Below are 72089 nucleotides of genomic sequence, written 5' to 3' on the forward strand. Positions count from 1 at the left end.
ATATCGATGTTGTTGATGATTCGGTTGGGGGAATAAGAAGAGCACATGAGAAAAACGTGAAAGACAAAGTAGAGAAGTGTGTGCTTTGTTGAAAAGCCAAGTATCTCATGCATGCATGCACCTTTCCTTGTTGAATTTATTAATTAAAAAAACACTTTGAATAGTACTTTGAAGTGTTTTCGGCTTTTCGCCCACCTTGCGTAGTAGTAAATAACACTTTGAACGCGCTTGGAGTAGGACGTTTGGATGCTTCCTAAATTATCCATCCTTTTAAAAATTAATAATAATAATAATAATAATAATAATAAGTGCCATGTAATTGCTTGATGAAAATGATACTTATTATCTTGTTGTAAGTATTTTTATAAGTAAATGAGACCAATTTTACTGAGTATTACATACAAAATATTTAATGTCATATCAGGTATTAGAATAACAAAATGGTTGGACAAGAAAAAACCTATTACGTAAACCAGAATTTTCAGCAAAATTATGAAACATAGAGCCTCTACGCGGGATATTGACAAACTTAAGAGGATTTAAGGGAAATGTATCCGTTATTTTTTGCTAATAATCTCTGTGAACTAATGATTTGTTGTAATTAAGGACAAATTCATCTCAAAAGACTATTTTACCTTTTCTTATTAAATAATTTTTATTTTATTTTTTCTTATCTAAATATTAATTATACTATTTATCTTAATTTTATTATTAGTTATCAATTTATCATAAAAGTGGAAAAAAAAAAAAAAAATTTGTAACTATCATTTTCTAAAATAATTAACCTACTAGTAAAATTTATTATACCCAGTTAAAACTTTTTCACTGTAGAAAAATATTTTCTTTCCATACAATATATTAATAAATTACTTAAATAAAAAATAACTTATTTTTTATGCAATATATTCATGAAAAATTAAGAAATTAATTAAATTGTTTTAAATTTTTTAATTAAGATATTTATTTATAAAATTAATTAAAAAAATTAAAGATAATTTTATACAAATTTAATGGAGAATATGTTATCAAATTAATATAACTTTTTTCATAATTTATTGCAATAAGAAAAATAGATTAGATGTAATTCATTAATAAAGAACATTACGGTAATTTAATGAAATATAGTCTAAGTATTGAGACATTTTACAACAAAATATTATAGTTCAGAAAGTATTACGCACAAAAAATAATTTACGGAAATAATTTACAAATTCAAAAAAAAAATTTACTCTTTATCTTATTTTTATTAGCTGAGCATTTCTAATAATGTACTACCTCCGTTCCTTATTAGTTGTCCATCTTTGGTTTTATAACTTTTTAGGGGGACATGCAATTAATACATTGTCCCCTTTTAAAATAAAAGATAATAATGAAAATATATAAAAAAATAAAAGATACTTTAACTTTTCAAAGAGGATAATTAATTTAGGACATGTAAAAAAAAAAATGAACTACTAATAAAGGACAAAGGGAGTAATATATACATCTCACTCACCTAATACAAAAAGCAAACTAAAATGATCCTTGTAGATTGTCGTTTTTTTTTTTGTGGTGACGTCGTCTTGAATTTTTTTTTTTAATAGAATCATTAGTTTGGCTAAAAGAAAAGTAAGAGAGAGATTAAAAATATTCAATTAAAAATGTTGACAATTTGAAGCTTGAAAAGTTAGAGGAATATAATATTTCTTTTTCCCCTAAATTGGTGGGTTTTTTGCCTGCACCCAAAATGTGTGCTGATGTGACACGTCATAATTTGTGAACCACCAAATATGATATATTTTCTAATGACTAATTGCATTGTAACAAAATTACATATTTAGTGTCTCGTGACTGTCGTCACACATGTCCCGAGCCTTGTATAGATTCACAAAGACAAATTAAACATTGATGACTAAAGTAATCAACATTATTAAGGATGTTAACCAGGCAAAATTGGGACAGGTTTGACTAAATTTTATTTTGTCCCATTAAAAAATTTGTTATACTAATTCTGTTGTAACTTTAGAACGAGTTTGTAATTAGTATAACATTTATGTCCTTATTCTGGTACACAAAGTACCGATTCCTTCCTGCGTACTCTAACTAACTTCATACCGGACAAGCTATGTCACTTTTTATTATATAATTCATAATTAAAAAAAAATATTATCCCATTGTACTCAAATTGAGCTGATAAATAAACTGTCTTAACTTCCAAATTACTAAATAGGGAATATTTATATAATAATTGAGGCTTTCAACAAATTAGTAAGGATCTTAAAAATATTTAATATATATACATAATTTAAAGGTACATATATAACTGTGCAGGATCAGGTCAGGTACCTATTTTCAATTATTTTATTATACTCGTTATGCACTAAATTAAACTAACTTAAAGAGAATTTTAAAAGTTTCTATTCTTACTTATTCTGAGTCTTTCCCAAATACTTCAAATATTCAAATAAAAAGATTATAATCGGTCAAATAAATTATTAGTAAAAAGTGAATACTTTTACTTAATGAATCCGTCCCATTAGAAAGGGGAGGGGAGACCTAAACTGCGGAATTGGGAAAAATTGTCATCTCTAAATCATATTATATATATATATATATATAACCATTCTTTATTTATTCATGGTCAACATGAAAAATAATCAAACAGAACATAATATTATTAATAGCTTAATCAGATTTTGAAGGAGTTTGGGAGAGTGAAGCCTACCTATGTCTTTGTTGCTTGATAAGTATTGAAAATTTTAAGAGCGCAATTTTAAGCGCTTATGTTTTTAAATTGTAATTAAAAAATAAATATTTTTAACTTTTTAGCGTTTATTATTAAGTGATAAGTGATATCTCTGTCACATAAAATTTTAATTCATTTTAAATAACACTTATCATTTTCGTCAATATTCAAAGTATGTTGTTAGCAATCGCATTTAATTAAATCAAATATATTTAGAATTAAATATTGAATCGAGTAATGTCCCTTGCCACCAAACTTGATATTCAAAGGAACCAAAAGAATTAAAAGCCTTATTTTTAAGAATTTGGGATGGTCATTTAATTATCCTGCAGTAAAACATTCATGAGCTCCAATCATATTTTTTTAGCAGATCACATTTGAAATAAAGACCAACAAAATCAATGAAGAACCCCAGTTGAATTCAAAGTAAGCATTTTCGTCTTGAAGGCACAAACGCCCAAATTGCTGACGCTTTGTCACCTGACGCAAACGCCCATCTTTGCACTACTACTACATGCAACGCGGCTTCGAGGAGGGCGTTTGGATGCTTCACAATACACTTCTGACTTTGGATTTAAATTATTCTACTGTCATCCCAAATTAGATATTTTATTTAAAAAATCGTGCCTCATAATTTGTGATTAGTATTTTTATCAAATTTACTAATTACAGTCTTTGAATTTTGTATCTTGATAACTCTAATTTTCATCTTGTTTAATGGAATAAATCATGCAATCGTCTAAAATCATGCCAAAAATTTCTTTTTAAATATCGATACTTTAATTTTAAAATCACTCTCGAATCATGAGTATTGGGTAACATAAAGTTTGAAAACTCATCATATTCAGAATTAAATGTAACATCTCTAAATTTATATTTTGCACAATTTTAGTTGTATAATTTCAACATACTCAGCATTAATGTGAATTAATAATAATTGGACACATCTTATTTTTATTACCAAATCATAAATAGTAATCAAATCACTATATCTGATTTGGTTATTAAATATTTATTCACATCATTGATTTGATAATTAAAAATCACATGTCAATTTATTACTGCTCCACATCAACGGTGACTATATTAAAGATCGTGAGAGATGCATTTTCTTTGACTAATGAAAGATCTAGAGGTGAAATAAGAGAAATCATTAGGCGATCAATCATGAATAACTATATAATCACGATTGTTTGTGATTGATTGAAACTATATAATCGAAACCAGAGTCGGATTAAGCATGCCCACGTGGACAATGAGAGAGGTCACATAGTGCGTCACACACAATGCACACAATAACAAAGAGTACCGAGTTTGAGAACAACACGCATGAACCGAGCCTCCCAAGAAAGAACAAGAGGACACACACCGCGTACTTTTGTCACTCTATGATGTATATTTGTGTAGTAAAGAGTATGGTACTTTGCTTAACTCGGTGGGCCTTTTGACGCTCCAAAAATGGGACAGTGGCAACGCGTGGACCGTGACGAGTAGTGAGAAAAAGGTTGATGACACTCTTAACTAGTTTTCGGATACTATGAAGTGCCAATCATGGTCTTTGTGGGCCATTCCTACATGGGCTGGTTGCTAGCACGTGATTCATACCTCCATTTTCTACGCGCCATCTTGTTGAGAGTGATGTTACACACCTGTAATGTTGCACTGGCGAATACTGCATTTGACTATTCACATTATACGCGCGTGCGGGCACGCGTGCGCGAGCGCGTGAGAAAGATGAAAATTGTCCACCACTGTACTGCATTCGACACCATTAGACATAGTTCCGAACTTTTGTCGTAAAAACTCACGCGTTGTGTTTGTTTGAGTCGAATCCGCTCAAATTGCATTTTTGTTTCAAGTATATCCATTTGTTTAGGTACGTTTGGTAACCGAAAACGTTTTGGGTTTTTATTTTAATTCAAAATAAAAATAATGTTATTGTTGCATAATATTTTAAATAATAATTAGAAATATGTTTAGTAATATTTATATATTACAAGATTTTTGGGAGTAAAAATATAAAAATCTATTTGGTAAAAATATGTTATAAGTTTGAAAAATATAATACATTTTAGAGTCTTTCAAAAAAAAAAAAAAATTATTTTTTGATACTATTATTCGCCATTGATACAGTGTGAAAATGTTTTAAAACACTAAATTAATGTTTTAATTTTAAATTATTATTTATAAAGTGTTTTAACACGATATAAAACAAAACATTATTCACCAAGCACGTGAGGGTCAAGAACACTGCTATAGTCACTAGAGGAGTCCATAAACTCGTCCATGAATGAATGAGATCTCACAATAAATGTCTAAAACATGTCCAGAGTTGTAGAATGACTATGTAAAACATTTTTTTTTCTAAAAAGGTTTGTATTATACCTAGTAGATATGGTGGGTGGTGACAACAATTAGGAATTTCAGTAAAAGCGGCGGGATTTTATATTAATGTTGGAAACCTCAAAACATATATCTTTAAGTTGTTTTTTTATAACAGGAGAGTGACGTATCGCTAATTTCCTATTATGTTCCTACATTTTTAAATATATGTAAAGGATTCGGACTTATTAAATACTGTTATGTATTAAAAAATAAAATATTTTTATTTATGTGACATAATATAATTGGTTAATAATACAAATAATAATATATTAAAATAAAATATTTTTATTTACGTGACATTATATTATTGGTTAATGACATATATAATAAAGTATTAAAATATATAAAAGTCTTTTTTGTTACACCATAATATAATTAATTGATGATAAAAATAATGAAGTACTTAGCAAATTATAATCACCGATTTGTTATATTTGTAGTTTAAAATTTAAACCATTATAGAAAACGAACGACAGAAATTGATTGTGTATGATTTTTGACTCTCTTTCTCAAATCTCCACTTAACCTCACTAGAATGCAACCAATTAACAAAACGACAAGTTAGGGTGGGTCCCAATCGGAATGGAGTTAAATTGGCATTCGTATCTTGTGACACACTAACTAAATGAAAAGCATGGGGGTTGAATCTAAACCTATAATTGAAAAGACTAAGAATTGGATTCTAAGTTAATAAATGAACCTAGTTTGCTTAAACAGAGAAAAATGATTTGTTTAGGTTGTTGAATGTAGAAAAAATATTATTCCATCTGTTCCATATTAATAGTCCATCTTCATATCTTAAGATGTTTCAAATTAATTATTTCATTTAAAAAGTCATAGTAAATTTTAAAAAATAAATTGATAATTTTAAAAAAAGACAATACATTAATTTCATATTCCCCTTAAAAACATATAAATCAAAAAATGGATAACTAATATAAGACGGATGAAGTGTATCTGTTTCTTTATTTTGTTTTTTCTTCTTTTTTTACAAACATTAACACCACTGAAATTATTAGGATTGGGGGTGCACAAAGAACTGGTAGAACCGTTAGGAATCGGAACTGGTGCTTCGGTTTCAATTTCTAACGGTTTCGGTTCCAGGTTCGATTCCAAATATTGGAACCGTTGAGTTCTGGACTCTAAAACCGGAACCATTAAGAACTGAAATTATTTTAATAATAATACATATGCCTATATTTATCAATATATATATATTCATATTGATGCTTGTTTTGGCTTAAGGTATTGCCTTAGATAATATATTATTAAAAAAAATAAAATAAAAGAAGCAAGAATCGAAATCGAAAACGTAAAACTAGTTCAATTCAATTCGATTTTAATTTTAATTTCAATTTTAATTTCATCAAAAATTATATCAAATCATACCTGTATACCTAAATAAATCGGATAAAAGGAAAAACTAAAGGAAGGCTGAGAATTATTTGGTTTAATATTGGTAGAGCCCAACCACAATCTATCTAGAGCAGATACATTTGGGGGTTTGATAGTTGCATTGTGCCACGTGAAGTAATTTCTCACTAAAACACTCTAAAACAAAACATTCCAAATTTCCTGTCATTGTGGACTAAGTGGCACAATGGTAGTGCCTAGTGGATGGTGAATAACATCATGACAAAGGGGGAGTGATAAGTGACAGGTGAACACAAGATGCAATGTATTCTTGACCACTTAAGGTGCAATGTATGTGCTCCCTCTTTCTAAATTTGTCACATCTTGTGGGACCCACATACAATGTATCGCTGTTGCCCTTTATCAGATCCAAATCATTTAACTTCATTTTTTTTCCCACAATAAATCATTAACCTCAAAGTCCTGTAAGTTTAACTTGTTGAAAGTTACACCTCGGTGAAAACCTGAAAAGGCTGATTCTTTGTATTTGTTCTACGATAGGGAAAGAAAAATAATTAAGATTCTTATTGACCATGATAGTTGTTTTGTAATTTTGTTTTGATTAAAGTAAAATTAATATTTTTACTTTAAAGTGTATTCAACACTATTTTGAAATTGTTTTGATGACGTAAATTTGTTTCAAAATTTTGAAAGCAAAAACATGAGAGCATGTTCGGTAAAAAGTGTTGCAAGTTTGAAATTCTGAATGGTTAGTTAAGAAATTTAATTAGATTTTTTTTTTTTCAAATAGTGCTTTGCTACAATGCGAAAGCAAACAAAAACATAATTTTGATATTTCTGATTTTAGCTTCAATTTTGGAAGCGCTTCAGTATTATTCAAATGACAGCAAACGTTATTAAACATGTTTCGTGCTTTTGCTTTACTAAAGTACACTAGCAAAAGTAAAAAATACGAAACAAAAGCATTAGCCAAACAGTCCCTCAAGTTTTTTTGTTAGACTGCAAAATTTTACAGCAGAGGATCCGAGCTCAATATTCTAGTGGATTGGATTGGAATTGGAAAATGATTCCTGATTGGGTATATATGTTGGGTGTTAGCGTTACCTAATAATTTAAGTTTTTTGTTAGATCGCAAAATATTCTAATCCATTACAGTTAGTATCAAAGCGAGATCCAGTCTTTTATATGATGAGAAAGTGTTTAGGTATATATGGGCTAAGTTGCTAGCACTACCTATTACCTAGTAGTAGTTGAAGTGGGCCGAAATGAAATGAAAGCCCAAATTTGAGGTTTTCAATTCATAACCTAGGTAATACCAAGTGAGATATTTGATTTGAATAATTTGGTTCTGATTTTTTAAATCCTCGTGATGGTTAAATTTGGGCCCATAAAATCAAGCTCGAATCAGTTTTGAACTAGGGCTTGGCCCCAGAAAGTGTTATTTGGACTGAGCTTGAGTCATCGGCTCTGCTGAGTCCGGCCCAATTGACAGCCTATGTGTAGGTAATGTTGTTCAGAAACAACAACGAAGTAAGTAAAAATAAAAGGCCAATAATAATTTAGAGAAACTAACTCTATTGCCATAAAAATTATGCAATCCTCGAATCTTCAAAATTAATACAATTAAATTTTAAATGTGATGAATTTCATATTATTATATGAATAATGTTGGTGAGCCGGGTTGGTAAGCCTAAAACCTAAGAAGCAAGGATGCTTCAAAAAGAGTGTTATTTGTACCCTATTGTGTGTCTACCCGAACGTGATATTTTCTGAAAGGTAATTTTTTTAACAATAATATTATAATATAATTGTTAAAAATAATTTAAAATTTATTTTTAAAAGCAGTATTGAGATATATATCATGAATGCAATATGACTCTTCAAAAATGAATGCAATATGACTCTTCAAACAACCATACTACATTTTTTCAAATTGAGCATCTAACCACATTTTTTCAATTTGAATATTAAAATATCTAAAATGCTTAAAGTAAAATAATAAAAAAATTTAGTTATATGCATAAAAATTATTAAAAATATTTTGAAGTTTTTACAAAATAATAAAAAATGAATCAAAATTAACGATTATGGAACAATTTAGTACAAAATTTTAAATTTATATATACATATACCAAATAACAATTTTTTTAGAAAAATAATTCTTGTACCAAATAGAGTTATAGTGAATTAATAGCCCTATTTTTTTAATTGATCAATTATACAATAAAAAAAAAAATAAAACTCTTCATTTAATTATAATTGATATAATTTTTGGTATAAATATCCCTACTCTTATTTTTATTTATTTATTTCCATAATAAGAGATGTTACGGGTTAATACAGAGTGAAAAGAGAGGGTGTTATTAAAATCCGCAACTTAAGCAAACTTCAAATTTTATACAAAGTCTGCATTACCGAAATTTAAGTTAAAATCTAAATGTGATGCATTCCAAATTTTGATATGAAAACAAGCTATTATTATTCAATTGAAATTAAACAAAAGCCCTAGCCATGTTAATCATATCCAAGGACTGAACCACCAAGTCCGTGGAACCCAACTCCAATACACCATTGGCACAAGGTACACACACCATGGTCTGTATCCCAAACACCCATCCCTGCCGAGCTCGCTCGCAGGATGAGGTGGCGAGTCTCTCGGCTCCGGCGACCCAAATCGGAGCCCAATTGAAGAAAGCCCGACCCGGAAGACCACTCCCATTGGCAAACGACTCAGTCATCGACACCAGGAAGAACCACTCTGCATCGGTTACATCTTCGACTTCGTCCGGCGAAGGAGACGAACCGTTTATGAGGGAATTGAGCTCAAGGAGTACCTTTTTCCGGTGCTCTTGCTCCCTCGCCGACGAGAGCGAGAACGACGACGCCGTTTTGGGATTTTCCTCGCCTTCATAGTACCCATCGCCCCAAGTCAGAATGGATGAGGCAGAGTAATCGAGAACGGAGGATTGCCAGAAGATCGCGTAGGTCCAATTCTCCCGAGCCCCTTCGACCAGATCTTGAAGGCGCTCTTGAAGGGTCTTTGGTTTGAACCGCGAAACGGACGGCGTTGATTGGTTTGTGCTTTCGGAGGTCTCGGGGGTGGCCCCTTCGACCAGATCTTGAAGGCGCTCTTGAAGGGTCTTTGGTTTGAACCGCGAAACGGACGGCGTTGATTGGTTTGTGCTTTCGGAGGTCTCGGGGGTGGTGTTCGACGCCGATACAGAGGATGAAGGAGAAGGATAGGACCAAAACGACGTCAGATCAGACTCCGTGAACGACTCCATCATCTACACACACTTACACGTATAGGTGCGTTTCTATTGTCACGGTATATATATTATACACACTTGCGCGTATATATATTTTATATATATATATATATATATATATGAGACTTGAGAAAAAGTACCGAGTTTCATACAACGAGCACGAGTGAAGCATCCTAAGAAATATCATGGGTCTTTGACCCGATAAGAGAGAGAGAGACACCGCGTGGACTGTGAAGAGTGAAAAAAAAATTTGTGGCACTTCTAATTAGTTTCGGATAATCAAGTGTCCAATCATGGTCTTTGTGGGCCATTCATACAGAATAAATATAAGTTGTGCCCGGTCCCGTTGTGCACCAGACACATTACAATCGTTTATATTCGTGCGTGTAACGGTTATAATGTGTTTAATGCACCGAACATAATGAATATTTATTTCTTCTTAGTTGTTGTCTGGTTTTATAATGACTAGAGTTTTCCAATTGTTCGATCATTTATGGGTGAACTCGAGCAAGTACTAAATATGTTGGGGCATGCACTGACAACCTTTGAATTATTGAGCAATGGTTGTCTTTGGATTATGAATGTGATGATGAGTCCCACGTTCAAGAGTTTGGATGACCTCGAGTACCATATCCCTCAGTATTTAATACTTTCTTGGGTTGACTTCATCGTCACATTGCCTTTGAATTATGGAGCAATGACCCCTTTGGATTATGAATGTGACAGTGAGTCTCACGACGTTCAAGAGTTTGGATGACCCCAAGTACCATGTCCCTCTATATTTAATACTTTCTCGAGTGAAGCACATCATCACATTCAGCTGTTAAAAAAATTGAAGTACGGTACCAGAAGTATTCAAAAAATTTCCCACATTTATTTGTTTGTCAAGGTTGAACCGAGACATAGTAATGGGTTGGTTCTGAATGGGCTAAATTTACAATTTTGTGAACATCCAAGTATGCACCTCTTTTCTAAGTTTTATATAGACCTTCCAGGATAGGCCCGAGACATGGAAGAAGGTACACGGATTTCAACAAAATGTGTGGGTTGGACACTTAAACCTTTCCAGACCTTAGTCCATACAAACCTACTTGTGCAGCTACCAAGTTGTTGGTTCTGAGTACCAACAAAATATGAAAATAAAAATAAAATAGAAAGCCCAATTGATTTAAACTTAACAGCCTAACTATGTGAAAAAAATAAGTCAAATAAGAGTTCACAAGTAATTCTTTTCTCTTCAGTGCACAACCTATGGGATTGGCCGATTAGGGTTGTCCGTAGTCCATGGCAAGCCCGAAGGCCTTCTCATTTATTCCAAATTTTTTGTCGGTCCACACTTGGTTCGAATTAGAGTCAAGCCGAATATGGTCAAGAGCTTGAACCCAAATTCGATGTTTTTGATTCATTTTCTAGGTAAAAGACCAAGGGAGGTATCAATTTCGTTATTCTTAAAGCACTACTGAGTATTGATGAATCATTCGGTTCAGAATTTTCAATCCTGATACTTGTCCAGTGGAATGGTTAAACTTGGGCCTATAAAAGCAAAACTCTAATCAAATTGAACTTGGGCTTGACCTCAGGAAGTATTAATTGGACTTCTCTCGAGTCCAGCCCAATTGACAGCCTATATGTAGCTAAGGTTCTTCCGAAACAATTACAAAGTAATTCAAAAATAACACGACAACAATAATTTGAAAAATCCAACTCCATTGCCACAAAAATAAAGCAATCTTCCAATCTTCAAAATTACTACAAGGTCCACATAATTGAAATTTAAATTAAAATCTAATTTTGATGAATTTCAAATTATCATATGAATTTGTTTTTTCACTGAAATGGTGAGTGCATTGGTCAAAGGTCTTCTTATTGTATTTACGTGTGGTAATTTGTGTCCATGGGTGGTAATCGTGTCGTGTGTATATGAGATATTATACTAAATAGCTTAATTCAAACACGACTTATTCAATAATTATATCATAAACTTTCAACATTAGCATTAACCTGAATCGAGTTATACGTATAATAATGCCCTGTGTGTTAAAACAAAAAAAAAAATATATTATTTAAATTATTAATAAAACTCAATTAAATGAGTATAAACGAGTTGAACCATCTTAACTTAAATATGATACAATTAACTAAACTAATTAATCGTATCGATCACCTTACAATTCAAATTCATTTAAAGTTAATCATAATTCGTTTTTCGTCTGTTTTAAAGTAATAGTCCACTTTTTTTTTTTTTTTTTTTATAAAAAAAATAATATATTTCATCTTTTTTAATTTAAAATTTTAAATTTAAATATTCAAAATTTAAAAAGAGAAATTAGTAATACCCACGTACCCATTTAAAAATTATTTCGTGCAATAACAAAATAGTTTTACTACTCCTATTTAAGTTGAATTTCAGAGTGTCATGCATGTCGTGTCATATTTAACCATAAAGACAATAACCCAACAACAAACTCATCTCTGAAACAACTAACAAGAGACCTTCTTACGCAATAACTCGAAGATCCAAGGGCATTTTGAGCACTATAAAATCAAAAAATATTCCCCAAATTAACCAAGAGCTTCAAAAAAACCAAACACTTTTCGTTTTCACATAAAATCCCTCACTCTCTGTCTTCGTCTGTTCCCTAGAGGAGGTCCTTTTTGCTTCGAAAATCTCTTTCCTCCTCTAGAACTCTCTCTCTCTATATCTATATATATTTATCTACATATATCTCTGCCATGGCGTTGGAGAGCTTCACCGACAAGAACGTTGTTTTCAGGAAGCTGAAATCCAAGTCAGAGAACAAGGTTAGTCTGTGTATGTCTTTTTTTTTTTGGGTTGATTTTGTGTGCCAATTTGGTTTTTCCCAGGTTGAATTGTGTTGACATCGTGGAGATCTGATGCGGATCTGGGTTTAATGTGGATTTCGGTTACGATTTTTTTTAAAATTTTATTTTTGGAATTTTTGTTGTTCCAGATTTGTTTTGATTGCAATGCGAGGAATCCTACTTGGGCGTCAGTTACGTACGGGATCTTTCTCTGCATCGACTGTTCGGCCGTTCATCGCGGCCTCGGTGTTCACGTCAGTTTCGTGAGGTGATTTCAATTGCCAATTCTCTATGTGAAGTTAATTTGTGAAATAAGCCGATTGGTTTATGCATAAATTAGGGTTCCTGATTTCAGGTTGCAGTCATTCAGTTCAAGTTTTGGGTTAATTGAGCAAATTTGATATCATATGCACTTATATATATAGTAATGGGGTATGCATAGAAAAATTTGTTAGAAAAATTTGTTGTATTTCACTCTAAGAAATGGCACAAATCACAGTTGAGTGGAAAGATTTGGTTGAGTTGTTCGGTCTAGAATGTAAAAGTTCAAAGCTTTTTTTGTTCGAAATGACGGTGAAGCTCAATGCGGATACCACAAAAGAGGTGTATATACTTAAAGGTTCTCTTTGATTTAAACAAAAAAGAGAGAGGATAAATTTAGGATCTATAGTCAAGGTGTTGCGGATATATATGATAGCAGATAGTTCATTTTCAACTCCCCTAGCTTTCTCGTGCTTTTAATCGGGCTTAAGGAGGGTGGACGTAAATCTGCTGTTTTGGCCCTGTGAAAAATCATCCTCTATCAGCGCACCTTCTCATTCCTAAGAAAAATGAGAAGGGTTTTAAGGGAGTCAAGGGACGAACTGACACCTTAGACTCTGATATGTTGGAGTAAGCTAAACATCAAACTAGAGGTAAATGGGAGTGGCTAGACACCTTGGAAACACTATTTAACTAACTTTATAGAAATTTCAAAATTTTTAATATAATATTCAACCACAAATAATAAGTATGGCAAAATTAAAATAAAGAGCAATGACACAAGAACACAGACTTACGTGGAATACACTAGGCCAGGCAAAAACAATCTTGATGTAGAAAAGGTTAACCATGTTAGGTATTAAACTCTTATCCTGGAATTACTTCAGTTACATTTAATCCAGATTGATGCCAAATATTATGCTCGAATTCTGTTAATGTTGTCAACGAATCTGTTCCATGCGCTTCACTTTTTCCTCCTTAATTTTTCTCCTTCAGCTAGCCGTTTACCCCCATACCTTTTGGTGAGTGATTTTGTTGGTGTTGAACTCAATTGATGCTTTTGAGACAGATGATTCAGCACTCCAATACTTTACTCACGGTCTACATGCAACGATGATGATGAGCAGAAAGAAAGTTATGCTCCAATGGATACTTGAATGCCCTCAAAATGCATAGATATCTGTTATGAAATCCTAAGTGTGTTTATATACACTTTTGAATAGATTAGGCCATTAGGGTTTGTTTTTAAAACCACACAGGAAATTGTTTCCCATAGGGTTAGATCAATCCATCAATCAACTTAATCAATTGAACCCAAACAATCGATACCATTCCATAACTTTGATCTATCAAGCCTCCTATTCCAACAAAACCTTAGTTTTACAATTTGAAACAGTTTCTAAATCATTCATGAAATGCAATATAAATATGATAAATGATAGGGTATATTATCTACAAATCCCTTGAGTTTTATTGAAATTATCGTCAAGTTGAAATTTTTTGAAAAAAACACTTGACATCCCTTATTAGAGTTAGGACCGGTAGCACCGTTAATTCCCAATGTGAAAATACAAAAATGCCCTCACTTTTAGTAATTATGCTTGATTACCTCACTATTGATTTTTAAGCAAAGAAAATATTTGAAAATTAAATATAGATTAATATGCATATACCCCCACTATATATACGCACATATAAAGGTCATATATATATATATATATATATATATATATATATATATATATATATTCTACTAGTACCCACCACCGCAACCACCAACCCCCATTACTGCCGCCACTTGCCGCCTCTCTCTTTATCTCTCTTCAGTCTAATCTACGTTACTTCCCTCAACTGGTCTTCCTTTGAAGGCAAAAGGAGGAAATTTTCATCATCAGAGGGTGGTAAACTGAAGCTTGAAGATGTAGATTTCTTAACAATGAATAGAGATGAAGACTTGTTGGTCTACATGAGTCAGGACCCTTTTAGGACCTATTTTAGAGGTTGGGTGGAAAAAACCTAGATGCTAATGGCCATCGACAACCACTGGCATTGTTGAAACCCCACGACCTTGTTTAGCTCCCAAGAAACAGGCGAAACCAAATTGAGTATGACCACTTCCAATAAACATGGAAGCAGATGCCAAACAAGAAAACAAGAATCCAAAATTTAGTTATAGAAATCATCAAATGTAACAGCACCTATGTCCGTAAGCTCAAAGACAGCAGCTCTAGCTACCTCTATAGAAGATCTGTTGGTTCTCTGGTGTAACCTCAAATTCCGCTCTTGCCATATAGCCCACACAGCAATGGAGAACAGCATGGCAAAGACACTAGATGACTCTGCCTTCTGAATGCTCCAATCAAGTAATTCTTTAAAGGAGTTGCATGTCATATTCCAACCGAAACAATGGTTGAACCAATTCCAAATGCCTCTAGCAAAGCCACAGTCAAAGTAAAGATGGTGTCTGGAGTCATCACTACGCATGCAGTTATGGCAAACTGAAGGAAGGGAGAAACCTTGTTTCTGCAAATTAGTGAATGAAGGATGCTTGCTTTGAAGAACTATATAAGTAGTGAAATTCGTTCTCTGTCTATCTCTATTCCAAGCCAATTTTCTCCAATTCATCACAGGATTGTGAGCTCTGCAAACGTCCCATGCCCGTTTAAACTGAACCGGCCTCCGTCCCACAATAACTTATCAGCACCAGAATGCGTAGAAATAGCTTCAATAATTTGCTTCAAAGGCTGTAACTCATCATGGTTGAACAAATCAAGGCACCAATTATTATTTTGAATAATGACATCAACTTTTGAGTCTCTAGACCAAGGTAAAAGCCTATCCTGTGGCCAAAATTTTGAACCAAAGTCTCCCCACCACACCAAGGGTCTTGAAACAAACTGAATTTGCTTCCATCAGCAATATGAAAATTGATGGCTCTTTGAACAATGTGTCTCACAGAGACCATGTTTCTCCAAATAGGAGAAGCATTGGAGGTCAAAACTGCATTCCAATACGTTGAACCTATAGCGTGTTTATCCCTGAACCATCTCACCCATAAATTCTCTTTGCTATTTATAAAGTCCCAAACCAGGCCACAAAAAACACAGATGTTTGAATATCCTCAACTCTCCTCAATCCAGACCCACCCTCCGACTTGGGTCTAGCAACAAGATCCCACCTCATAAAATGCATTTTGGATACTGTATCACTGCTTCCCCAAAGAATTTCTTGATCTTCTTCTGGATGGTATAAGCAACAGCAGCAGGAAGCTTGGCAGCTGAGCACCAATAAAAGATTAAAGGGTTGATAACAGACCTGACTATAGTTCAGTTCTGCCAGCCAATGAAAGGGTACAATTAATCTAAATGGATAATTTACTATTAATCTTGTCTAATAGCTCAGAACATGAGGACAGAGACAACCAATGCATAACCAGAGGGACACCCAAGTACTTGAAAGGAAATTTACTTTCCTGAAATTGTAGGATTCTAAGCAAGCAATGCCTCCTCCTCACAGCCTTAGAAAAGAAAACAATTGACTTCTGCAAATTAGGGTGTAAACCAGACACGCAAGCAAAATTACCCAGCACTTTCGTAATGGCCAGAACAGAGCTCACAACAGCTTTGGTGACAAAAAGCAAATCATCAGCATAAAACAGGTGACATAACTTGGAATGAATCCTTTTAGCAGCTCTAATGGGGCTTAAGTGATCTGCATTAACTTTAGCTTCAACAAGAGAAGGAAAATACTCGGTTAGTAAAGTGAAGAGCAAGGGGGACAGAGGACACCCCTGCCTAAGTCCTCTGCCAGGTTGGAAAAAGCCTTCTGTAGAACCATTAAGAAAAATAGACAACCAGGAAGTAGACAGACATTCCTTCACCCATGTGACCCAAGTGTGTCCAAATCCAAAGGTCTGAAGAAGAGCAAGCAAGAACTGCCAAGAAAGTGAACCATAGGCTTTATTCAGTCATTCTAAATGGCCAATGAAGGGTTAGAAGCAGCTCCAAACCCACTCACTAGTTCTCTGGTTATCAAAATATTATGACGTATCCTCCTTCCTCTCACAAAAGCAGACTGCTCTACACCAATTAACTTAGGAAGGACCACAGCAAGTCTGCCTATTTGCAATAATTTTAGTAATGATCTTGTAGGTGGTGTTGCATAGAGCCATAGGCCTAAAATCTGTTACATTGACAGCCTTCTTCTTATTGTTAGGAATCAGAGAAATAAAGGCAGAGTTTATACCTTTGGACAAATGAGGGCGAGAGAAAAAGTGTTTGACAGCACTACAAACATCCTTCCCAACAATGTGCAAAAATTTCTGATAGAATCGAGCTGGAAAACCATCTGGTCCTGGCACCCTATCTGGGTGGAAATCCATAACCACTTTTCTGATTTCTTCATCTGAAATAGGATCTTGCAGCAGCTGAGCATCAGCAGAAGAAAAGACTCTTCTAGGCTATCTCATGTCAGACTGAAGTGGATCACCTTGAGCTACAAAAGAAGTTTGAAAAATGATCTACAAACTTCCTCTTGATCAACTCCTGATCATAAGTAATAGACCCATCTTCCTGAAGCATAGAGGTAATGTCATTATTATTCTTGTGTTGAGCCACTTTTTGATGGAAGAAATTGGTTGATCTGTCAAAATCTCTGAGCCAATGAATTCTAGATTTCTGAGCAACCAGCACCTCCTCATTTGATAAGGCTGCTTCTAAATTCTTCCTACACATATTTCTCTATTCACAACCTCAGGATTGAAAGGGCTCTGCTGAAGTGATGTTTGGGTAGCACACAACTCATCTTTTGCAGTCTTGACCTTAGATTGAATATTGCCACCATTCCTTAACTGCTTCCTTCACTTTCTTAAGACGCTGAGGTCATGCTCATACTCTTTTTATGAACATGTTCTGTAGTTGTCCAACTCCAGCTCCGTACCGCTTGTATAGAATTTAGTTTGCTGTTTTAGCTGTATACGTTGATCACTTGAACACTAAAAGCACTCCTCGATGTAATACTAAGCAATATAATTTCCATTCCCTCCCTCTTTGAAATTAACCAAGCTTACGTAACAATTTTTTTTGGTTTTATACATCTCTTAATCTCTATATCTTGTCTACATCGTCAATTTTTTGTAGTTTTGTTAAATTCATATTCCATATGCTCAACCTTGTAGTCCTATTTATCTCAATCTTATTCATTCTAGAGTTTCTCTCAAAACTTATCCTTTTTATTATTATCAGTAAAAATATATTATTTACAAATACTATACAACATGATACCTCATTAATTTCCAAAACTTATCCTTTTTAGTTTTATCAATCAAAATACATCATTGGTAAATACTATACAACATGATACCTCATTAATTTACACTCATTCATTTCTTTTGCAATTATTTTTATTATAACCACATCTAAATCATATTATTATGTCAAAATATCTATTTATAACTCTTTATTTCTTTATTAAACTTACTGTATTATATCTCTAGAGCCTTGTTACCTGGTTTCTTTAAAATTATAGAAATCACTACTCTCCTAAAATGTAAATAGCTTTCATGATTGACCTACTCAGCATAAATCTAAATTGATTTTTCCTGCACTGTTGTTTTAAGTCATAATTGTTAATCTTTCTATCCTAAAGTATCATTTGCGATTTAATTTCGTTACTCTTAACAACTTTCAGTTTGTATAACTCTGAATGATCTCCCTGTTATTTAAATTTAGGCATTAAGATACTTTTATTCACTCATTAATCATTTTTTTAGTTATTACTCTTTCTCTAGGACCTTTTTATTTAAAATAAAATATATTTATTCATTACTAAAATGCCTGGTCTATTCGTTGTAGGTCTACAAATTTAGACTCATGGACTCCGGAGCAGTTAAAGATGATGAGCTTTGGGGGAAACAGCCGTGCTCAAGTTTTCTTCAAGCAGCATGGATGGACTGACGGAGGCAAGATTGAGGCCAAGTATACCTCAAGAGCTGCTGAATTATATAGGCAACTACTTACGAAAGAAGTTGCTAAAAGTTCTGCGGAAGAGGCAGTTTTGCCATCATCACCGGTTGTTTCTCAATCAGCCAAAGCTGTTGAAGAGTTTCCTGATGTCAAGATCAATGAAGCTCCAAAAGAAAGTTCTTCAGGGAAGCATGAAACTTCTGATTTCCCCCCCTCACCTAGAGCTACTCGTACAGTTGTTGCCTCTTCCGTCAGGAAGCCTATTGGTGCTAAGAAAACTGGAAAGACTGGGGGGCTTGGTGCTCGGAAGCTTAATACTAAGGTAGACCCTTGCTTTAATGTCTATGAACATATTGATTGTTGGAGAAACAGTTCATACTGATTGTTGGAAAAACTATCATACCTTTTTTTTCGGTAATTGAAAAACTATCATATCGCTAAATGAGGAGTTGTCATTTTTGTAGAATTCTATTTCCAATTTTTATTAAGTAAATTTTTTTTACCAAACATTGAATGCTTTTGTTTGATGCAGCCAAGTGAAAGTCTCTATGACCAAAAGCCTGAAGAAGCACCTATACAAGTTTCCACCTCAATTGATAGTACCCCTGCAGTTGGTTCATCTCTTACATCACGTTTTGAGTACACTGATGATGTCCAAACTGCTGAGATGAGTTCTGGAGGGACACACGTGTTGAGCCATGTATCCCCACCAAAGTCGTCAAGTTTCTTTGCAGATTTTGGTATGGACAGTGGTTTTCCAAAGAAAACAAGCTCCAATTCTTCGAAAGTGCAAGTAAGCTCAATGATTTATGACTTTGCTTATTTGTGACAGACTGTAGCTAGGTTAACTAATTGTACTGATCCACATAGGGGTTGCAATGGGGGAGGCATGGGGCAGGACCCTCCTTCACCACGTGTAACCCTGCTTAAAGAAATGCTCCCCTGACCCACTCTGTTTGTAGGAACCCTTATTCCTTCCCCTATTTTAGATACCATCCCCCTCCCTGCTAAAAGTAAAAATAAAATACATTTTTTTTAAGAAATAAAATTTTGGTACATCATTTTATTATTCTTTGGTTACAACTTTTTATAAACAATTATAATAATATTATGTGATAAATAATTATAAAATACCATCATTTGATGAAAAAAGTGAGAAAGAAATCACCATCTAATTGGTCTCAAATCAGCTTGATACAGATAAATGATAAAAGGTGGGTAAAATTTCCATCCCAAGATACATATAGAACACCAGCTTGCAGATATTGTCTTATAGTCTGAAATATCCAAAACGTAGAAATTGCTGGCATTTCAATGGTCTCAAGCCACTTTTCTTTGGGTAGCTAAGTTGGTTTTTCACACTGGTTCTAAATTTCCTGCTTTGTACAAATATTGTCTTGTAGGCTATAATATCCAAATTGTAGAAACTGCCAGCATGCATAATCCCAAACTCATTTTCTGCTGAGTAGCCTGGGGTTAAAAATTATAGCAAGTGCTAATGTTAAGATGCCTGGGGTTAAAAATTATAGATAACTGGCTTAGTGAAGTTGGTTATAATTTGCCATGTCGCCCTAAATAACTTATTAGTATACATAGGTCACATTCATGGAGCAAAAATATGGTGATCTCTCTTCTCCGAGTAATATCCATGCAATAACTTCTATTATGATTTTTCAATGAATGTATACCTTGTCTATTGATTTTGTGAATTATATTCAACAGGAGTGACTTGAAGAAGAAATAAGAACACAACACATCCATGTAGCCGAAATGAGGATGTTAAGATGTATGATAAATATTAATAATCAAAGTTTGAGGGAGAAATTAGTGATGTCACCTATTAGTGATAACAAGAGAAAGTAGACTTGGGTGTATAGACATAAAGAACATAGACCTATAGATGCACCCATAAGAAAAGGAAGATTAGTTTGTATAGTAGGTAAGAGGCACACCAAAATTAACATGGGATAAATTTATTAGAAATGATTCTAAGAAATCAAATATATAGGAGAAATGACTTGTTAAATAAAAGAATGGAAAGTGAGCCGTGTTCATACGGGATTAAGGCAAGGATTATGATGATTCTTTAAGTTTTGGGAGTTGGATCTATGTCTCAGTCATGTAATGGCTAATGTCCAAGTTGCTTCCCCAGCGATGAAAATTCGTTTCGAGGTTAGAAGACTCCTGATCCGCATATACTAGGAGCATCAGTTCCAATGCTTATGATTTTAGATGAATGCATAAAAACTTGACTTGACACTATAGATCCATAAAGATCGTAGGCCTTAAATATTTTTGTTCTTAAGATGTTTTGATAGATCTTCTTTCTTTCTTTTTTCCCCTCTCCCTCCCCCTTTCTTGGAAACATAATTACAAGGACCGATGTACGTTTTGCTTCTCTTTACGTTTATCTCAGTGCTAGCAATTTATGAATTTGTAATGCTTGTCGTTATCTAATTTTTTTCCTTTACATTTATTTTATCAGATCCAGGAAACTGACGAAGCAAGGAAGAAGTTCTCTAATGCAAAATCTATTTCATCAGCCCAGTTTTTTGGGGATCAGAACAAATCAGGGGCTATGGACAGTCAAGTTACCTTGCAGAAGTTCTCAGTATGTATCTGTTGCTACCATTATTTGTTGGAAAATCTTGAGATTTTTTTATTTTCTCAGTATGTACCTGCTGTTACCAAGTCATACTTCTATAAGATTTTTTATTTTCTCAAATATCATCCATTTATGGGCCACTCTTTTATCCTGTCCTGTTATAATGTTGTACTGAATTTTACCTGCCAGATTGATCTTTAGATAACATATAGGATTAATCAAGTATCAGCATGCGACTTCAACGAGGAAGAACTTCCAATCTTTACTTAAATGAAATATAGCATACTAGTATGTCTAAAGTTTTGTTATCGAGCGATCCGAGTATTTCTGCATTTCTTCTTCTCTCCTTTATTTATTTATTTATTTATTTTTTATTTATTACTTTTAATGGGAAATGAAGTTAGCTGATGGTTATGGCAATATTGCATTTTTTGGTCACAAGAAGGAATAACTTCAATGTTGCATGATTCTTGATTAGCAGTTGTTGAACAGGATTTAAGTACGATAAACAGAGATGTGTGTGTAGTACAAGTTAAATTGGTGGAGGGGTAAAGACAGTTTTCTTCATTTGCTTATTTTTTATTATTATTGTTTTTTTTATTCCCTGCACTTCTTTCGATTTTGGTAAAAAAAAATTGGAAGTATAGTTATTTAGAAATTTAGGCTCACTTAAATCACTTTTCTAAGCTTCAAAATGGTTCTTTTTTATCTTCCCATCCTGCTTTCAGGAATTATTTCGTATGTGGAATATCTCAAGTAAAAAAGTGGAAATTATATGGGTACTTCTAGTATTGACAATTTATTTTCAATCTATTCATGCAATTGCAATTTTTCACTTAAATTGCTCCCCTCACTCCGTGTAGTAGATGTATGTGTAGGATAAAATTGGTATTGAGTTTTTTTTACTCTGCTAGATATATAATTTCTCCTTTTCTTGTCTTTTAGGGTTCAACAGCCATCTCTAGTGCCGATCTCTTTGGTCATGATGCAGATAATTCTTCTATTGATCTCACAGCGAGTGACCTCATTAACAGACTCTCTTTCCAGGTAGGATTTGCAACTGTTTGGCGTACCCTGTTGGGGAACATATCAATAAAATGTTGTTTCCGGTGGCGTCATTTTCCGATCTCTTGAAAAATTAAGATATTTTTTTCCTCTTCATTCTAAATATTTGGTTCTGTTAAGCAGTTAATTTAGAGTTCATCATGAGTTGGTTTTTCCCTTTCAGGCGCAACAGGACATCTCGTCTATTAAGAATATGGCAGGAGAGACCGGGAAGAAACTAGGTTCCCTAGCGTCCACTTTGTTAACCGATCTTCAGGACAGAATCCTCTGATGATATTGCGTTTGTGTTGAAAATCATCAGAAGAGTTTGTAACTGTAGCAGCCAGTATTTTATCTTGTGGATGTATAAGGGGTTCATAAAAATTCTTTCAGAAAGACAAAAATAAAAGGTTAACACACTGCTTAGGTTTAATGTTGAGCTGGTGGTGTTTTAATTTTTAGCAGATGAACTGTTTGAAGATATGTCTGTGTCTCTTTTGTTTTATATAAAGGACCTTTCAAGTTTGTTGATTCATCCATCCCTTTTCACACATTCTCTGGTGGAACTACACACAGTGAGGAAGGGATAGAAATCGACCTTTTGATTTGGGGAAGATTGTCCGCTTGGAGGGTGGCATAAAACGAAATTTCTCTTTTGTTAATCTTCTCAATTTTATTTATTTAATTTTTTCTCTTTACTTTTTCTCTCCTCTCTCTACCCTTTCTGTCGCCTTCAACTACGTCTCTCCATATGTTTTTCTCCCCACTCCCTTCCATGGGAATGGGAGGTGCCGTTTCTTGCCTCCCACAGATTAAATGAACTCGGCGTGTAATAATAAGTTCGTTCTGTGAGTGGTTTTCAAGTCGTTTTTGCTTTTGTTTTGCTAAATCTGTTCTTGTTTGACTTGTTTCTAGCTTGACTGGATAGATCTGTTGTTTTGTCTCCGGCTATATCTATGATGTATGTTGGTTTTTGTTGTCCCAGTCTTGATTTTATCTTGGGCGGGATTTGAGTGATTTTTCTCCTTGTTGGAGGCGCCATGTGGATGTAGTTTTGAAGCTGTTGCCTTGATGATGGTCTGATCTTTGGGTCACTCCCATTATTGCTTTTTCCCCCGGCGGTTGCCTCTGTATGGCCATTTATGGATGTGTTATGGCTGTTTTTCTTATTACTTGGTTAAAAAAAAAAAGAAAAAAAAAAATGGTTTGGACATAATACTTTATTTCTGTCCTAATTGTATTTTGAATATTAGAATTATTATCTACTTTTTTCAATAACTAAATATTTTTGTTTGTAAATACTGCATAAATTTGTTTTGATTTATTGAAAAATTTTAATTTTACCGATGGTTGCTAAGTAGGGATTTATGCTAGAATTGCTAAGAAAAATTGAGGTGGAGAAAATTAGAAATTTTTTAAGAATATATGCCCACTAACAGTTTCAATGAAAGATGGAGAAAGAGCAGTTTTAGTGACAATAGCGGGTGGGACTGTGGATCAATAATTTTTCTCTACTTTTTCTTTCGGTTCAATCACAACATTATCCTGGATCAATATTAGAGTGACAGTAAAGATAATTTATCTATCAATTTTTTCACTATCACTCTCAAAAAACACCAAACTCTGCCTTGGATAAAATTGCGAGAGTCCGATTAATCTCTGGATTTAAAAGTATTGGCCATCCCAAGAATATCAGCCAAAGGTTGTATCTGAAATAGTAACTGAATCCGATGTTGTTTTGCCACTTACACTCACATGATAAAATTCAAGGGCAAAATTTTTGGTTGAATATCGTGCAAAGAGAAAGTTAAGTTTTCTGTTCTTGCCATAGGTGTAGGTTTACACATGTATATACTTATTTTTATTTATGAACGTTCTCCATCCCATGAATTTACAAGGGGCCAATTTGGAAACACTAGTTTAATTCACTTTTTCTTAGTTTAAGTTCAAGATTTATTACTTCAATTTGAATATTATGCAGAGCTTAATTTTGTATTAGTGGGCTCTAATTTGACTCTAAAACTTTATTGTGAATAATCTTTTCACATAGAGAAAAAAAAGATGTCGAGTAAATTTTAAAGGAGTGAAAATGAATAAAATCAATATCCCTAATTGTAGAGAAAAACTAAAGATAATTTGAAAGAGATAGGTAAAAATTTTGAGAGAGAGAGTGAGTTTCAGACCCAATTTTAAATAGAGAAAATTAAAAAAAAATTTGGAAAGAGAAGAAAGAGAGAGAAAAAGTGAAGGGTCTTGAATTGAAGATAATGTTAAATATTAAGGATATATATATATATATATATATATATATATATATATTTATTGAACAATATATAAAACAATATGTATTGGGGGGATTCCAGTAATCTGATTTATTATTGCTAGTAACAATATCTAAAAAAAAACAAGGCCTATTAGCGTAAATTCCTTTTTTGAATCATCCTTTAAATGACAAATTGACAATGCAAAGAGCCTCTTGCCTTTCTGTTATAAAATTTCAAAACAATGTGCATCCTGAGTTATTTATAGAGCGTTTATTTTATTCAGTAAAATTATTAAAAAAATGTTGTTGCACTAGTGAACCAAAATAAAAAAAAAAACTTTGCAATATGGTACGTAGATATAATAAAAGTTGAAATCAAATCCGACCCATAAAACCACCTAAACTAAATCTATTCGAACTACACAATATTAACTAATTGCATATTAAGCTTAAGTAAGATAATTGCACTAATATTAACTACATTAACCTAAATGAAACCTTTTTTTTAAAGGCTAAATGAAACCTTTTTTAACCTTGTTTTTGTGTAAAGAGAGAGAATTTCTTCTAGTGCATTTGTAGTTTTTAGTTTCTAAAATCATATATATATAAAAAACTATATTTATAAATATTATGGTTTGGTTGGATATGATTAGTTAAATGTGTTTAATAGGGTTAAAACATGTTATGAATTAATCAAGTTGAAATGATTAAAATTAAATGTGTCTAATTGGGTTAAAACAAATTACGACGATTAAGATTAAATGTGTCTAGTCATGTTAAATATATTGAGTTTCAAAATACAAACACAACACGATTAATTAAACAAGTAATAACACGAATACGATTAAGATCAATTCGAATTTACTAAATTCGTGTTGTGGGGTCGCGCCAAATTTTGTCACTTATTATAAAAATCTTATATTAATTAAAACAAATATAGGTATTGATGGATAAAATAGTAAAAATAATTAAATTTTTTTTCTTTCCTTCTCCCCTAATAAATAAATTGTCAGTTCCTCTGGTCTCTTTTACCTATTCTTCTGCTCTTTCCTTATTTTTTTTCATTCTACCCAACAAAGTACCAAATAGTGGGTCTCACTCTCTCTCTCCCCCGGTTTGGGTCTCAAGCGTAAACCCGAAATGGCGGTTCCATTTTCCCTCCTTTTTCAAAACTCCAAAATCATCTGAAACCTTCGATTCATATTTCGACTTTCCCTCTTCTTTCTTTACCACCAAAAGCTAAATCTTTCATCAAATCTCTCCTTCCTTTTCAACGCCCACATTTTCATTTTTGAATTGTCCCCCCCCAAAAATTGCCCCAAATCCACTCCTTCCAAGAACCCTAATTTCATCACCAAAATCCACATATCCATTTCCTCTCTCTACAAGTCTTCTCTCTCTAATCCAATGGATACCCAGGTCACAAAAACTCCAGAAACCGACTCTACACCCACAGATTCAGTTGATCTCCAGCAAACCATAGATGGGTCTGCGCCGAATTCACCTCCTACTCTGCCCCCTGAACAAACCCTAGATGAACTCCTTCACTCATCACCGGTTCTTGTTGAACCAGATATAGATAATTCATCTCCTTGCGGTGATGATGATAAATCTGATTCGGCGTTGTTTCATGATATGGAATCACTAAAGGGCGAAGACGAAGAAGATGAACCAGACCCAGTTCATTCTTCGCCGGTCAGTACGTTTTCGATGTACTCGTCTGGACATTGGTCTAGTTGGTCTACGCCTCGGGACTCCCTCGGAGCCACCAAGTCTTCGTCGTCGAATTGGTCTGAGTGGCCTTCAGTAGAAGATACTGAGCCGTTGGATTTCGATTGGTCTCAAGAAAATGAAACCAAGTCACTGGTTCAAATTTCTCCGGCCTTGTCTAGTGAGATTAAACCATCTGTGGTGGTATGCTGTTCTAAATGTCGAATTTTGTGTTAATTGTTTTCTATAATTATTATTGTTTTTAATTTAGAACGTGGATATTGAAATGTTCTTGATTTTGTGAATTTGCAGGGTGCAGGGCTTGTAAATTTGGGCAACACTTGCTTCCTTAATGCAGTGTTGCAATGCTTTACACACACTGTGCCACTTGTTCAAGGTCTTCGTTCATTCAATCGCACGGTGCCTTGTGATTGTAAGATCTATGCTCCTATTGTGCTTAGTTCATGTCATTATATATTTAATTACATGTTTGGGCTATGGTTTTGGTTAGTACATGTGAATTGTTCTTTACAAAATTTTAAAATAAATTTGGTTTTATGATTTTTGTGGGTAAAGTTGTTGAAATTTGATTTTGGAAATGGCAGTTGCAGTTGATAATGAAGGGTTTTGTGTGCTTTGTGCTCTTCGTGGCCACATGGAACTTTCGCTAGCTTCTACTGGCAGAGTTGTCTCCCCACTGAAACTTGTTGACAATTTGAGCTGTATCCTCTTCAACCTCTGTTAATGATTATGTGATATTTTTTTCTTATACTGTTTTGATATGTTTTTTGTAATTGTAAATTGTAATGTAATGGGCCTCTAGGTAGTTAAATTTTTGCTTTTCTTCTGTTTTTAGGGGTATGTAATAAAATAGTTTTCCTCTCCTTATATTAGTTGTGTTAAGCCAAATTGAACTATTCAGAACTTTTGGTCCATTTATTCCTATATGGCTTTGGTCGTGCACTGTTTTGCTATCATGTGTGTGCCTGTCAATGGATAGATTTTGATACGATTTCAATATGATAACTCGGAAATGAATTGAAGATTTAATTCGATGACCTGTCATTATCAATCTGAATCTGATAATCTCTTAGCTAGACAAATTAGATATGGACTATGTTTAATTCAAACCAATAATAATTTGATCTGACATAATATATCATAGAAAATGTTAAACACACATAGATATTCTAATGCTATAATATATAGTAATATTTACATATTAACAAACAGTAAAATATCTAATTTTCTTTCATAATTTCTTTATCTTTTGTTTTCTATCATTTTTATTCTAGTCATTGTTTGCTGATTTTTTTGACATTAATTTATTTTACAATAAAAAAAAAAAACTACACAGTTAACTGCCGGATATCTGTTTAATAAAAAATAAATTAGTTATGGATTCATTCTTAAAATATTTGGCGGGTGATCAGATCAGATTGGGGGATGGCCTTATCTGATTTGGATTGGGTCAGCCCTGATCCGGTCTGAATCTGATCTGTTTACTGGTCTAATTATGTGCCTTTTCAATATTGAGTTTCCTTTTTAGAGTTCTGTTGCTGTGCTAGATGCTTGAAATACCATTTGTCCAATAACTTATGTGTTATTGTGATTCTTGACCTTTAAATTATCAGATTTTTCATCTAGTTTTCGGAGATTCCAACAGGAAGATGCCCATGAGTTCCTGCAATGCTTGTTGGATAGACTTGACAGTGGTATTCAGTTGAAGACAAAGGATAAAACATTGTCTTCACATGATGACAACTTTGTGAAGCAGGTTTTTGGTGGTCGGCTCATTAGCAAAGTATGAACTCAATAGTGATTTCCACTTCTTTACGTTCTTCACTATTTTGAATGTTGCTGTTAATATTGTCCTTATAAAATTCTTTATTGGCGAATCTAGTTTACAGGATCTTTTATTAATCAGTTAGTGATTTTGAATTTCAGCTTCGATGTTGCAACTGTGGTCACCGTTCTGACACTTATGAACCCTTGATTGACCTAAGCTTGGAAATTGAGGATGTGGATTCCCTTCCAAGTGCTCTCCAATCGTTCACCAAAGTGGAAAAGATCGAAGATCCAGAGACAAAGTTTACATGTGAAAACTGCAAGGAAGAAGTGTCAGTAGAGAAACAGCTTATGCTAGATGAGGCCCCTTCAGTTGCTGCATTCCATCTAAAGAGATTCAAGAATGATGGGTCTTATGTTGAAAAGATTGATAAGCATGTGGAGTTCCCACTGGACTTGGATTTGCTTGCGTACACCAATGGCAACCAGAATGATAATGTGAGCTTCTGGGTATCCTTTATTTTATTTTTTATTTTTAAAACCCCAAGATTTTTATAAGCAAGTCATATTTTGCTTTTGATTGTGTGGTGACAATGCATGTGGTCAAATATCTGTGGTTAGATTCATGTTGTGCGGACAGTTACTAATCTCTCAGTCTCTCTCATAGGTGAACTTGAAATATGATCTGTATGCAATTTTGGTGCATATTGGTTTCTCATCTACTTCTGGGCATTATTATTGCTTCGTTCGGTCCAGTCCAGACACATGGCACAAGTTGGATGACTCTAAGGTAATATTTCTGTCAATATTGTGTGGTATTAGGCTATTAGCACTTGAGATCTCCTATTTTGAATTTGAGATTACATTAAGTGTAAATGTGGAAATTTTGGCCTTCAATGAAAAACAAAGCCTTTTTTCCAGGTACTAGGCTACATGAATTTTAATTCATAGCATCGGTTAGAGTCGTCAGACCACATGTTATCATATCTTTCTTTACTAACTTTAGCACTTTAAAATTTGGTTTTTCCCTTCCCCTAGCATTACACTCAAATGTGGATCATGTCAGGTGCATCTAGCGATTTTCTTTTCACGTGTTAAACAATCTTAGTTGATTTTATCTCCAATTGGTGATAGTTCAACCATTTGACAAATGTTTGCATTTCTAATTCTAACCTTTCTTGTCTTGCTGCACATTGATCTCACCATTCACATTTTTGTCACATTCACTTTAGGCATATGCTGATGACCCTAGAAAGCAGTAAATGCCAAAATAGGATATATGTTGTATTCTGAAGTCTGAAGAGTCTGTTATAGCTAAATACTGGAAATTAATCTAAGCTGCAAATTCTAGGTGGACCTTTTAATCTTATTTTGTCATTTTTTGGATTTAAGTACCCAAACTTTCTCACCCACTTATTTGAAACAATCCAAAATTTCTTATAAGGTTGTGATCTTAAACTCATATATTAGGTTTCTTTGATCCCTGTTTAAGTTAACTTTTTATTGGCTGTAATTCTATAATAGGATATAGGATCCCTGTTTAGGTTTCTATAAGTTAACTTTAGTAGTCTTTTTCCCCTTCCGTCTGTTCTTTATTTATTTATGCTTAGTAGCAATATGCTGGCTTGGAGTAAAGATACTAATGTGTTGACTGGGATCTTGAAGGTTACTAGAGTTCGAGAAGATTTTGTGCTTTCTCAAGAGGCCTACATTCTTTTCTATGCCAAGCAGGGCACGCCCTGGTTTTCAAGTTTTATTGAAGCAGAAAAGCCTTTCTTTGATCCAAATATATCCAACACTTCACCTAAGTCGGTGTTAGATAATGTGGATCACAATTGTACATTGTCTCCTAATGGGGAGAATAGCCATAATTTTGAAGCCAATGAAACCATAGATACTACAAATGGATTTTGTGAAGAGTCTTCTAGAGAATCAAGACATGAAGGGATTGCTCAAGATGACTCTCACAGTCCCAGTATGTACACTCCAGTATCAGTTGGGGTAAGTAATTCTTGTGGTGGAACCTCTGAGGTTGAGAAAACGTGTGCCGTATCCCCACTAGGTGAAAATAATTGCAGTAGGAAGTCCAATGAACTGAAAAACAATGTCATCACCCCTCAAACTCCACCAAGGTCTCCAAGCCCTGATCTATATGCAGAAGAGCCTCCAGGTAAAATCTTCTACTAAATCTTATTTACGTTCCAATGTAACAAATTGGTAATGAGAACTGACACTAAATGGAATAACATTTGCAGAATTGAGTTACTCGATCCCGCTTAGTCATCTGAAATTAAAGAATAAGGTGTCTTGCAAACGCCCATTAAACAAGGATCTGGAGAATCCGGAGAAAAAACAGGCTTATAGAATGTTGAAAAACATGCCTGGTAAAAGGGGCTCTCGATTGTTGGCTGCCATGGAGGGGTCTAATAGTGAAGGTTCTCTGAACAAGAGGAGCAGAAGAACAGGGTGGTCTCATTAAGGAGGTGGCAGCCTCCTCAGGTGATTATTGTAACCCCAATCTTACTTTCTTTCATGCGACTGGTGGCTGCCGGAGATTTTTGCCGAACAGGTGGTGAAGTCTAGGTGAAAATAATTGGTCTTCGTGTCTTTTCCAAAGTAGATGTTACTGGATATTAAGTTTAACAGATTGCCCTTTCTAGCTGCAACCATCTAGCGTGGTATGTAGTTTTGGCTAGCTAGGTTTGTTTATACTTTCCCTTACATGTAAAAGTTAGGGTTTATTTGACTATTATAGTGTTTAATTTTTTTAATGAAGAGAAAGGTGTTTAGATTATGAACCAGATTGAAATTTCCTCTAAAGAAAATGAATTGTGAGTTGGTGATTGAATAATTTTAAAAGTGGTAAGTTTAATGATCGAATATAGTTGTTTGGCATGAGATGACGAGAGTGATTTGTCCAATGCTGAGCAATTCTGGTTTAAACAAAAGTGAAGGTGTAGAAGAATCAGAGGACAATTTTTGACCGTTTAAAAGTAGTGTCTCACTGAATGCTGTAAATGTTCTAATACTGAGTAAATTACACAATCGAAGAAGATTTAGAAAAATCATCAACTTGAAATAATTTTTGATGAAAAACCGAGGGAAGTTTTTTTTTTTTTTTTTTTTTTAACTGTGGAAAGTTCCTTTCAAACATTAGTTTTGGAGAAAAATTTAATTGAGCCGGTTGTAGTGATGTTATGGTATCATTAATTTATTAAACATTGTTATGTAGTGATAAAATCTATTGAAATAAATCACTTTTATTTATATGGCATGATACAATTGGTTGATTATATAGATAACGAGCAGATGTCTCTCTGTACCTACTAATCTAATTTTTAACACTTCTTGTCTCGAAAAAAAAAAAAAAACAAAAAAAAACAAAAAACAAAAAAAGCATAGATAACAATGTATTAAAGCAACAGGGAGTTTTTCTCTTAATTTTGATAATTCTATTTGTATTTTGTATTTTCAAGCACCTATTTTTATGACATGATACAATTAAAATATTTTTTTAGAAGATACCTTTATACGCGTTACTTGATGGATTCAACCTCAACGTAGATATTGCCAAATGTAGGAAAATAATAATAATAAAAAAATTACTTGAAAAAAGAAAAATATTTTCAGAGGAAGATGTTTTAGGGGAAGTGGAACCTTAATTAATTAAGCAAAAGCAGTAGTAATCTTTTCTCTTGGAATTTCCAGCGTTCAATTTCAATTAGCATGCTCTGCATCTTCTGCTTCTTAGGTGATTGTAGATCTAGTTCATCTGCAAAAATATGTTTTTATGTTCGAATTTTGTTATTTTCTTCTTCCATTCATAGCGTATTTTTTCCTTGTGGAAAAAATTCATTTAGTTTTTACTTGGTATAATTGTAGTCGGTGTAATTTCCTCTAATTTTTTATTATTTTATTATTTTTTATTTTTTCCACTCAATTTAAAATTAAGATGAATTTGTAAACTGAGTTGAACAAACTCAATCTAAAAGAAACTTGATCATTATTCATCCTTAATGATCCCTTGTTAAACAAATAACAGAAGACAGAATTATAGAACATTAAAAAAATGTAAAGAACAATTGTGGTAAATGAAGCAAATTTAATCAATGAAATAAAAAATGTATAAAATAAAAAACCGGGTAGGATTGGATTGGGTTTTTTAAGATCAAAATTCGTGAACCAAATCCATCCCCATGAATAATTAATTTATGAGTCTAGCACCCGATTGATTAAAACACCCATCAAACTATTAAAACACCAATCCAATCGTACTGATTGGATTGAATTTATGAATTAAGTGGACCACCCCAAATCTTGTGGCCCAACACTGTAATTATATACACACACAGTTAAACACACACATTGTTTGACTTTCTAAAAAAAAAAAAAAAAAATTTGGTTAGAGATGCGAATATGCGATTAGGGACCCCACAACAACCAAATGGTCCAAATGGATGAAAAGGGCAACGCAACTTTGTATTTGTAAATTCATGGTGTTCTTCACCTGTGTCTCATTTATTCTGTGTGTGAACAATGCATAACAAATATATATTATAATTGATCAAATTTTTTATGCTTAAATTTTAATAACTAACTCTCATCTAATCACTTTGTTTCTTATGCAAAATGTTCAGACCATGGTTTGCAAGTCAAGAGGTTGAATCTAAGTACTCATCCAATCAAATTGATCACAATTTTTCAATGCCTATATATTTCATTAACTTTTAGTGATCAACTTTAAGTTTGTGATCAGATACTTTTCACACAAAGCATCTTAAGAATTAGAGACATAGAACCCACTGTGAAACCAATGTCTTTTGTTTGGCATCATCACACTTTGCTTGAAAAACAAACTTTGTATTTGATTCAAACAATGTAAAGTACTCTTGTTTGTGACATGACCTTGTTTTGGTTTTTCCTATATATGCCAAACAGAGCTCTGCTATTTAAGGACTTAAAAGTCCTTTATACAATTTCCCCCTTCTCTCTAATATCTCTCTATACATAGTTTCATGTGAGCAGAACTCAAATGGATGCTACTACCATTGCGAAAGAAGATGACAGTAAATGGAGGCTCTTCTCAACTAGCAAGAGGACATCACTAGGTCAAGAACTTCTACTGCACGAATCACCACCGGGCTCATCAGACACTACCGTGCATGTCATCGTTGTCCAGGATGCCGTGGAGGAGTTCACAATGGATCCTGTTGAATGGGTGCTCAAGAATGTCGCTTTCCAAACTAGTTGCAAAGTTACCATCCTTGGCGTAAAGCCCTGGCTTAACATTCCCCGTGAGTATCTCTCTTTTTAAGAGTTAGCCCACTGCATGAGGCTTTTATTATTGTGGAATATGAAAAAAGTTGGATGTACGTAATCTCATCTCAGCATGCAAATATATTGTCTTGCTTGTTTAGTTTTCTAAAATTGTTCTCAAGAACTTATAAAGCAGATAAAACTATTTCTAGAGAGTTACAAAAGACAGTTCTATAAGAAAATAATTATTTCTGAGCTTTCAGAATCTGTCAACCAAACATAGATCAAGTAGGCTTAATTGTTTCCGATTTTGAGCGCGCGCGACCATATTTTGCACCAGGACATGCCTTAATATTTATCTATTTAAATGCCCTAAAATGTTGTGCATCACAAGTGGCCATAAGCCATATCATCTCATTAGGTTTTTTTTTAAGAAAAAAGAAAGTTCTTAAAGTCAAACTAGGTCATATGAGTTGATGACATCTTTAGAATGGAATTTTGCATTCAAAAGCTTATACAGGGACAATAAGAACATGAAATTGTTTCATTTTCATCACTTTCCAAATCAACACTTCTTTTAACAACTTATTGGATTAATTCATGATGTTACTTTGTACTGTCTCTATGTAGTCTCCACCAAGACATCTGATATCTGGGGTATGAACATCGAGGACTTCATGACAACCACAGACTGTAAGAGCAACAACACTGTCAAGTATCAAAAAGTCCATCGACTGATAGACGTTTGCCTTAAATATGGGGTATTGTAAAACTGTCTAGGCTCTTCAATTCAACTAATTTTCCCAATAACATACATATAATTGCGCAGCTTATATAAAATTATCATTTTATATTATTAATTTATTTTTGTGTACATCATAGGTTGTGCCACGAATAAAAACTGAAATGGGCTTCCCTGTTGAAGAAGTTGTAGTAGCTCAGATCACCCAACTTAAAGCCACACTTGTAGTGTTTGATAGGTAATACCATCAACTATACATACATACCATCAACTATACATACATACATTATATTATATACTCTCTCTCACACACACATCATGCATCAACATCATCATGCATGGAGTTTTATATATTGTTTGGGATTTACTGCAACAGACACCACAGGAAGTTCAGAGAATATTATGGTGACAAAATTCCATGCAAGATGGTCATGATGAGGGACGATGGCGAGGTAGACACGATCAGAGGCAGCCGATCAAGCCTCGTCGATCAAGGAGAGAGCAGTATCAAGCCGAAGACGCTGATTACAGGACACATTAGGAAGATTCTCATGCACAAGTCCGAAAAATCCCATGCAGAGAAGTCCGAAAAATCTCACGGGGAGAGTTCGAAAAAGACAAATTCAACTAAGGGACCAGTGGTAAAAGCTCGAACTGACAAAAGTCCGCCACAGCCATCTTGTGGAAATAATGTGAAAAGTTGGAATTGTACTCAGACCGCCACGCTTAGCCCCCTCTATTAAATGGGCAACACTGGATAATGACCTAAAGTTATGATAGGCTGTCCGAACTCTGAACAGCTGATCGATCGAACTCCTTCTCTCTTCCGGCTGTTCGGAGTTCGGAAAGCAAATAATTATCCTTCTTCTTCAAAGTTTTTGCTGGAAGGATTGAAAATTAATAACCTTAGATGTCTGGATAAATGAATAATGTATTCGCTATGTATTTTGTGTATTGCACGTACAGTGTGTGAAAACAGTAGCAAGCCGTGTGTAGGGTTGAAATAATCTGGGCTGACGTCTTTTGAGATATTGATGGATGTTACACACATATATATATATATAGCACATTATTAATTGATTAACTGGTTTTAAGTTTGACTTAATTTCTCAGTAATGTTTGGGAAAGTTTTGAGAAATATATATAAAGGAACAAGATTTTAGATGGTTAATTAGAGTAACAAAGTATTAAAGCTTGTTGGACATTGGACACAAACAGCTAGTCACAAGTTAAATTACTTGAATTTATTTTTTAACGTACTTTATATAGTGTAATGCAAGTAAACGGGCACAAAAAAAAAAAAAAAAAAATCTATATATATATATATATATATATATATATAACATTGGGTGAGAAAAAGAAATAATTATTTTATTCTGTGACTGATAATGTGAGTGATAAAGTAAAAGTGTATTTTTTTTTATTTTTTATTTTTTATTCTATTGTTATAAAAAAGACAAAAAACAGATACTTATCCACTTTTTTTTTTTTTGAAGGTGCAAGAAACTGCTCTCTTTATTAAAAAAGTGATTTCTTCAATCAATCTGCTTTACATTCTCTCTCTAAATTCTATTTATAGAAGTATATACTTGCCCTAAAATCCGATGTGCTATTTCTAAATCTAGAAACAATGTGGGCTTGATCCTTTCTAAACGGTCTTGGTCCTTCTTGGCCTGATCCATCACTCAGGACAGCCCAGAGTGCACAGTAACCGGTCCTCTTTCTCAGCTGGTGGGCCAGGTCGAATTTGGCCCAGTGGGATTTTATGCCCCTTCAAGTTTCTTTCAAATTCTGTCCACTTTTGGAAGAATTAGAAAATCATTCTTCAATGACTTAGTGAGACTTCTCTCCTACAATAGCTATTCCTCCATTTTTCTCTGTCCTATTCTCTCCTACAAAACCCACTGCTAGTTATGACCAGTAAAAAAGGGAAATAAAATAAAATATATGAATATTAATTTTGATTGGATTGGTCCATCAAGTGGCAGATATAGACCATCTAAAAATTTCTTAGAAAAGAGCGAAATTTTTGTTAATAAAGATTTAATTTAATTTAATTTAATTTAACATAAAAAGATTAGACCCCATAAAACCCAAAATAGGGGAAGCCCAAAGCCTAAACAGAAGGACCAATTAATTTATAAGCAATAAGGAATACAAAAGAGCCCAATCAATCCAAACTAAGCCCAACCCAGTCGAAGAGGATTATTTGTATAAATTTCAGAAGGAAAATATCATTTATTCTATATATAATATTTGCTTTTGAACTCAGCCATCCCTCTCATTTGTTATATCATAAACAAGGAGAAATTATTGAGTACCTAGCTACCAAAAATGTAATCCCTCCTATTAACCGTGAATTAATATTTCTTATCATCAAGGAAAACAAAGTCGGTACTCGGACTAGCAAATAATTTCTCCATAAATAAGATGTAAATTTTTTTCTCAGTCATCATTTTTTAATTACTAAATATGTGAGAGGGTTCGTCCCACATGTTTTTTTGTTTTTATTTTTTAATCATCTAATGAACGCTTTCAATTTACTAAACGGTTGAAGTGGGATTCATAAGTTTTAGACTTGTCTGTATTTTAGATCGTAGTTTGCTGATTTGTGTATGTGTAATCTGTATGCTGAAAGTCTTGAACTCCCAGAAGATTTTCGAATTAAAAGACACCAAAATAGCACTATCTAATAATTTATCATTATGAGCAGATTGCAAGTGCCGAGTCCATTACATTGTGGTCACATGTTTTAGTTGGTTGATTTTGCTGTTTTCGGTGCTTTCATATCCTTTCCTTTTTATATACTATTTTTTTTTGAAAAATTAATATATGAGTAATGATAGGGAACTGAAAAGGAATTTTCGAATTATTTCTTATCACATGTTAAATAATTATTTTTTGAAAACTGTTTAAGTATATACAAAAACACGCCAGAGGTGCTTATTGGAGGTTAATTCTTGGATCTCCCTACTATTATTCTTAATTTATAAACAAAAAGTGATTGATAATTGATTTATTCAATTTATCATTATCTTTAGGCACAAACATGGTAATAAAAAGCTGTGTAAGGCAATAGTTTATCTTATTTTTTCAAATAATAACCAAATCTCTCAAATGGTTCCATAGCAATCATCTAAAACAAAATTTCATGCACATAATGGATTCATGCAACGCATTAATGAGGAGAAGCAGCAGAAAAAAAAAAAAAAATTTAAGTGGAAACAAACTCAATAATATATTAGGTTTATATATATATATATATATTATATATATAGAACTTTTCTTACAAATATAATATGCTTCGAACTTCAATTTAATTATGAAAAGAACAATGCACGTAGGTTATCATTTGACACAACTTTTAGGAGCTTTCAGTGCATGTCCATATGATACTGAAAACATCCTCTTATCCAAACAATTTTTATTTTTCTTTTTTCATAGTGAAATAGAGTGAAAGGGTATTTTCAAGGAGCATAGCCACCATGAGCACCACCACCACCAGCGCCACCGCCACCACCACTGCCACCGCCATATCCACCACCGTGCTCTCCTCCTGCACCACCGCCGGCACCTCCACCACTGCCATATCCACTTCCACCTGCTCCTCCCGCAGCATAACCCGCTCCACCACCACCACCACTTCCTCCTCCCCCACCATATCCACCTCCATGTTCCCCACCAGCACCATAACCACCACCGCTGCCAGCTCCTTCACCTCCGCCATAACCACCGCCATGCTCTCCCCCTGCACCGTACCCTCCGCCACCACCACTACCACCACCGCCTCCACCTCCGGATCCACCGCCATGTTCTCCTCCACCACCATATCCCGAACCACTTCCCGAACCACCTCCTGCACCACCCCCAGCTGCTCCTCCACCAGCCCCACCACCACCACCACTACCGCCTCCACCACCGCCACCGGATCCAGCACCATGTTCTCCTCCAGCTCCATATCCGGCACCACCCCCACTACCTCCACCAGCACCACCTCCATAGGCAGCAACACCATGCTCACCTACAGCTCCATAGCCACCGCCTCCGCCACTGCCAGAGCCTCCACCACCACCATAGCCCCCAGCACCACCACCCCCATACCCTCCACCACTTCCACCGCCATTGCCGTGGCCTGCGCCATAGCCGACAGTACCGCCTGACCCCTGAGTGTAGCCAACACCTCCTTCAAGAGTGAGTAGGGCCCTAGTTGCAGAACATATGCCCAAACCTAACAGCACAAAGAAAGCAATACTAAGAACTTTGTGACTAGCCATGGGAATGTATTCAAATCTCACAACCACGACTCAGAAATGCTTGAAATATTTGCTATTTATAGGACCATGAATGGGGTCCAAAACCGTGTCCTTTGCACAAGAGTTGTTGAAGCACATGCAAAGAGAATTTGGTATGCCCACAATGTGGTCCACTTCATAGACACACACTAGCTACTAGCATACTCTCACTCACATTTAGTGGACTCACTATATAGTGTGATTTTGCTGTCACCCACATATCATCATGTATAACTATATAAGATTATCAAAGCCAAATGCATATATAGTACCCCTAGCTATTCTTTTCTTCTAAATTATTTATTTGATACATGCATAATATATGTTGCAGCTCACTCCAAACCCCTTTCACACCAATGGCCAACTTAATATTCATTGCATTGACTATAATTTTTATTTTTATTTATTATTATTATTTTTTTCTTCTTGTGATAATCGGGGAATTTGGGACTTTACCCCGACTAATTTATGGGACCCGTACAAAGCGACTCCTCACACGAATTGGGTAAAACTTGGGTTATGTCCGCAGTCAGTGACGGACCCAGAAAATTTGGTGAGGGGGGGACGAATTTTTAATTTGTGGGTACAAAATTATATGATGAGTTCATTTTTGTAATTTTAATAGGATTTTTTTCATAAATTTTTTAAAAAATTAAGTATAAAATGAAAAAAAAAAAAATCAGTGGGGCAAATTATAATTATAGTGGGGGCATCTTCATAAATTATCAAAATTTAAAGTATAAAATGTTAAAAAAAAGAATCCAGTAGGGGCGAATTATAATTTTAGGGGGACATTTTCATAAATTTTAAAAACATTAGGGTATAAAATGAAAATATAAAAATTCATGGGGGGCATCTGCCCCCCCTAGTCCCCTGCTGGGTCCGTCCCTGTCCGCAGTCGTTGCCCCAAGAAATTGCTCACACTTAAAGAGAATCGAACTTGAGACCTAAAACTTAATAAGGCTCTAGGGCAAAGCCTTTTTCCCTAGGCCAACCCTTAGAGTTGCATTGAGGATATTGATCAATTTATGTTGAAGTTAAGTTGCTGTTTGGTTATTATTCTCTCCTCTTTTTTAAATAGAATGCTTAAGAAAACATTTGTTGTGAAATGAATAATATTTCTTATGTAAATTCTATTTAGTTGGTTGCTGATTTTGTTGTATCGGTGAGCCTCAATTGAGTGACGAATACAATATAAGAACATCTGATACTTGGGTGCTCACCATTGTTCCAAATATATAATTTACAATGGCTCTGGTGTCGGGTATAATTAATTTGTTTTCGTTTTACTTTTTGGGAATATGAAGCAAATTAACCTGAAATTAAACAAAATGAACTGATGATGGAAATTTCCATTTTTTGATGCAATATTTTTGTTCCAATTGTCTCAAGATTTTGCAAGCAATGACATTCTTAATGTTGGAAAATAAACTTGTTTTTAGTATTAAATTAGTCATTTCAACTATTCGAATTCGCATACATGCATTTAGCATGTTAATATGCAGTAAATTGTCTTAGCTAGTAGGAATTATAAATAATCACACAACTTTTTTTTTTTTTTTTTTTTTTTTTAAGGGTAAGCATAATCACACAACTTGCCTAGCAAGAAGTTACTAAAATAATTTTCAACTCTAAAATAGAAGTATCACAATAAGAAAAAACTTCCTCCACAAGTTCAGGTCATTTGAAAAGTCCAAAACAAAAAAATAAATTGATTCCTGCACATATCAGCCAAGTGCAACCTGTTTTAATAAAGTGCAACTGGGTGCAAATTAATGATTGCACTTTTCGGAACTCACTACTACCCCAAGTGCAACTTGTTATTGTGTTTTGAAGAAGTGCCACCTATTTCAGTGGAATATGACTTGAACTTAGTTTTTAAACTCAATACAAAATCTTGGATAGTTGTTAAAGGAAATCTGATTCTTAAGGGTCACATAGACCTACCTTGTTTTCAAGTTAATTTATGCATTTGATTTGAAACATATTTTGAAATTTGTCAAAAATCAACGAGAAAAGCTGATGATTTTCTCTTTTATTGAAAGACAAACCAAGTGTTATAACTTAATATGTCTTGCGTTTATTCAGGTTTATAATTCTTTGTATATTATGGACGAACTGATGAAGCTAACTATTAGCGCGCAAACGGTCAAGTACTAATTTTTGTCTTATCTTTTTTCAACCTTCATTGAAAAGACCATTGTAAAATCACTACGCTGAAAGGCACAGAGAGTGGCAACAACTGAAACTTGAGAGTACCATGCATGAAATTAATGTTCCATTCAGTATAAAAGAAAAAAAATTAAATGGAAGAGAGAAAAGAAAGGATAGATGAGACATCCTACTTAAAAGGTTGTGTCTTTCTTTCTTTTTATTCGGTTGAATAAAAAAAAAGATAATAAACTCACAATTTATTATGTTAGTTATGAGAGAAGAAAATATAAAATTTTAAATTATTTTTACTGTTATGTCCACTAATATGTATAATATTGTAATTAATAGAGGATAGTACTATAATTTAAAACTTGTATAATCTATGATAATATTTAATTTAAAATTTCTATAATAGTTCACTTTCTTCCCAATATATACATTCTATAATATTTTAAAATTTAATTTAAAATTTTAAAAAAGGAATATACATTCTTCATATTATCATTTATTTCCTTATATAGATCATCTATACCCCTATTTTATTTCCATACATGTTCCTTCCTTCCTACCAATCAAACAAAGCACAAAACACAGCTTTATTACAACAATACTAAAACTTGAGATGAGAGATTAGAGCACATTTTTACTATACGGTCTTGGATAATGTAATTCAGTACAATCAAAACTTTCTTTAAGTCCAGGATCACCTAATAAATTTTCCTGTACCAGATGGTAAATTTAGAGACAAATAGGCCTAGTGTGACGGATTACGATCCAATCCAAAAGCTTAAACTATTAGGTGGAGTTAACACCCAACTCATTTATACCCATTTCACTCCACATCCAGATCCGATGTGGTACAAGTCTTTCTTTATAGCATTCTCCCCCGCCTAAACTTACAATGCTCTCGTTGAGGTCGGGCCACCCTGCCTATCCTGGTGGCACACTAAGACTCTTTTCAGGTCGAGCGCTTGGCATGACACCGAATCAAGAAGTGGGTTTAGTTTTAATACTAACTGTAATGGGTGGGTGTTTCACAATTCGACCCAAAAATTTAAATTATTAGGTTGGATTAACACCCATCCCATTTATACCTATTTCATTTCCTATCCGGATCTAATATATAATAAGTCTCCCCTAGTAACACATAGCGCCTGCCACACCCCACTCAACAAATTCTAATTTTAATTTCATATGTATAAATTTAGGAATGCAACCCTTTTATGTATAATTTTGTAGAGAATTGTTTACACACTATTTATAAGTGTAGAAATTTGTTGATAAGGAAAAGTCAAATGAAATTGGTGTGTCTAGGCGTATAATATTTTTTTAAGAAAAGATTTTTCCTCTTTAGGTAAAATATATTTTTTAATTTTAATCTTTAAGTGTTTGAAAAAGGTTTAAGTCGAGATTGAGATTGAGTCTATCAGACAGGATGTGTAAAATAACTTGTTTTTAGACTCTTTACACTTACTGAATATTGATGGGTAAATTATTTTTATTAGATTTTTTTTTTTCTTCGTAAATATGTTACAATAACCAAATACCAAAAAATGCTAAATATTTTTTTACATCTTGGCATCATGGTGTAAATATAGTAATATATGTCTAACATTCAGGCTATAATTTTCATAATTAAAATAAAATACATACTTATATATCATATAATTTTATGACAATAAATAACTTTTAAAAAAATTAAAATCAATTTATATAGAGTAGTGTTACACGTCTCGAATTAAAGTTTCAGATTGTATATTGAATAAAACAGATGATAACTAAAAAGACATGAATACCCTCTATTTTAATACATATTACACTTTATTTCTTTATACATTTGTGTTTCTTATTTTAACAAACTAAACAAATTGCCAATTGGAGGAAAAAATAATTAATAACGAACAATTACATTGGTTTCTTTCTCTATCTACAATTTATTTTTTTCTATTAATATTTTCATCCACATATATATATATATATATATATATATATATATATATATATATATATATATATATCTCTTCTTTGTTGGGTATCTTTTTAAAATTTAATCAAAATATAATTATAAAAAACTTTTAGTGAATTATGTAAATTAGGGTTTTTATTTACGAGAAAGAGATCACTTATTCATTGTAAAAAATATTAGCTTCTAGTTTTAATTATTTGAAAATTTAATAAATAAAAAGAATTTGAATTCAAATCATTGAGTTAAATTAAGGTTTGGATTCTATAATTGATAAGTTTTACTATGTTTTTTTTTTCTCATTCCTATATTAAAACACACAAATTAGCCAAATAAAATTCACCTAATTCAATATAAAATCACAATCTAATATATTTTATGTGCTTATTGTCTTATGTTAATACAGTAAAAATTTCGCAGGAGTAAGTCGAAGTAACGTCTATCATTGTCATACTCCTAGCTGATACTATGATATTGTGTAACACTTGACTTGGTAAATTGCCCAATTCTCTTTGACTTTTAACTTGCCATGTGTACCAATTTTTTTTTTTTTTGGGTTCAATATATATATTTTTTTTAGGTAAAATTTTTGGTTCAATATTGACCCCTAAAGAAAATTTTGATTCCTACATGCTTAGGTTACTGTGACAAACCAACAGTACACAGTAACAAGCTCAGGCTGCGTATCTTTGGGCCATCACTATTACGATATACATTACACATATTTATATAAAAATAAAATGGCTAGTGTTATAGTGTGTGATACTGTCGCTAGTGTCACTTATCTATATTTGGTTCGTTTGTATTAAAAAAAAAAAAAAAGCCATATTTGTTGCTCAATTTGGTTGCAGAAATTTGAAAGAAGCCAATAAAATATAGCATCTAAGTGATATTTTGAGGTGAATTCTCTTGATTTATTATTATTATTATTTTAAACCTAACCAGTACAACAATAAATTACATAGAAGAAGATAAAAAAGGGCGCTCAACTAGAGACATTACTTGAAAGATAATCTTTAGACAGTTTGGCCACTCCATCTGCATTAAGCTATCTCATTGCCATACAAAGCTAGACATTCTAGATAAAATTGGCCAAATCCACCATGAATCAATAGATCCGTAATCACTCTCACGAAGATCACCCACTATTACAAGTTGACAAATCATGATACAAAAACATGGTGAATCGGCATCTGCTTCCACGAACATGTATTTCATTCAATTTTACATACATACATACATACATACATATATATATATATATATATATTCTTTCTCACCTTCTAGAAAAAAGTCCATTTTTTGATACAAACTAATATCATTGTTTTTATTTTTTATTCCTTATCCTCGTCGAATTTTCATCATATCTCGATCTCTAGCTAGTTTCATTTAACCACCAAAGGATATATTTATGAGAGAAATTGTATTTCTTTTTCTTTTTCTTTTTCCTTTTCCATTCCCTTACTACTTAATAAGTCTACAAATTCACCAAACCAAAGCATCCCAAGGCCAAGGAGGGTCCAGATTCATCTTTTCATTTATTTTATTTCCTTGCAAGAACTCACACATTCACATATACCTATGAGAATTTTAATCTCCGATTTTTTACTTTAGAAGGTGAGAAAATACTATTACTGGACTAAACTCCATACATGAAATGTATTTAGGCTAGAGAAAATTACAAAGAAATGTGTTTTCTAATTATCATTCTTTGCGCATGCTTTTTTTTCTCAAAGTCCAAATTGAACAGCAACGGCTCAACGACTGTCCCTTTCAAAGTTTGTTAATCCAACTATTTGGTGTCATGAAGAGCTCTCAAATCCATCCCTTTATTGCTATGATTGAATTGAAAATGAAAACATTAGAGTGGAATACAGTTGACACCCTTTAATGTGGACATTAGCTCACCCCTCCATGTGAGTATAGTTTACATCTCAGAGCACTGAAAATATAAACTTTAATTTGTAGAATAACATTGCAGGAGAAGAGGTGGTTACGAGAATGTCCCTTAAAATAAACACACTTAATCTACGTATGGGAGCACGTCAAAATCAGCACTTTGAATTGGAATTGAATGGACTAATTTAAACTAAATTTCTTTCGATTAATTTCAATTCCAAGAAACCTATCGGTTGGTGCACCCAAAGGCAACATAGTAGCATAGGATAAATAATTATTGTTCTAAGGTTTGACTTATCCCCAATAATCTTTTACATCATTTTTTAACAGTCGTCTCCCACAAGCTGGTTGATCTTTAATCTGAGGCTAAGGAGAACATAATTGATTCCATTTACAATAAGCTTTAGATATGTATATACTTGTATAAAGTCCAAGCTTAAACACTTCCATAAGCTTAGACTATTTGTAAATGATTTTTAGTTATTTATTTTAATTCCCTTAATATTTTACTGGAAATTGAAATAATTTGTCAACAAATACTTTGTTAAATTGATACAGCAGCAAGAGCACTGACAACATTAGCTAATCTCAACCAACATGATATCCTGATTGACATGAAAATGATATCACACCATGTCCAAAGTCAAAAAAGAAAGGGGAAAAAAAAAAAAAAAAAAACATTCCTTTATTTCAAGGCAACATGACCCATCTATACACCAATGTTCAACCTTACCAACTACAGAAACAACATAAATTGGTGTAGTGGACAATCACATGCTATAGTGGCACCCTCTTCCTTCCCACAGTGGGACCTGTCCATCTCACTTTGCTTGAGTACCATTTGATTACATCATCTATGACATAGCTCAAACTAGGTTGCAGTTAGACGCTGCTTATTGCAGTCGCAAAAAAAAATTGATTCGGGCGTATATAACATTATTCGTAAAAATTAGTTGTGTCTTAAACGAAACCAACCGCTGGGTGGAGTTTCTTTCAATGCATAGATGGGACTCATGCGAATTCTTGTTCCCCTGATGCATAGAGATGAGATCCTTGCATATTCTTCGTTTTGAATGAATTTATAAACTAACTATTTGTTGGAACTGGCATTTTGAATTGAAACCCATGTTTTTTTTGTTTTTTTTTTTGTGCGGAGCCACACGTTCATGCAAAATTTATTTAAGATATGAAGGAAAAGTAGAAAAAGAATGCACGACCGTGACTTAGTTGGAGCAAAGTCTCAAATACCCATTATCCAAAAAAAAAAAAAAAATACAGAAAAAGAAACTAAGTACATACATCTGAGTCCATGCCTAATGATGAGCGCTGAAAAATGCGCATTTAAACCCCTTAAGTTTAGGTATTTTAGAACCTTCAACTATCTTATTTTCTCGCTTTAGATTGATTTTGTATTATTTCCGTTTTCAGACACTTATCCCCAAAAGAAGCTAACTCAGCCAAATAAGAACATAATTGAAGCAATCTTGAGATGAATCAAAGAAATGAGCAAAGTGGAAGCAAAATGAAGCAATTGGTGGAAATTCAGCAAGTTCGATCGGTCCTGAAATTTCTTCGATCGATCTCAGCACTTCAAGATGGATCCAAGCTATTTTGTCCTTATCCAAAGATTTTCCAAAGTTCGATCGATCCAACTTTCTTCAGATCGATTGAAAAGATTCAATTTTTTCCAGTTGTACCATCCCACCAACCACTTTTGTCTCTTTCCCAAAATATCTAGAAAATATATCAGATTTGTCTTTATCCAAAAAGGTGCCACCAAGAAGGATCGATCCAGCCAAAGTTTGATAGATCTCAGCCATGTTCGATCGATCATAGGAATGGTTCGATCGATCGAACTTCCTCAAATGTGAATTAATTCATTTTCTAGCTCATTAAAAGTTGTTTCATAGTCCAATCATTGGAGGAGCCTTGGTGTACGAGCCCAGGCCATTGGGGGTGACATTTGACCTATCTATATATGGATTATGAGCCACTCTTACAAAAGAGACTTTTGGACAATATTTGATACAATTCTTAAAGAGGAAGAAAAGAAGAGATGAGGCTAGAGACACATTTTTAGGGAGTTCTTCCATTCACCTCTAGAAAAAGAGCATTTCTACCATGGAGATAACCCTTGAGGGTTGGAAGACACCATCCATGAGTGGCTAGACATCCTCTTGGGGCTAGAGTTAGCCCTAAGCATGCTTTCTACATCTTGATTTATGTATTTTTGAGGGGATTTGTGTTGTAATACATGTTTTGACACATATATATACATGGATCTTGTTTATTCAATGATTTGTGTAGTTTAATATTTTCAATTGATCATTTTATTCTATCTATATGTCTATGTATGCTAGAATAGATGTTCATGTGTTTATCTCTAGCTTTTGTGTTATTGATACATGTCTATGTGTATTGATGCTATAGATCTAGAGATTGTCAAGACATAGTGCTTAATGGAATGCTCTTGTGGTTTATTTGATGGTTCATACTCATTTCTTGATGGATTGTGACGGGAGCCATGACCGTTCTTATACGCCAAAATTGATGTAGTGAATGTGCGGTTCAAGGAAAGCCTTTTTGGATCAAGTTTAAATTTATAAAAATCATTACCAACACTACTACTAACGTAGCAAGAGTGAGTAGGGATCGTCCCAAGGGATTCTGGGGATTGAGCAATGTCGGAGTTGATTGTGGAATCGCAATTAGGGCTAGTAGGTCGAGTGATCAAACAATTGGTTGGTTGGTTGATTAAAGAGCAACTAAATTAAACTAAGTAATAGCAAAAGAGTGCAATTAAGAGTAAGTAAGAGAGAGAAGAGTCTTGGGGTTTAGAGATCACCACCAAGCAATGCATTTCTATATTATTGACAAGTGATTAATGAGGGCAATTAGGGTGTTGCAATATTGGTGTGTGTGTGTTTGGTTGATTCAACAAGTAAGGATGACTAGTTAAGCATGTATTGTCTAAACATCATGTGAAAGACACAATATATCTAAGCAATGAAGCATATATTGTCTAAACAACATGTGAAAGACACAATAAATCAAAACAAGTCATTAATCCTTTCATTAGGCTCACAATCCAAATACAACACAAGATTAGAGACATATGCTAATTGCATTCAAAAGCTTGGATCATCAAACAACAAGCATAGATTGTCCTCCCATTTAACACTACACTACAACTACACTACATCTACACTACTAGCATGAAAATAAACTAGGGGAGAGGCACAATCCATCAAGAGATAAGCATGAACCATCAAGAGAATCACAAAAGCATTCTTTTAAGCACAATGTTTTGACAATCTGTAAATCCATAGCATCAATACACATAGACATACATCAATAACACAAAATCTAGAGATAAACACATGAACATCAATTCTAACATACATAGACATATGAATAGAATGAAATGATCAATTGGAAGCATTAAACCACATAAATCATTAAATAAACAAGATCTATATATATCAAAGTGTCAAAACATTAATTACAACACTAATCCCTCAATAATACACAAGATTAAGATATAGAAAGCATGCTTGGGGCTAACTCTAGCCCCAAGAGAATGTCTAGCTACTTATGGTGAGGATGCTCCAACCCTCAAGGGCTAATTCCATGGAAGAGGTTTGCTCCTTGTTGATGAAGATCTCCAATGGTGTCTCTAGCCTCCTCCTCCTCTAAACTTCCTCTCCAAGAGATGATATGAAAAATAATGTTGGCTCCTCCATTTTGAAAAAGCCATCCTTATCCTTATAGAGGTAGGTCAAAATGACACCCAAAATGAGCTGGGGTCGTGCACACAATATTCCCAAATGATTGGATAAAGGATAACTTTCAATGAGATGGAATTTTAACTTTTTCGCACTGGAGGAAGTTCGATCGATCGAAAGTAAATGATATCGATCGAAAGTAAATGAGATCGATCGAACTTAGATTAGATCGATCCAGCTGGCTAAGCTTTTTGGAAAAAGACAAATCCGAGATATTTATGGGAGATATTTATGGGAAAAAGACAAAAGTGGTCAGTGGGTGGACAGCTATGGATAAGATCAATTATTTGGATAAGAATAAAGGTGTTGGATCGATCGAAGAATGATGTTGGATCGATCGAACTTTTGGACTTAAGTGCTTTGGTTTAAGGCTTGGATCTATCTTGAAGTACTGAGATCGATCAATGTTCGATCGATCAAACCTTGAACTTGGATCGATCGAACTTGCTGCTTTGCTTCATTTTGCTTCTTTCTTCCTCCACTTTGCTCTTTTCTTTGATTAATCCCAGAATTGCTTCAATTAAGCTCTTATTTGGCTGAGTTAGCATATTTTCGGGATAAGTGCCTGAAAATAGAAATAATACGAAATCAATCTAAAACGGTAAAGTAAGATAGATAAAAGTACTAGAATGTCTAAGCTTAAGGGGTTTAAATACGCACTTTTCAGTGCTCATCAGATTGTGCCTCTCCCTTAGTTTAATTAGTTTAAATTCATGTTATTAGCCTAGTTGTAGTGTAGTTGTAGTGTATATGCCTTAGTTTCTTAGATGGGAGGACAATCCATGCTTGTTATTTGATGTTTCGTGCTTTTGAATGCAAGTAGCATATGTCTCTAACCTTGTAATGTGCTTGGATTGTGAGATTAATGGAAGGATTAATGGCTTAGTTTGATATATTGTGCTTTTCACTATGTTGTTTAGACAATATATACTTAATTGGTCATCCATGCTAATTGAATCAACCAAACACACACATACCCCAATATTGCAATACATGTTTTCCTCTCATTAATTGTTCATTAAGAGTATAGAAAAACTATGCTTAATGGTGACCTCTAAACCCCAAAATCACTCTCTTATTTTCTCTATATAGCATTTAATTGTTTGCTTTAGTTTAAATTGCACTTTAGTCTAATCAAACCAATCAATCAATCTTTGATCACTCGACCTACTAACCCTAATCTTGTTTTCACATCTTAATACGACCCACCAATCCCTTGGGACGATCCGTACTTGCCCTTACTACATTAGTAGTAGTGGTTGTAGTGGTTTTTATAAATTTAATTTTGACTTAAAAAGGCTTTTCTTGAACCGTGCATTCATTACATTATTTTGACGTATACAAACGGCCCCGTCAAATTTTGGCGCCGTTGCCGGGGATTGATTGAAGGCAATATCGTATTTGTGGAAACAATTAGGAATTAGTATTCTTTTGATCGTATCTTTACTTTATTTTCATTTTCATTTTGGTTACTTATTGTGTTGGTTCTTGTTTAACTAGGTACATTGGCTTAAGAAAGGTGAGCAAAGGAGCATTCCGAGCAAATGAGCTAAGCAAAGCAAAGAAAAAGCTAAAATCTAAAAAATCTTTGCAAAGCTAAAAGTTGAAAAATGAATTGAAGTGCTAAAGGACCCTTTGTGATCTCTTCCTTAACTCAATCTCCAGTTAAATTGTTGGCTCGCGTGGAGGCTTGTTTTTTAATTCCTAGATAAATCGTGAGCCCACGTGGAGGCATTTTATTTTTCTTTGCATATTGTTGAAAGCATGGGAGTTTGGGATCATTATATGTGGAGGAAGTTTGTTGATAATTGAATTGTTGCGAAGGTGAAGTGATTGCTCATTAATTTGTTGCTTGTTTGTGTCTTGTTTGTTCATGCATGATCGAAGGTCATCAAATCCTACCCTTGTCCCTCTTAATTTGAATCTTGAATCTATTGTTCGTACACCTAGGGGAAGGGGTAATTTTAATCATTTTACTTCTATAATGGAAGTACATAATGGAGACCATGTGGAGGACCTTGGTTACATAGACCAATAAGGTATCCTCCATCCCAATGTGCATCATGAAAACATGCAAGTTCCACTAGGCATGCCAAGGCTATTCATTCACCAACCACAACAACAAGGCCAAGTTCCATTGGGAATGCCTAGGCCAATGTTCGCTCCACAACCTCCCATAGTTCAAGGAAATCAAGGTGCCTATGTTGCACCACCAGTTGTTAATCCTCCCATTGCTTTAAGAGATCACTATGTGCCTAATGAATATAATGCACCCACATGCATTCAATTGCCACCATTTAGAGCACACCACTATAAGATCAAACCACAAACCATTCAAATGCTCCCTAATTATCATGGACTTCCAAATGAAGAACCTTACAAGCATTTGGATGAGTTTCTTGAAGTATGTTCCACCGTGAGATACACGGATATGCCGGAAGAGGTCTTAAGGATTAAAATTTTTCCATTCACCCTCAAAGACAAGGCAAAATATTGGTTTAACAATCTTAGGCCTTTTTCAATAACTTCTTGGGCAAAAATGCAACAAGAATTCTTGAAGAAGTACTATCCGGTTTCTAAGACCAATGCCATGAGAACTTCAATTAGAGAGTTTTTACACGGGGATGGGGAAACGTTTCATGAGGCATGGAAAAGATTCAATGAATTGCTTAGGAAGTGTCCATATCATGACATGCCTAAGTGGCAATTGGTTCAATACTTCTTTGAGAGTCTATCGGATAAATATAAAGGCATGGTTGATGCTTCCATGGGTGGCTCTTATATTGATAGGCATGAGGATGATGTGTGGCGTGACGAGGCCGCTTTGAATACGCCAAAATAATGTAGTGAATGTGTGGTTCAAGAAAAACCTTTTCGGTCAAATTTAAATTTATAAAAACCACTACCAACACTACTACTAACGTAGCAAGAGTGGGTAGGGATTGTCCCAAGGGATTATTCGTGTTGGAATTTAACTTCAACTCTAGCGTATCATAAGATTACAAAAGAGAGATTGATTGGTTAATTAAACTAATGTGCAATGAAATTAAAATAAACTAGTGAGAGATAGGGATTTAAGAGATATGAAGAGAGGACTTAGGGTGTTGGAATCACCACTAAGCTCGTGTAATTAACCACTTGCTTTTCATTAATGGGGAATATATTGTTGTGAACAAAATGCGACTACCAATTACAATATTAAGCATGGACCATCAAATTAAAGAATGAATTGTCTAATTAAACTAAGTGTAGCATAACCCATCAATTCTAAGCATGACCCATCAAACTAGTCACAATTGTAGCACACATCAATCTAGAGAATTATGGAATTTGCAATAATAAGTCATGGAATATCAAAGCAAGCAAAGATTGTCTACTTACCTACAAGCATGAATTAAATTGTAGAACAACCCATCAAGCATAAGTATAAACCATCAAATTAATTGACAAACCCATTCAATGAAAAACCCATGTCTAGCCATCACTAGATTCTCAACCAACCACACATAGACATGCAATTAATACAGAAAAACTAGTGTAGAGATCAATTCCCAAATAATCACACATAAGACAACATGTAATCACAAAGAGAATCAATAGGAAGAATTAAACTATATGAATCATGTGAGACATAATTTCTAATTTAATTATACATAGACATGTAAATAAACTAGAGAATTAATAGGAAGAATTAGACCATAGAAATCATAGAAATATACCAAGATTCATGAAATTCACAAGGCTAGAACAATAATCACAACAATATATATAAATCCCCAAAAATAGAAATACAAGAGTTTATATTACACAAGACTTAGGGCTCATCCAAGCCCTAAGTGTAGATCTAGCCAATCATAGAGGAGGTGGATGTGGTCATGGAACCCTCCAGGGCGAGCTCCAAACATGGCTCCATCTTCTTCTTCCTCTTCTTTAAATCTCTAAAGATAGAGAGAGAATGGATCTAGAGATGGATCTCGAGATGTGCCTCCACTTCCCTCTTTTCTTCTAACCCTATTATCTAACTTTCTAGAGAGAGAAAAATGAAATTACAATGTAATAATAATGGGTCTTTACAAGAATGGTTGAATCCTTCTTATATACAAGGCTTTGAGGGGCCAAAAATGTGAGAACTCAGCCCTAGAATTTGTTCTTTGAAGTTCTGCCCGAGTTTTCTTGAAATGAGATTCAGATCTGCTTTTTAATAACTTTCGCGAACAGTTCGATCGATCTCAGAAAAATTTTGATCGATCCAACTTTGTTCGATCTGCGATCGATCTCACTTGGCAGTTTTTCAGCATCAGCCTCTTTTTGCTCCAAATCAGCCTCCTTTTTGCTTCAGATCCTCACTAAGACTTGTTTGACTCCAAAAAGGCCTTAAGAAACCATTTTTAGACCATTTTAACATTATTGACCTGAAATAGACAAAAACACAAATAAGTACTAAAACGGGAAAATAAGATAGATAAAGGTCCTAGAACACTCAAGCTTAAGGGGTTTAAAAGCATACTTTTCATCACTCATCATGGCGTCTTTATGAAAGCATGAGTGAAAATTCTTTGCATCGATCTTTATCTTCCAAGAATGGTAGAAATTCAAGCGGAAGGAAGAGTGTTGGCTTACATCAAGTCGACTACTCTAATAAAATAGCCGCCGAGATGAAATCCTTATCTCAAAGGTTTGATCAATTCTTGATCAACCAAACCTCAGCGAATCAAGTATCTTCCTTCCCTAACCATTCTCATCATGCATCCAATAAGACATGTATGAATTGTTCTAGTGTTTTACATTTTACTTCCAATTGTCCCAATGGACACGTGCAAAGTGAGCATCATGAACAAAGTCAATGCAGTATTTGTTAATCAAAGAAACAATCTTTATGGTAATCACTATAATTCTAATTGGAGGAATCACCCGAACTTCTCTTGGAAAAGCCAAGGGGAAGGCTCAAACCCTCCCCAAGGTGGTTTTCAAGGGAAGTATATTCCACCTCCAATGCAAGGCCAAGGATCCCAAGGATTTAGACCATATCAATCACTAAGAAATCAATTCTCTAATTCTCATTTTCCAAATCAATTATATTCTCAAGGAAATGCTAGGAGTCCCGCTTTTGAAGAGACAGTTTTGATTGCTTTAGGCACTCTAGAGGCAAACACTCAATTGCTTCATTCTTACTCTCAATCCATTGCAAAGCTAGAAAGCCAAGTAGGGCAAATAACTAGCACTTTAAATGGAAGAGAGAAGGGAAAAATGACTATGAATGCCCCACTAAAGCAACAATGCGTTGTGGAGACTTATTCCTCATCGAAAGGTCACGCAATTGAGCATGTTAATGCGGTGACGACCTTGAGAAGTGGGAAGATTATGGACAACCAAGTGGGTATGTCTAATGAAAAGAGTGAACCGGTGCAACCACAAGTTGACACCTGTCCCGTTTCACATCCTATTCCTCATTCATTGCATATGCATGACCATTCAAATGAGAAAGTGTTGGAAAGTGATTTTAAAAGTGATTTGCAAAATGATTTCAAAACTTCTTGTGTTGAAGAAACTTCAAACAAAACTTCTGAAAAAGTTTTTAAACCAAAAGCTCCATTTCCGGATGCCTTAAAAGGATCCATTTCAATTGACAAACAAAATGCCAAGACAAATGAAATCATTGATGTGTTTAGGCAAGTGAAAGTCAATCTTCCACTTTTGGATGCAATTAAGCAAATTCTGGCTTATGCCAAGTTCTTAAAAGATCTTTGCACCTAAAAAGTCAAGCACCTAGGAAAGTGGTCTTAACCGAGCAAGTGAGCTCAATTTTGCAACATAACACTCTTTTGAAGTTTAAGGATCCCGGTTCACCTACCACTTCATTCATCATTGGTGACCATGCCATTAATCTGGCTCTCCTTGATGTAGGAGCAAGTGTTAACCTTCTTTCATATTCAGTATATGTCAAATTAGGCATAAGAGACTTGAAACCGACGTCGGTGGTTTTGCAACTTGCCGACTGATCTATCAAAAAGCCTAGGGGTATCATTGAGGACGTATTGATCAAGATTGATAAATTCTTCTTCCCAGTTGATTTCGTTGTCATTGACACGGAACCAGATTCGAATCCTAAGAGCCAAATTCCCATCATCCTTAGCCATCCTTTCTTGGTAACCGCGAATGCCAACATTAATTGTAGGATGGGGATAATGAAGATCTCATTTGGCCACATGAAGGTGAAGTTGAATATCTTCAATCCGACCCCCAATTCATTTGACAAGCATGAAGAAGTGAGTGTTGTAGAGAAATGTCATGACAATGAATGTGAAAGAATAGAGTTTTCGTTTGAAACCAAAATTTCAAAAGGTTTATCTTCAACCCCGAATTCCAAAAAAGTTGTTTCAAAAACTTGTTTTGAAAGGGCATGGAAGCCCAAAGATCATTTTGACAAAGGACCAACAAGTTCCTTTGAGCTTAATTCAACAAGTTCCTTTGAGCTTAATCCAATAAGTTTCTTAGGGAATCATTTGTTGGGTGGAGTTCAAAGCACCTATCACCTCGTTAAGGAGGGGATGCACTCTAAGATGTTTGATCCGGGCTAAAAGAGCCTAACGTCTTGCTAGAGACGTTAAAGATTAGTGCATTTCGTAAGGTGTCACAACCCTATTCGTCCCTCATTTCTATTTTCAATTTCATTTCTTGCGAAGCCTAGATATTTGCTTTGGGTTCATATACATTGCTAGAAACTATGATTAGGATTGCATGCACTTTCATGTTGAAAATTGACATTTTGAATCTGTTTAATCGATCTTAAAAAAGGTTCAATTGATTAAACTCCATACTTGCATCAAACCTGCATCTAATCACCTCTCTGTCCAATCGTGTGAAGAAAACCTACATATTTCAGCTCTCTATCCCATCTTCCGAACTTGTTCCTAGATCGATCTTAAGTTCTTCGATCGATCTAGCTTCATCTTGGATCTGGATCGATCTGCAGTCTCAACACTTAGAAAAATTTTGAACCCTCTGAAGAAGGCCTCTATGTCCCATCGTTCGAACATGTATGCAGGTTTTTGCATGTTCGATTGATCTGAGCTTTTCTGAGATCGATCTTGGATTGATCGATCTCAACTCTGTGATTCACTATTTTGACTTTGCTTTGACTTTAAATATATATATATATATATATATATATATATATATATTTAAAACTTGTCAAAAATTCAAAAATATTTTTATTTTTAATTTTATTTTTGTTTATTATTTTATTTTATATTTCAAAAACTCCAAAAATATTTCTTTTCTTTTCTTTTCTTTTATTTATTTTGTTTTATCTTTCAAAAATCCAAAAATATTTTCAATTTTCAATTTTTAATTTTTAATTTTCAAAAATTCCAAAATAATTTTTTCATTTAGTGAGGAGAGATCGATTTCAGTTCGATCGATCAGAGGATTTAGTTCGATCGATCGAACTGTTGAGGGATCGTTTTTAAAAATAGAGGCCAAGGGTTATTTCAGATCGATTCAAAGATCGATCCAAAAACCCTAGAGTTCTTCCGCCGCTGCAAACCTAACCCTCCCAATTCCGGCGAGTCCTCCGGCGAACTTCCCGAGCCTCGAATCTCTTTCCCTTATCTCGGATTTCATCTCTCTCTCTCGATTTCCACTTTTCTCTCGATTTTGGTAAGATTCGAGCTCACTCTTTTGATTTTGAGCTTTATCTTCATGAATCAATGCTTTCCATGTTAAATCTATGATGTTATGATGATGTTCTTGCCATTTATGAAGTTCTTGAACTTGTGTGTATATATATGTGTATATATGTTTGTGTATAGATTTTGATTTGATTTTGGGGGTCACGGGCCAAGGAAAGTTACCAAAAGTGTTGATTTGTTGTGTAGAGAGACCCACGAGCTTGCTTGGGAGGCCCCCGTGCCTTCCATGTCACAGATCTGTGACTTTTCAAGTTCTTCATACCAGTTCGATCGATCGAACATTTTCTCAGATCGATCTGAGTGAGATCGGTCTCACTCATTTCAGATCGATCCAAGTTGGATCGATCTCAAAATTTTTGTAATCGATCGAACTTCACAGATTTGTATCACACACTTCACATACCACTTTTTGTGATTCCATGATATCTTATACATGCCCAATGCCTGTGTTTTCCACATTGGATGCATTTCATACTTATACTGTTTAGCATGCTTCAAATCATGTCACTTATTACTTATGACTTGCATAGATTCATGTTCCTTATACTTTCTTGTCTATCTTATTTGACATACATGTTTCTATACTGTGCTTTAATTCCTTATACCGGCACTGACTCCTTTGCAAAGTTTTCTTTTCTTTTGCAGACCATGACCAGAGTAAAGACTGTCGCCAAGTGGCAATATGAGTGGCGAGTGAGGTCGAGAGTAGAGGAGCCACGAGAGCCCTCTCACATTCAGGAGCAGCCAGTTCTACCTCAGTCTCCCTTTTCCGATAATATATTACAGTCTTTTGCTTCTGTAATACCCTTAGTTTTCAAAAGGCTAATTTGGGAATTTTGATTGAGGATTTTATTGTGTTTTTATTTAATTATCTGAATTGTGTGCTTGATTTCTTAATTGATTAAGTGAGTGTTTATTTAAGTTGTATTTGTTTATTTATTTTAAAATTAATTGTTTAATTGATATTTAGTGAATTTATTTTAAATAAATTGTTAGATTGTTATTTAGTTTAATTATTTGATTAATTGGTGATTTAAATGACATGTTTTATTTTACAGCTTGTATGGATTATTTGTATTAAGTTTTGTGTACTTAGGTGGACTTGATTGTTTTAAATTATTATGTGTGCCGTGTAGTTTAGGTTTAGGATTTTGATTAATGAGGTTGGAGTTGCCGATTTACATTGGGTTTAATTAAAGCTTATAGATGTATGGTTACAATCAGACTTAAGATTGGGAAGCCTATATATATTCTTATACGTTGCTAGGGTTGGGAAAAACCCTATTCACGTACTTGTGTCTTGAGAGGAGGAAAACAGTGAGAGGCTGGAGAAATAAACAGAGAGGGTCTAGAGAGTTTGGTTAAGGGTGTTGCTCGTGGGTTGAGTCAAGAAGCAACAGAGGAAGAAGAACAGTGAACAGAGGATGAAGGAACGATCTTAGGATTCGCCAGAATTTAGAGACGATGTGAAAGGTTTCAAGCCGAAACCTTAAAGGCAAGTTTCAGTCTATTCCTTTCCTATAAACTTGTGTTATGTGCATTCTTTATAGATTCCAGGGTTTAATTCAACTCTTAAAATGGATGGTTGATGCATGTTTCACTGGACTGTAACTTGTGTTATATTTATTTAAACTGAAAACGGTTTCTTACTTAAACTGGTCTGTGTTTGTTTTAAACTTTTGTAAATCAATTAAAAATTAAAATTGAGGTGTTCTAGGACTATTGGGACTTATCTTGAACCTTAATAACTTTAAGGAAACTTTGGAACAGAGGTTAGAACTTTACCGGAATCAAGGAAGACGAACAGAGGCAACATAAACTGTTTTTGGTTTTGGTTTAGATTTTTGTTGATTAATTCATACTGGAAGGAGAGGAGTTTCTAGGACAATAAGAACTTAAATTGAACCCTAAGTATGTTAAAAATATTTTGGACAGGGATGTTGAACTTCGTCGGAAGCACAGAAGATCACCGGACGAAGTAGAGACGAAGCAGAGGGGGCTCTCAGGGGGAGAGCCGGCTCCCTAAATGTGGGAGCCGGCTCTCATGAAGAAAGAGCCGGCTCTCCATGGGGGAGAGCCAGCTCTGGAAGTGTTAGAGCCGGCTCCCTTGAATAAAACCCCTACGGGGTGTTTTCGGGTAAGTTTCTGAGTTAAGGGGCTTAAATGGAATTTTTGAAAATTGTTGTGGGGTTTTAAATATTTAAAATTAACTTGATAAAACCCTAAAATAGTTGGTTTATGCTAGGGTGCTAATCCTAAGGGGCGTCATGAAACCTAATCATATAATGCGCATGTTGTCCGAGAGGAAGGAGGATTGAGTTGGTTTTTGTTTTAGCAAATTAAATGAATTGATATAAAATGGATTTTTAGGATTTTATATCAATGATATCTAAGACATACTTAAGTCTCAGGAATGTTGGTTAGGTTGTGGTTATGGGCAGCATGAAATCTATGCACGAATTGGCATGCTGTCAGGGATTTAGGAGGATTTAATTGCTAGTCTTGTTGTATTAATTCAAGTGAACTAGTATAGAAGGATTGGTTGGAATTTCTAGTATAATGTTGCTCAGTTTATAATTCTGATAATCATTATATCATGCTATGAATGGTAATTGCTGAACTGTTATAAATTCTTGTTCTATCAATTATATGGAGATGGATGGATTAAATTGTTTATTGTTTTAACAATTTCAAAAGGAGTTTTCATTATAAATATAGTCATATACTGGATGCATAATAGGATCTTGTCTATAATTGATTTCTATTATGTTTGGTTTTGGATGGATTGGATGTTTGAGTGATTCTGCATTGTACATGAATCATATGTATTATATGTACCGGTATGGGACGGTGACATATCAAGGATGGATTAGATCAAAAATGCTAAGTCCTACCCCTTCATACATAAGGAATGGATTAACTAAAACAGTTAAATCCTACATGGATGCATGTCCTGTTAACTAAAACAGTTGAACGACATAATAGATATTTGTTTTATCTTTCTGCACTAGGAAGGAATTTATATATATATTTATGGTACCGTGATACGAGCTTGAGTCTCCTGATCACGGTTAGGGTGTGTATATCGCAAAGGTTGAGTAGCTGGATATAGCTAATGTTCCCTGGTAGGTCTAGGTACTTGGCCGCTGGAAAACGTGTTTTATATGTCACCTTCTACCCAGGGTGAACTATGTTATAGGCTAGTGAACATCCTATAGTGTGTATTTATATATCTATGGACTATTGTAGATATTGCCGAGCTATCTAGGATGTATCTGCGTATCGGGTTTATGTACGGATTGTAGTATGATGGAACTTGCATGTGGGCCTGACCCACCTTTATTTTTCAGGTGTTCGTGAGTACCAGGCTTAGGGTTTGATCGTGGTGATGCAAATATAGTCACTCACTCTTCCGACTACATAGGATTTTCTTTCTTATTTTGGTTTTGGATTTTAATTCTGTAAATGTTTTACCAGTTGGAATTATTAGGGGTCCACTAGATGGATTCCCGAGTTGTACAGATTTGAAGGATTTAAATGTTATTAATTTATTATTTTAGGTTGAGGATTTTTATTTTAGAATTCTTTCAGCGTTTTGTTATTTTATTCTTAATTCAAATTTTGTTCTTGTTTGTTTACATATTAATTGTCTGATATCCCTCGGATCTGTGCTCGGACTTGATCACCTGTGGCTCTAGAATCGAGGGGTATCACAGCTTCTGCATCATCTTCATCACATGCTGAGGCTGAGCATATACCATCTCCATCACCACCACCAGCTCAGCCAGGCCAGGACATAGACAGACCCTTGCTGAGATACTCACGCCTGGCGCATGAGTCAGTCTTTGATATCGATTTCTTCTCCCGGTCTGTTCTCACCCGAGCTGCTTATGATAATATAGACTGGAGGGGCATCTCAGCCATCTTAGCCTCTGTTACATACCCAGTTTACCCGAGGTTGGTCCAGATGTTCTTCCAGAACCTCCGACCTGCCCCGAGTAAGCTGGCGGAGCTGCGCACTACAGTTGATGGCCACCCCATCAGTATTATAGTGGACACCTTAGTTAGATCTTGCCGATGTCCACATGCCTGCCCTCCCGATCTCGAGCCTTCCCATCCTATCTTGAGGAGGCCTTCCTATGTAGACATGGCAGTGGTACTTACAGGCCACTACAGTGAGGGCGAGACATTTGCTACACGGACCTATTTGCCTAATGATCTGTAATTCTTCGATTCGGTGCTATACCGAAATGTTTTCATGGACGGCCACAAGATTCAGAGGTGTGGTGATTTTCTTACAGCTCTATATGCATTCTACATAGGGCACTGGCTTTCTATTCCAACCCTTATTTGGAGCGTCATGATGAAGCTCTATGCAGACTACATCAGCAAGGCCAAGCCTAAACGGGCTAAGGTTCTTCCATTTGGCCATCTTATCACACAGATATTGCGGGACCAGCGCTATCCCTTCCAGCTGCGGGAGCCTACTGAGTCTGGGGCCTGCTCTTTCAAGAAGAAGGATTGGGATAAGACCTACAAGGCTCTTATCAAGAGCCTACAGGATAATGCTGTTGAGGCAGCAGAGAGAGAGGAGGAAGAGGCAGAGGCAGCAGCCGAGGCAGAGGCAAAGCCAGTAGCGGACGATGCAGCAGTCGATCCGGCTGTCGTCCACATAGACATAGACTCAGAGTAGTATCCTGCAGAGGATCCACAGCATCATTCTTCAGTTGGGTCACCAATTCATGTTGAGGAGCACCATCAGGATATGCATCATTCTCCAGATCTAATTGCACCTGAGGCTCCAGTACAGATACCCAGCTTTGGAGAGCGTCTTCAGGCTCTTGAGGATGCCGTGGTCTCTATTCGAGCAGATACTGTTTCCATCCACGCCGATGCTGTTGCTAGTCGAGCTGACATTTCTTCATTCCGTACGGATGTCATGGCTACCCTACGAGACCTATCCCGAGATATCTGCAGAGCGCGCCCTGCCCGTCCTTCCTCCTCCACTTGATCTTTTCATATTTCCTTCTCATTTTATATTGATCGGCGGTCGAAATCAATTATAAATCAACCCTCTTCGCAATAGCACGAATCATTGTAAAATAGGACTATTGGTCGGGTAAGTCGAACCACTGGAACTGCGCTAGTCTAAGGCAACCTAAATGTCTAGAATTGTTCTTAGAATGATGAAGGGGAAATAAGGAGTTGTTTGTTTGTCACTAAATTGAATATGTGAAGTGCATGAAATAGAAACTTGCAAGAATTGAAGCGAGATAAGATACGAGTAAGAAAAACTAAGGAAGTGAATCCGTCTCCATCCCTATACACATGCTAGGCTAAATTTAAATTCGAAAAATCAACATAAACGATGGTCATGATACATAACAACCCTTGGTTGCTATAATATCCTCAAGAGGTTCATTGAATCAAAAACAAGAATAATCCATCAAAGAAATACATGCTTAAACTACCTAAACTAGGGTGTAGTCTTCAACATGCTCCCTAAGTCAAAGATTATCAAGCCCTTAATTGAATGATGAAAGCACATAAAGTTAGGAATCAAGAATAGACCATCAAAGGGGGAACCTAAGCAATGGACTATCAAAGTTCTCCAACTTCATGCCATTAAAACTATTCCATGATCTCACTACCATTGTCACCATGAGAGTGCAAGCACTATGATTAAAAGAATAAACCATCTAAGATAGATAATTAATTCAACAATAATCATTAAAAAACATGAAGATCCATTACAAGAAGCAAAATGCTCTAGACCATGAAAAGACCATAGGTTATACATTGAAATCCCAAAATAAAATCTACACTAGAACATGCTTACAAGGGATGGACTTCATCACCTCCCTAGAAGAAGAGTTAGTTACCCATTGGAGCCTTAGAATGAAGAAGAAGCTTGAACTCCATCTCCAATTTTCGAGCTCCCTCTTTTAAGCTTCAAGAACACCTTCTTTTCTTGCTCTCTTCTCTCCCCTCTATCTTGCAAAATGTAGCTTAATGATATCTGTGGCCTTGCTTCCCTTTATTAGATATCTTATCCACTCCAAGAGGCTACCAATCAACATCTCCAACCACTTCATTAAAGAGGAAAACAAAATGAAGAAACCAAGGTGCAAGTGGGCTGAAATGAGCCATTTCCAAAGTGCAATCTGCCTGAATTTCGAGTGCTCGAAATAGGGCCTCGAGCACTCGAAAATGGAGCAGATTGCTCCATGCTTGCTTTGCTCCGCCCGGACCTACTTTGGTAAAACAGCCATAACTTTGCGCTCCGAACTCCGAATGATGAACCGTTTGAAGATTTGGAAAAATGATTGAGAGCTCTAAAAACTTTATGTTTTGTTAGAGATCCAATTCTTAAGTCTGGTTGGTAGAAATTGAAGAACAAGGCAGACTTTCATTGCTGCCAGGCAGTTCTGAGCACCTCTGATAAGAAGGTCATAACTCCCTGCTCCGAACTCCGAATGATGAACTGTTTGATGATTTGGAAAGATGATTCAGAGCTCTAAATCTTTCATGTTATGAGGGAAGTCCAGTTCTCGAGTTTGGTAGGTCAAAAATGGTGAGCAAATCCGGATTTCACTGCTGCCAGAATTCAGCATTGCACCTTCCTATGTTTAAAACTCCACAAAGCATCATTTTTGCTTCCTTTTTGCAATTTAACCTGAAAATGTGCAAAAATATACAATTGGAGATAATCTATACAAAATACACAAATAAAGAAATTAACTAATGCAATTTAGGGCGCTTGAATATACAATATTCGGCGCTTATCACACCCCCAAACTTACATTTTGCTAGTCCCTTAGCAAAACCAAAATGCAAAACTCAATGGAATGGCAAACATGGGACTGCTACTACAAAAATATCTACCATGGTAAAATAAAATAGATATATAGCTCAAATACAACTTGAAACAGACAAAAACTGGAGATGGGGTCATTAGGAAAACTACCTTGCATATATGAAGTATTAATACAAAAATTGGCTAAATACATTTCCACATACATGCATCAACATCAAAGTCTATATAAATAACTCAATTATCATTTCTTGAATGGAAATCAACTCTCGCTTCAATGAAAGTGAATTGGATTCTCAACATGCTGCTTTTACTTTCTTTTCCAATTCCAAAGCACAAGTTTTCAAATCATTGAATTCCCCTTTAAATGAGGTCCCTAAGGCATGATTTTATTTACAAGACAACTTTTGTCGCTTGTTGACAATTTATTGTAACTCATAAGCGAAACATAGAATGGTTGTGCAATGCTGAAGTCCCTTAAGCTTTTTAACCAACCCCTGTAGCAAGTGTTAGGCCAACAACTCCCAAACCAGATGGCTTTAGGGTGTTAAGTGTAGAGACACTCCATAGGGCTTAATAGCTCAAGTTGGACAGGCTACGAACTCCAACAAACCATGTTTATTACCAGTTTATTTTTTTGAATGACCGTGCAATGTTTAAATCCCTTAAGCTTTCTAACCAAGCCCTGTAGCAAGCGTTCGGCCAACAACTCACAAACAGACGGTTTTAGGGTGCTAAGTGTAGAGACACTCCTAGGGCTTAATAACTCGAGTTGGAAAGGTTACGAATGTCAACTGATCATTATTTTCTTTCTTTCTCAGTTTATTTTATTTTATTTTTTTATTTTTTATTTTTTTTAGATTCATGCCAAAAGTATTCATCCATTAGGTTCATCAAATCAGATTAACTAGGCCAAGGTCAAGGTCAATCAAGTTGCATGCCTCACAGTTAAGTTTCCAATGTGCATCTGTGCATTGTGAAGCTTAAAAGAGTGTCAAATCCAGCGAGAATTTAATTGAGACATTTATACAGACTAATTTGAATCTATATGATCATTTCAACTCAAATTTTCTTTATTTTCAAAAATATCAGCTGCTTCTATACACAAAGTTTTAAACATATGCTTTCATCTCCAACAGGTTTCAAATTCCATTATCATTGCTTATCAAAAATGTAAAACCAAAAATGCATAAATGCACCCCCAAACTTGAATGTCACATTGTCCTCAATGTGAGAAGACAAGTAAATCAAAATAAGTGCAAAGAGGGTAAAAGAACAATAATACCAAGTAGAGTGACGACGACGTAGATGTTCAGCCATGTGAGTGCGCAACGGCGTCCCCCAAACTTGGATATGAAGACCTATCCAAACACAACTAATATACACAGGTAAAAGCACAGGTCTTTTAAGAAAAAAAACAAAACATAAATAAGAATACAAACATGAATGTTAATGTAAGATAGAGATCTATACAATTTCTTCTTCTTCTCTTTTTCTTTTCTTTTTCTTTTCTTTTTTTTTTTTTTTGTATTTTTTTTTTGAAGCATGCATGAGGGTGGTTTGGTGCCGAGGGGCTTAGAGGAAGAGGGTGGTTTGTATTCTTTTTTTTTTTTGATGCATGGTTTGCATGGCATGAGGGTGAGAGAGAGATGCCGAGATGTGATGGTGTGCATGGTTGCAGGAGGTGAGGTTATTTGGTTGGAGCCGAGAGGATGAGGAGCGGGACTTGAAGTGGTTCAAGCACTCGAGCTAGGCACGACGTGTGCTCGAAAAACAACCAGAGGGCTCGGCTGTTGGGTGATGGTGTTGGTTTGCATGGTGTTGGCATGGTTGTTGGGTTGATGAGTTGGGTTGGTTAAGTGGTTGGCATGGTTGGTTTGAGAGGGGTAAGAGGGGCATGCATGGGGTGGCTGAGAGGGGTGGTGCCGAGAGTGGGTGAATGGGGGTGAGTTGCATGTAAGGTGGTGAGTGTGCAGAGAGAGGGGAGAGATGCCGAGAGCTAAGGAGGGTTGGTGCATGGAGTGAGTTTGCTTGGGTTAGGATGGTTTGGTTTTGTGAGTTGCCGAGAGATATAGAGAGGTTGGTTTGGTTGATTGCATGGTGGACATTTAGGTGTGGGTTTGCAGGTGGAGGGGTGGTTTGCTTGGATTTGCTGAGATGGGTGTGGTGATGGTGGTTGATTGTGGTGGTTGTTGGCTTGGATGAGAAAGAGAGAGAGCATGATGGAGGTTAGGGAGGTTAAAGGTGATGGAAGGTAATTGGGTTGGGTTGGTGAGATTCTGTGCATGGTTGTGGAGGTTGTGAGTTGGTGTGGTGTGGCCGAGAGTGGGCATGCACGCAAGGAGTTGATGGATGAGAGTGTTGGTAGCAGATTCGAGTGCTCGAACTGAGCCGGCGAGCACTCGAATTGAAGGCAGTGGGTTTGCTTCGAAGTGGAGGTGTTGGGTTGAGGTGCTTCGAGCACTTGCAAGGGGGAGGTCGAGTGCTCGACATGGAGACAGTAGGCTCGGAATTTTGGTGTTGAATCTTGATTGCAGTTGCAAGGAATTTCGAGCACTCCACATGGAAATTGGATTGCTCGAAATTGAGGCCGTGAGCTTGGATTGATGCTTTGAAAGCTGTGAGCACTCAAATTGGAAATGTGATTGCTCAAAATGAAGACAATGAGCACAGCAATGAAGTTGCTCATCATGGAAATTGAATGTTTGCAATATGAAGGCAATGAGCTTGCATAGATGGCAGTGAGCTTGCATGGATGGATGGATGGATGGGGAAATGTTTAAATTGCACAACATTACAAATGCATGGAAATTCATGGAAAATTTTTCATGGAAAATTTCATGGAAAATGTTTAAATTGCACAACATTACAAAAATTTCATGGAAAATTTTGCATGGAAATTTTTTTTTTCTGTAATGATGCATGCATGAATTTCAATTGCATGGAAAAATTTTCAACTGTTACAACATCACACAGGGCATGGATAAATGAAATTTCTGGAGAAATTTTTCAAACTTTTGAACTTCAATCCATTCTAATGCAAGGAGGGAAAATTGTCAAACTCTACACTTCATTGCAATGCATGGAAAATGTAGAAAATTTTTCAAATTGTGCAAAATTTTTTTTTTTTTTTCAATGAGTGCATGGATGATTTCGAGAAAATTTTTAAACCTTGGAACATCTCTTCAATTCATGGATGGGATTTGGTCTCTTCAAATGCATGGATGAATGTAGGAAATTTTTTTTTAAACCTTGCACTTCATCTCCAATGTATGGAAAATTTTGGGGACCCATGATCCAACAATGCATTGAAAATGAGAGATTGTGCACATGAATTGCATGCCAAAGATCCTATGAAATTGCTAGAAAGCGATGGAAATTTCCGGGAATGAAAATTAGAGCTGAGAAGGTCTAAGAGGCCGGTCTAAAATTGCGGAACACAACTGAAGACCATTTCAGAAAAATCAAATTTTTGGCTTTTCTAAACCATTTCCCAGAAAATTTCAAGGCACGAGCAATTTGAGAAGGTAGGGAAGCTTGGAACATCGAAAGAATTTCTTCCCTTGCTTTGCTAAATTTAATGTCGATAGCTAGACGAACCAGGATCGGGATCCATTGGAGAGATGGATCCTTAACGCTCCGTATACAACTTGCCTCCTTCATATGGTCTCAAACTTGGATCAATGAATGGTGAGGGATATTGATCCTTCCGAAGAGAAACAAGTTTGGCCTTAGAGGATTTGAGCATCGCTTTTAATCTCACTTCTTTTATTTTCAGATTTAAGCAAAGGTGTTGCTTGTTCGAGATTATGGAGGCTCGTTGAATGTCATTGTCTTGACTAACAATGGGAGGATCATGACCTTTCATATTTGCAATCTCCAAGTCATATACCTCATTGTACTCAAATGGTTTGTTTACAGGTTGAGTATCATAGACAATGATTCTAGATTGGGCCGGAATGATTGGAAGAATTTCCAGCAACTTGTCAACATTCTCCTTACCTTTGTCCGGTGGTTCACCCTCAAAATATTGAGGTAACTCCGGTGAAGAAATGGAAGGAGATGGACATTCCCAAGATAGAGATGGGTTTGGTGCTACCCATAAAGGAGAGGAAAATGGTGATGGAATATCAAGTAAGGAGTTGACTTTCTGAATGGATTTTTCCTCATCAAAATCCTCAAAATCAGAGTGGACCAAGCAAACTTGTAGGGGATCCTCCGTTGAAGGAGGTGGAATTGGATTTTCAATGAGTTCATCAGCAATAGTGATTGCAAAACACTCACTCTCATCCAGAGAAAGATGCACAGCATTGAAAATATTGAGCTTAACATTCATATTCCCAAAAGAGATATCCATCAATCCGGTTCTACAGTTAATAGAAGCATTAGCTGTAGCTAGAAAAGGGCGTTCGAGAATTATGGGAATGTGTTTTCTTGGGTCGTGGACTGGTTCCGTATCAAGAACCACGAAGTCTACTGGGAAGTAGAACCTATCCACCTTCATGATAACATCTTCAATGATTCCCCGTGGTTGCTTAATAGATCTATCAACAAGTTGCAATACTATCGGAGTTGGTTTAAGATCTCCCAAACCAAGTTGTAGGTAAACCGAATATGGAATCAAATTCACACTAGCTCCTAAGTCAAGGAGGGCCCTCTCGATTTTGTTGTAACCAATGACACAAGAGATTGTGGGGGCACCCGGATCCTTATACTTCGGAGGAGTACTGTGCTGAATGATCGCACTAACATTTTCGGTTAACCTCACTTTCTTTGGTAAATGACTTCTGGAAGTGTGCTTTTGAGTGCACAAATCCTTAAGGAATTTCGCATAGGGAGGAATTTGCTTGATAGCATCCAAGAGAGGAAGATTGATCTTTACTTGCCTAAAGACCTCCCACATGTCTTGAATTTTGCAATTCTTATTCCCAAAATGTGTCGACTCTTGAAGACGTTGAGGGAACGGAGCTTTTGGCTCATAAGTAGTTTCCACATTTGGGGTGACATGCGTGGGATTTCCGTGAATGGTATTTGGACAAGAAGAACTTGGATTTGGATTGGAAGAGCTTGAATTTGGATTTTTCAAAGAAGGATTTTGTTCACTTTTGTCTCTATCGACCTTGTTGTCAACCACTTTACCACTCCGAAGGGTGATGATAGCTTGAACATGCTCAAGACTCGGCCCACTCGGAAGAGGGGTTTCATCAATTGCATATATCCCTCTAGGATTTTCAAATGGTTGAGCGGGAAGCTTACCCTTGTCTTTTTGAAGAAGTTGGTTTACTTGGTTAGCTATTTGTCCCATTTGATTTTCGAGCCTAGCTATGGATTGAGTATGGGAGTGAACCATTTGGAGAGTAGGTTGTAAGGATGTCAAGAGATGCTTGTTGGAATCCATGATTTGCTTGTTTAATGATTCCATCATTTGCACATTTAATGATTCCATCATTTGCTTGTTTGCAGCCACTATCTCATCAATTGGATTCACAGGAGGTTGAGTGGAGACATTTGGATTGTATGGAGGTTGGTAGCTTGAAGAGGCTTGGAAAGGCCTACCTTGATATTGAGAAGAGGGCTGATTTTTAGGCCCTTGATTTTGAAGTTGGCAATTTTGTGGGGCTTGTTGCCTCCACGAAAAATTCGGATGGTCCCTCCAACCTGGATTATATGTATTGGAATACGGGTTATGCCTAGGCCTTGAGAACATGGCATTAGCTTGTTCTTGGTTGGGATTGGGAAATTGCTCCGGTGTGAGACAATCTTCCGAGAGATGGAATGGACTAGTACATGAAGTACAAACTGAACTTGCTGAATTTTGAGACAATGAAGGGGGAAGATATGGTGCCATCAATTGGTAGAATTTATGAGCAATGGCATTCACTTGAGATGATTCCTCCCTTATTGATTTTTGTTGACAAGGATTGGTGTTCTTTGGAGTGGTTGAGGTCGGAGCCCTACGAGAATTGTGTTGAAGTGAATTTTCACTTAAATTCTCAAGTAAGGTCCAAGCCTCATCCGCATTCTTAGACATGAACATCCCACCACAAGAAGAGTCAACCATGAATCTATGGGTATCGGTCAAGCCGGCATAGAAAGCTTGCACTAATTGCCATTTTGGGATCAAATGATGAGGACACTTCCGAAGAAGATCTTGTAACCTTTCCCAAGTCTCGTGGAGTTGTTCTCCATCAACTTGAGAAAAGCTTAGAATGGAACGCCTCATTTGGTTGGTTTTACTCACCGGATAATACTTCTTAAGAAATTTTTGTTGCAATTGAGCCCAAGAAGTAATAGAGTTGGAAGCGAGGGAGTTCAACCAATATTTTGCCCTATCCTTTAGGGAGAATGGGAAAAGATGTAAGTGGAGTGCATTTTCAGGAAATCCTCTCAACCGGATGGTCGAACAGATTTCAAGGAACTCATCGAGATGCTTATATGGATCTTCATTATCAAAACTATGAAAAGATGGAAGCATTTGGATGGTACTAGATTTAATCTCATATTGTGCTGCATCGATGTTTGGCATTACTATGCAAGAAGGAGAAGCATAGGTGGTAGGGATGAAATGATCTCTAAGAGTCATTGGCTCGATATTAGGAATTTCAGCCCTTTCATTCCCCGGATTTCCTATATTATCTCCCATTGTATTAAATTCAGTTTCAAGATCCTTTGTAAGAGTAGATTCCCTAAGGTTTCTTCTAAGAGTTCTTTCAAGAGAATTGATATCAATGGGCGAATCGATTGTGGGTAGAGAGAGTGACCTACGACCGAACATCAACAGCACAGCATATAATCAACAAAGCAATTCATTATCCACAACTCCACATACGATGTTCCCTTTCTCCTCAATTATCAAGACAGAAAATAAATGGCCACAACAAGGACCGATGCTTGAACACGAAATTAAAACAATAATATAGCCTCAACAAGGGCTTGCAAATAAATTAACTACTTCTAAGCTTAACACATGCACAAAATATAACAATGCGAAACTAAAAGGTCAAGAAGCTTACCTAGGGTCCTCTAGACTTACACTTTGCTAACGTTCCCACGGCGAGAGTCGAGTCCCTAGAATCTTACAACATAAAAATGGTTAAACCACACGAGAAATATGCACAAAACACAATATTAACAATCATACTAAGTTTAACCCTAAAACTTTGGTTGCTAAACCGTATGCAAGTCCCCGGTAACGGCGCCAAAAATTGATCGGCGGTCAAAATCAATTATAAATTAACCCTCTTCGCAATAGCACGAATCATTGTAAAAGAGGGCTATTGGTCGGGTAAGTCAAACCACTGGGACTGCGCTAGTCTAAGGCAACCTAAATGTCTAGAATTGTTCTTAGAATGATGAAGGGGAAATAAGGAGTTGTTTGTTTGTCACTAAATTGAATATGTGAAATGCATGAAATAGAAACTTGCAAGAATTGAAGCGAGATAAGATACGAGTAAGAAAAACTAAGGAAGTGAATCCGTCTCCATCCCTATACACATGCTAGGCTAAATTTAAATTCGGGAAATCAACATAAACGATGGTCATGATACATAACAGCCCTTGGTTGCTATAATATCCTCAAGAGGTTCATTGAATCAAAAGCAAGAATAATCCATCAAAGAAATACATGCTTAAACTACCTAAACTAGGGTGTAGTCTTCAACATGCTCCCTAAGCCAAAGATTATCAAGCCCTTAATTGAATGATGAAAGCACATAAAGTTAGGAATTAAGAATAGACCATCAAAGGGGGAACCTAAGCAATGGACTCTCAAAGTTCTCCAACTTCATGCCATTAAAACTATTCCATGATCTCACTACCATTGTCACCATGAGAGTGCAAGCACTATGATTAAAAGAATAAACCATCTAAGATAGATAATTAATTCAACAATAATCATTAAAAAACATGAAGATCCATTACAAGAAGCAAAATGCTCTAGACCATGAAAAGACCATAGGTTATACATTGAAATCCCAAAATAAAATCTACACTAGAACATGCTTACAAGGGAGGGACTTCATCACCTCCCTAGAAGAAGAGTTAGTTACCCATTGGAGCCTTAGAATGAAGAAGAAGCTTGAACTCCATCTCCAATTTTCGAGCTCCCTCCTTTAAGCTTCAAGAACACCTTCTTTTCTTGCTCTCTTCTCTTTCCTCTATCTTGCAAAATGTAGCTTAATGATATCTGTGGCCTTGCTTCCCATTATTAGATATCTTATCCACTCCAAGAGGCTACCAACCAACATCTCCAACCACTTCATTAAAGAGGAAAACAAAATGAAGAAACCAAGGTGCAAGTGGGCTGAAATGAGCCATTTTCGAAGTGCAATCTGCCTGAATTTCGAGTGCTCGAAATAGGGCCTCGAGCACTCGAAAATGGAGCAGATTGCTCCATGCTTGCTTTGCTTCGCCCGGACCTACTTTGGTAAAATAGCCATAACTTTGCGCTCCAAACTCCGAATGATGAACCGTTTGAAGATTTGGAAAATTGATTCAGAGGTCTAAAAACTTTATGGTTTGTTAGAGATCCAATTCTTAAGTCTGGTTGGTCGAAATTGAAGAACAAGGCAGACTTTCATTGCTGCCAGGCAATTCTGAGCACCTCTAATAAGAAGGTCATAACTCCCTGCTCTGAACTCCGAATGATAAACTGTTTGATGATTTGGAAAGATGATTCAGAGCTCTAAATCTTTCATGTTATGAGGGAAGTCCAGTTCTCGAGTTTGGTAGGTTAAAAATGGTGAGAAAATCCGGATTTCACTGCTGCCAGAATTCAGCATTGCACCTTCCTATGTTCAAAACTCCACAAAGCATCATTTTTGCTTCCTTTTTGCAATTTAATCTAAAAATGTGCAAAAACATACAATTGGAGATAATCTATATAAAATACACAAATAAAGAACTTAACTAATGTAATTTAGGGCGCTTGAATATACAATATTCGGCGCTTATCACATATATCTGCGATATTTATCTTATCCTGCTACTGATACATTATTTTTGCGGCCAGCCTGTTGGCCTAGACACTGGATGTACTGTACTGTATTTTATTTCTCTTTTATGCATGCTTTACTTTTGAATGTCAGATATGCATTTTGATATATCTGTCTGTGATTGACTCCATCAGGTACATCCCAGTGACTTCAGTGAGAGAGAGTGCTGCCCGAATTTTCAGGACCACCCTTATTCCTCTCTCACTGTTTCATTTGACTATCCCATTTACACTTGCATGTCCACTGTGCACTGTTATTATCCCTTTTGTTATCTGATGAGTTTCATTCCA

At 35.2% G+C, this 72089-nt stretch overlaps 4 protein-coding genes across 4 annotated transcripts; 2 read left to right on the forward strand and 2 right to left on the reverse strand.

Moving 5' to 3' along the window:
* Nucleotides 1-8662: 8662 nt before the first annotated feature.
* Nucleotides 8663-9959, reverse strand: LOC132302264 (transcription factor MYC2-like). The gene has a single exon (XM_059799114.1). The coding sequence runs from the start codon at nt 9769-9771 to the stop codon at nt 8977-8979; it is 795 nt and encodes a 264-aa protein (XP_059655097.1). The 5' UTR covers nt 9772-9959; the 3' UTR covers nt 8663-8976.
* A 2355-nt stretch (nt 9960-12314) lies between these two features.
* On the forward strand, nt 12315-22984 carry LOC132303528 (probable ADP-ribosylation factor GTPase-activating protein AGD8). Its single transcript, XM_059800822.1, has 7 exons — nt 12315-12555; nt 12726-12844; nt 18690-19122; nt 19333-19593; nt 21286-21411; nt 22351-22452; nt 22634-22984. Exons 1-7 carry the CDS (start codon nt 12487-12489, stop codon nt 22739-22741), a joined length of 1218 nt encoding a protein of 405 aa, XP_059656805.1. The 5' UTR covers nt 12315-12486; the 3' UTR covers nt 22742-22984.
* A 2779-nt stretch (nt 22985-25763) lies between these two features.
* LOC132303529 (ubiquitin carboxyl-terminal hydrolase 20-like) lies at nt 25764-31482 on the forward strand. Its single transcript, XM_059800823.1, has 8 exons — nt 25764-26626; nt 26735-26855; nt 27028-27144; nt 28057-28226; nt 28370-28708; nt 28878-29000; nt 29876-30380; nt 30466-31482. The coding sequence occupies exons 1-8, from the start codon at nt 26120-26122 to the stop codon at nt 30687-30689; spliced, it is 2106 nt and encodes a 701-aa protein (XP_059656806.1). The 5' UTR covers nt 25764-26119; the 3' UTR covers nt 30690-31482.
* A 5939-nt stretch (nt 31483-37421) lies between these two features.
* LOC132303530 (glycine-rich cell wall structural protein 1.8-like) lies at nt 37422-38530 on the reverse strand. The gene has a single exon (XM_059800824.1). The coding sequence runs from the start codon at nt 38480-38482 to the stop codon at nt 37676-37678; it is 807 nt and encodes a 268-aa protein (XP_059656807.1). The 5' UTR covers nt 38483-38530; the 3' UTR covers nt 37422-37675.
* Between the last annotated feature and the right edge of the window lie 33559 nt (nt 38531-72089).

This window comes from Cornus florida, unplaced genomic scaffold, assembly GCF_030987335.1.
Source record: "Cornus florida cultivar Cherokee Brave unplaced genomic scaffold, ASM3098733v1 CherokeeBrave_3.0.0_Hap2_Chr04, whole genome shotgun sequence".
Taxonomy (NCBI): domain Eukaryota; kingdom Viridiplantae; phylum Streptophyta; class Magnoliopsida; order Cornales; family Cornaceae; genus Cornus; species Cornus florida.

Excerpts from the sequence above, each read along its gene's own strand:
- LOC132303528 (XM_059800822.1), top strand. The coding sequence starts at position 12,487 with ATGGCGTTGGAGAGCTTCACCGACAAGAACGTTGTTTTCAGGAAGCTG. Across the intron at positions 21,412-22,350 it reads TTACCTTGCAGAAGTTCTCA|GGTTCAACAGCCATCTCTAG; the intron begins GTATGTATCTGT and ends CTTGTCTTTTAG. Across the intron at positions 22,453-22,633 it reads TTAACAGACTCTCTTTCCAG|GCGCAACAGGACATCTCGTC; the intron begins GTAGGATTTGCA and ends TTTCCCTTTCAG.
- LOC132303530 (XM_059800824.1), bottom strand. The coding sequence starts at position 38,482 with ATGGCTAGTCACAAAGTTCTTAGTATTGCTTTCTTTGTGCTGTTAGGT.
- LOC132302264 (XM_059799114.1), bottom strand. The coding sequence starts at position 9,771 with ATGATGGAGTCGTTCACGGAGTCTGATCTGACGTCGTTTTGGTCCTAT.
- LOC132303529 (XM_059800823.1), top strand. The coding sequence starts at position 26,120 with ATGGATACCCAGGTCACAAAAACTCCAGAAACCGACTCTACACCCACA. Across the intron at positions 28,709-28,877 it reads ATGGCAACCAGAATGATAAT|GTGAACTTGAAATATGATCT; the intron begins GTGAGCTTCTGG and ends TCTCTCTCATAG. Across the intron at positions 29,001-29,875 it reads ACAAGTTGGATGACTCTAAG|GTTACTAGAGTTCGAGAAGA; the intron begins GTAATATTTCTG and ends GGGATCTTGAAG.